Consider the following 66,945-nt stretch of genomic DNA (forward strand, 5'->3'; position numbering starts at 1 on the left):
TGTTGGCTTCTCCCAGGGCTGCAGCCACCGGTGCTTCCCAAAACTTTCCCTGCCTTCAAGCACCGCCAGCCCCCTGCTGCTGGCGAGGCGCGGGCCTTTTGTTTTCAGCGCCCCCCTCGGAGCGTGAACTCCCGCGGAGCCTCCTAATTCCCAGGGCCCGAGAGGGAGCGGTCGTCCGTGCGGGCCGGCTCTTGGCTGGGACGGCAGCGCTCGGCAAGGGCCTCCTCCCCGCCCCGCCTCAGGAACTGGAGGCCCGAGAGTTGCAGGAGGGAGCCGCGGGGGTGGCCCTAAAGGGGAAGCTCCCGCCGGGCAGGGCTCAGCCTCTCCCTCCCTACCTCACGCTGCACCCGCGGCCCGGCCCGGCCCTCTCTTGGCAGAGAACCGCCGCCGCCGCCTCCCCTCCCCACATTCCCACTCCAGCCCGCGCGGCGGGCGCCCCTTTCGTCGTGCGGAAGGGACGGGGAAAGAGGCAGCGCCTCCTTCGGCCCCGAAAGTGGAGGCGGAGGCAGACTCCGAGGAGCGCCCCAGGATGGCACAGCGAGTCGCTCCGGCGGCGGGTAGGTGTCGCACTGCCGCCGCCTCTGCCCCGCGCACTGAGGCGGCCACGGGGCTCATCGCCGCCGCTCCCCCAGCCCCGTCCGCGCCCCGAGGCTGGGACGGGGCGGAGAGGAGAGCGGCCGGGCGGAATGGGGGCACCGCGAGAACTTCGGCGCGCCTTCCCCAGGGGCGCCTCGGCTGTGCCCCGTCCCCAGCTCCAGCGTGCGCGGGGTGAGCCAGCCGGTGACAGGAGGGAGGCGGGCTGGGCCGGAGGGCTGGCGGTGGGTTCCTCGGGCCATTTATTTTTGGGTTCAGCTGCCCGCAGCTTCGCCTCGGTTCTGCCCCCGTTGGGGTCAGTTGTCGAAGTTAAGATGCGGCAGACAACATCCCCCTCCACACACACTTCCCCCTGCGGGATGGGACAGAGCGGTGCCCCCTCCTGCAGTGGGACGTCTCCCCAGAGACCCCTCCGACGCCTGTGCTGGCTACAGTCCTCGCCACGCCTTCCTGGGAGTAAGCCCCACGGACCATAAGGGGACTTACTTCTGAGTAGACGTGCATAGGATTGGGCTCTAAGGCTGCAATCCTAGCCACACTTTCCTGGGAGTAAGCCCCATTGACTAGAATGGGACTTATTTCTGAGTAGACATGCTTAGGATTGGGTTCTGTATGGGGCAGGCTGGTAAATTAGTGAATGGATAGATAGCCATGGCTGGGTTTGCATAATAAGCCGTGTAAACTGTCCTGCTAGTCCCGGTGGAGTTTTCTCTTGCTAGAGTGGCTCCCATATAAACAGGCCATGAGCTTCTCTTGGGGTTATTTTTCCAGGCCTGGGGCAGTAAGGCAGAGTGCAAGTGTTGGAACTGGGTGCCAGGTGGTGCACAACACAGAAAGTTGGAAGGGTTGCACGAATATTACTGTACTGTCCCCTAGGATGAACTTGACAGATGAGACTGTTATTGAGGGCTGTGTTAGACACACACAAGTAGTGGCATTTCAAGAGTCTGTGAGAGCAAAGAGGTTTGTGGCATCTTAAAGATTTATTGTAGGAGTCAGACAAAGAGCTGGATCTGGATCCAGGAGACCAGATTCAAGTTGTTTTCCTTCTGTGAACTTATCCCTCTTGAGGCCTTGGGTAACAATTTTTCAGCTTCAGTTTCCAGTGTGTCTAGTTGTAACAACAAGGACTGAACCTGATCAGGTTCTTGTGATGGTATTACACTAAAAACTGTAGCTTACAGTTTTTTAGATTTTTGCATTAAAATCTTGCAGATTAAAAGTGTTATATTAATAAGTACTAGCAATAGTAGTAAAAAAAAGGTAATAGTTATTCTGGTGGTAGAGGCAATTAACCACTTTGAATCTAGAGCAGCAGCATATGTTTGCAGGTAGAGTGTTCCATGAGTGGGAAGCATTAAGACTCCACACTCATTTCATTTCAAAGCATCAGTTCACAGTATAATATTAATTTTGTTAAGGTCTACTATTGAGCATTTCTCTGAGTGACTGGCTCCTGACTGGCTTTGGTCAAAACAATTTAAAGGTGAAATATCTTTTCTTTCTTTTTTTTGGTGGCTTATGTTTTACATGACCTCCTGTCTACATTTTCTACTGAGTCAGAGATTATTAGTAGACAACACCTCAGTGGTGATCTCAGCATTTTCTGTTACTATTACATTTTGTGCAGTTCTCAACTTTCGATGTGGACTAAAATATGGCTGAGATTCTATGGTGGAAAACAGTTTGTAGCAGTTCGATATAACTGCTGTATGGAGATGGAGATTTTTGCATCTATAAATTATGGATTTAAACCTATTGTTTAACAAATGCATTGCAATTCTACAGAGGAAGATTAATATTTTTAAATTATAAAAATGTGATAACCCACATTAAGAAAATGTAATCTAAGATTATGGGAAAAAAGAGAAGAATAGCACTGCAGAAGTGCAAATGTCCTGTGCAGATTTGTAACAGCAGTTCCCTATCCTGGCAGTCTTGTATGAATGCTTAGGGCTGTAATTCTATATGCATGCCTACCTGGGAGTAAGTCCCATTGAATTCAGTGGGGTTACTTTTAAGTAATGCATAGGATTGCAGTGTAGCGGGTTGTAAGCAGCTGACTTAAGATGAGCTGTCTTTGAGTTACATATGAAAAAGTCATGACTAAGCACAGTTAAAATCCATGGGATGTCAGCAGTGGGATGTCATGCTTCTCTCAAGACCCATTTATTTCAAAGGAACTTAATCTTGACTAACTTTCTTAGAATACAATCCTGAATGTTTAAACAGAATGTTAATGTGTTAATTTAAATTTAATCTATCAATTTATTAATAATATTTGTAGCCCATACTGATTCTCCTTTTGTGCACAGAGGATCATGGAATTGTGTGAGTTGCTCTCAACCTGTAACCCTCCCCATAAGTAGCCTGATTGGAGATGATGTTGTCATTAGCAGTAAGTGATGTGCTTTTTGGCATTTGTAACATTATGGAAAGACAGGTGCATAAATCTTATGAAACAAAAAATCAGTTCTTTGAATTATGATCCTCATATTTTATTACATTACAGTATAAACAAACTGATAACGAAGGAATGGTATTTCCTAAAATATATTTTTTTCTCATAAACTATAGTAATTCATAGAATGGTAGAATTGTGGTGTTAGAAGGAGCAAATTGGTGAATAATTTATCTGGCCAATAGAATGTCTAATTTGGGAATTTGCTTTATAAACATCCAGATAGAATGTACTTACATAGTCTTCTTTCATCTTTTTGTGACTGTTTTTTGTTACTTAAACATAATCTATAAGTAAAACTGAGCTTTCTAAACAATTATTGTCATCACAAAATTCTGTACCCAATAATTTCTGATTCAATATGTGAATTGCTTCTTAATTAAATATAAAAGAGAACATTAATTTTGTAGAAAATAAAGTGTCAGATGACACAAACCACAATTAAAGCTGCTCACATAACCTTAATTCAGCCTCTTTATTCTAGTTAATTTATTTTAGACTGTTTTTTCTTTCTCTCCTGTCATGGTTTCATGCCTCATCTAAGTATATCTGGATAAAACAAACTGATGGTAGGCACTGCAGTGAGTTTTGCTGTTGCATCTAAAGCTTGTGCTTCATATGTTAAAGAACTAGGAAGGTATGAAGCAAGAAAAAAAAGGTTGGTTAGGAAGAATATGTTATTTGTTCTGAGCCTGGAAAGAAGTGCTTGAGTCAAGCATGGAGAACTGGTGGTTGCATGTTGTGTCACAACTATGAAACAAGACAAGGTCTCAGTGGTTTTTAAGTTGCACTTCTAGAATTTCTTGGAAGCTTACTGTTAGAGGTGTTTGTTTCCTGTGAGTAAGATAGGTTTATACTCAGGCAGCCCAATTCTATCCTGTACTGGGTCAACCGGCTTGCACTGTATCCAGCACAGGATAGATGGTGGCTGCCAAACAGAGTAAGGGGATTTATTTCCTCTTACGGCAGTGTTTTTCAGACTGTGAGTTGGGACCCACTAGGTGGGTCACGAGCCGATTTCAAGTGGTTCCCCATTCATTTCAATATTTTATTTTTAATGCATTAGATTTGATGCTACCATGCATCTGGGGGAATGTTACAGACCTGTACTTTTAACAAGCTACTATGTGTATTCTTTTAACAATGATAGTCAATGGGACTTACTCCTGGGTAAGTGTGCGTAGGATTGCAGCCTAGAATTGTTAAAAATTACCCTGCTGGATGATGTCACTTCCGGTCTTGATGACATTTCTGGTGGGTCCTGACAGATTCTCATTCTAAAAAGTGGGTCCTGGTGCTAAATGTGTGATAACCACTGCCTTACCCTGTGTAGCACGGCAGCCACCCTTATGGGGCTACTCGGATCTTCACCAGCAAAATCTCTGGCGCAGATTCGAGCAGTTCAGTTTAATGCTGGGCTGGCTGAGAGGGGGTTTAGGATCAGGTTAAGTCTGTGTGCTGTCTCAGCCAACTCTTAAGGAGGCACAAATGTGCTTTATGGCACTTTTGTGACATTCCTGGGTTGGCACAAGGGACTTGCTGACCCATCTCCATTTCATGATTGCGTTCTAAGACTTATGGAACACAATGGTCTTACTTCTAAGTAAAACAAATAACACCATTTTCAAACACCTCTACTTACTGGGAATTCTTTGATGAGGAGATTGGTAATGGTAGACAAGCTACCCAAAAACCTTATCCTGCAGTGTGCAACTACAGGGGTGTTTCAGGGCATGTTCATCTAACCTCAGCTGGATTGATTTGTGCTCTCTGCAAACAGTGTCCTAGAATACAGAGGTACACTATGTGCAAGGCATAACGATTCTGGGGCAGGTGTTAAGGCTTCCTGAAGGTAAAAATTCACATACAGATTGAACTTGAATGCTCCCAGCCAGGACTTCCTGCTGCATCCTCATTGAGTCTGCAGCAATGAACAGCATATGAGCTGTGTCTCAACTGTGAATAGAGTTCATGCATGCATATGTGTACTCCATAGTAACTTTCCATAATTCATTCTTCAAAGAATGTGGAAGCGTAATATATAGTTATTTGTGGTGTTCCTGAATGAACACCACAAATGTTCATGTTCTGGTAGTTCTGTTCTGGTAGTCATATATGCAGTGTTGTTTTTTTTTCTTTAAAAGGAGATGGCTAGGATCCAGGAATGTCTTTTCTGCTTATCCTGTGGAAGTTTAGCAACTCTGCTGCCCACAGTATTCAAGACACAAGTTGTGTGGTGGATTAATTCCAGAGCATTAAATTTGTACTGCTACTGTGAGAGGATTATTTCCAGATCAAACAGAACAGCCACTGAAGTGGACCTTCCTTTCATCTAGAAGAGTGTTCTAATTATTTTTTTTAGTATTTTCAGATTACTTAACCAGAATGTCTAAAATTCAAGGGTCAATGTTGCAAGCTAAGTAAGGGAGATTTGGTGCCTCAGCTTGAATATGATGACCCTAGTTCACGTTAAGGAGATTCCTAATCTCACATTCCCTCCCCGTCCCCCCACATTCCAATTTTTGATATGTTCTTCTCTGTGTGTATCAGCTGCCTTGCCAGCACAATCACTGTAAATATAGTTTTCCTTCTCAGTAGATAGATTCACAACTGGAATATAATATTGTAACATTTTGTTTCCTCACGTATTTAGCCAGAAAGAACTGTGAATGTGAGGAATATTAGAAAAGAAACTTTGAAAGATATGTCCAGAGTATAAAGCCGAGTAGGGCTGATGCATATGTCGTATGTCCTGTGTAGTCTTATCCTTCCTACCTTTACAGTTCAGATCTCTTCCACATATATTTTTTTATTTGTTCTTTTTATGCAGCCCCCACCGTACACAAACCATTTTTCCCTGTCCTATCTCATCATTTCTTCTGCAGCCACCTGTTTCTCTTGTTGCTTTCTTTCATCTCGAGTAAAGCCTATACTTTTCACTTCTTGCATTGTTGCTGGTGAGGATGAAATCATAAGCATTCAGGTCCTAAAGCATTCCTATGATACTTTCCATTCTCAAAACATGCTAACAGTCCAATCCTAATCAACTCTCCAGCATCAATGCAGCTGTGCCAGTTGGGAGCACACTGCATTCTGTGGTGGTAGGGGCAGTCACAGAGGCCCAGTGGTGTTCCTGGAGGGAGGGCAAAGCGCTAAGTTTTTTCAGGCACAGGGATGCCTATGTAAAGCGGCCCACCCTCTTGCCTTTAGAGCTAATCATGGCTGTGAAAGCAAAGGCTTTCATAGCCATGACTGGCTGTAAAGGCAAGTGGGAGGGGGGCACTTTACACAGGTGTCTTTGCACCTGAAAAAACTTAGCACTTTGCCCCCCTCCAGGAACTCCACTTCAGAGGCCTCCTCAAGGTAAGGGAACTGAAAAGTTGTTTAAGATTATGCTGTTAATTGTAGATAGCAATAACGACCTCTTAGGAAGATGTTTATATATTAGCACAGTACCTTTATATTAGAATTGACTAAAATTCACAAAGCAATGAGTAAACTTCTGAATTTTACATAACTTTTACTTATACTAGATTTTAAACAAAAAACGCAAAAGGAAGGGAGAGAGAAAAAGATGTTACTGGTGTAGAGGGCATGGTGTTAGCTCACTTTGCAATTGCTGTAGTCTTAAGTGACTGATGAGAAAGATTTAGGCCCAAAGTTGTCTTTGAGTTCTTTCTTTTGTGTGGCAGATCCCAGTGCCATATCAAAAACTGCTTTTCAAACTTTTCTTGAAAATGAATCCAACTGTTTTATGGTATAGTCTCAAATGAAGACAGTGAATCAGGAAACAATTTGCAGACTTAATAGTATGATTCTGTGTGTGTCTACCCAAAAACAAGTCCCCAATGAGTTCAATGAGACTTTCTCTCAAGTAATTACGCATAGGATTACAGCTTAAAAAGGTTAAGTAGTATTCAGTGCAAAAGATCTCAGGTTTGTTTACTCTTTCAATCATTTTTCAATAGTTTCTACATGTTTCTTTGTACAGCGTTATGTTTGGTAACCAACCTATGTTGAAATGGACTGTGCACTTAAATGGTGAGTGGCAAGTTACCATCTGTGCAACCACCCTTCTTCGTATGGAAGGAACAATAGAATGATCTCAAAAGAGTAGCAGCTCACAGGCCTGTAGTGACTTCTTGTGAAGACAGTACCTGTTTTATATTTATTTGATACTGGAAAGCAAGTAAACTGAATTGTGGCTGATTGCTGTTACACATGTGAAACAGTAATTTTTCAATTACTTAGCTGTGTAGTACAATCATTAAATAGATGGAGTACACTGCATGGTTTACAGACATCCTTTCATGTAGTTACTTTATAGAACAGTTTTCTTCCTTCAAAAATGATTCATGATTTCTGACAAATAGAGAAGTCAGGAAGCATTACAGAGTACTCATATAAAAGAACGCTATTCATTTACAGTTCATACTATGAAACTAATTCAATGCCCTCAAGCTTGGAGTTTGTTGCATGGCAGCAGTTAAAACAAAGTCCTTATAAAGTACATTTATAATAGTCCATGCTTCAGGAAGCCCAACTGGAAAAAACTGTAGGCTTAAAGAAATAAAAGATGTTTTCTTCTAAGTGAGCCTTCATTCCTTTTCATAATTGGGGGAGGTACCAATACCTATTTTTAAGGAAAACCTATGCAAATTTAGTCCAGAGCTAGATTACCATGTCTGAAAAAATGGATTTTGGTTAAACTGAATCAAATATATTAGATCTATTTCTAGGATGGTGTGTGTGTGTGTGTGTGTGTGTGTGTGTGTGTGTGTGAGAGAGAGAGAGAGAGAGAGAGAGAGATACACACACATACATACACACACACACACACACACACACACACACACACCTAGCCTCTGCACAGGAATAGTTATGAGAAAGCATAAATGCACTTTTTAGAACTGGAAGAATATACTATGTGCAATGCATCTATTGAAAGTATGTTCAGATGTGCTCTGTCACTCAGTAAAAAGACTGGAAAAAGAAAGACACACAGCTCAATCTCCTTGTGGTGATGCAGTGATGCAGCATGGCTTCTGCTGTATCTTGTGGGGGATTTTTTGCTGCTGGAGGTATCCTTGGGGTAAGCCCCAGCAGCCACTATGGCTTAATCGCTGGCACAGGTCTGAGTTGATCTGTGAAAGCAGTTCAGGCCCAGGAAGGGGGACAGGGTTCTGTTTGAACTGCCAAACCTCCTCCTTCCTGGTTCCCATCCACTTTCCTCCTCACCTCTGTCACCACTCTCTTCCACCCACACCTTCTCTGTCCCACCCTGTCCCACCCCGTTCTACTCCCATGTGGTCTTACCTGCTCTGGCGGGTCTTCGGTTATCCACCAGCATATGAGAGGCCACTCTAGCCTTCCCACCAGAGGTCCTGCAGCTCGTAGTTGTGGACGCTGCTTTGTGACTGCAATTAGGCTGCTTTTGCCAACGCAATGTGAGGTATGCTAGCACCCAGCATTGGGTGAACATTAAGTTTGACTTGGCATGGATTAACACACCCAATGCTGTCTTACACATTGATTATGGCTTTATGACTTTTATGATTATGGCACGGTCAGTCTGGCACACAGAACTGGCCTTAGACAGTTGAAAGAATCATCCGGTTGGAGACCTGATAAAATGACTAGTGGTGAAATGTATTCTTTGTGTCATTTTTTGAAATAGCCCTTTGTTTAAGTGCTAACTTGAATTTCCTTGCTTTAAATGTGTAGAATGTAGATGAATATAGTAATCACTGCCAGTGACAGACATTCATGGTGGTTAAAGTGCCCTCAGATGATCTGCCATAATGAATCGCATATATTTTTACAAAGCGGATGTATAAATAAAATTGATTATTAGATATCAAATCAAATATCAATTGACCAATATTATTTCATGTCTGAGGCTAAATAATTAGGGTAGTAGCGTGCATTGTGACTTTTTCAGCGTATCATCTGTTAGCAAAAAGCAGGAAAAGGGATGAATCTATATTAATAATTCTGTGGCAGTCAGGATTGTCCATCACACACTCCATTACCTAATTCATACACATGATTAAGGCTGCAACCTTGTAAGTGCTTACTTGGGAGTAGGTCTCATTGAACTCTGTGTGACTTACTTCTGAGTAGATGTGCATCGACTTGGGTGGTAGGTTTTACGCTGTATGTCAGATTTGCTGCACATTGGACCTGCAGGTAATAACATTTTGTGGAGGAAAGGAGTAAGCTCTGATGTTTTGCCCTCTACTGGTTATGTGTTGCAACTAACAATCAGTTCATCGATAGTACAGTATATGTCCAGCAGTAATATTCTATAGTTTATAAAGGAGAAAAGGAAGCTGTTGCAACAAAAACCAATATTCTTAGGATGGTTTCTTGAGTCCATTGCTGCACAACTGATGAAATTGCTGCCATAAGTTTGCTGCCTGATGATGATGAGGTAATATTCTTTGTTAAAAATATTCAGTGTTTTTTGATTTTTTGTGCTAAATAGGTCTTTATTTAAAAAATTTGTACACTGGCATAATTGGCATATAGAACAAATATTTTACTAATATACTAATATAGCTAATATAGAACTAATATTTTTTATTGTTGGTATTATTACAGTTATATGATACATTAATTAAATATTTATTATGTCACTAATGTGCAAGTACCAAAGAACAGTGCAGCTATATCTGCATGTCTGTTGGGACTTTGGGCTTGAGTTTTTTTGAAGAGCAGTGATATTCCATTAAAATCTGCTGTTCAAAGGGAAAACAAGGGTGGTGTGTTTTTTTTAAATCACTGAATTTATCCTGAAATGTATCTCTGGATCCTAGCCAATAAGTGGTTAAGAATATTAGTTTCTCATCATTTAATTAGTGTTTCTCCTAATAAAATCCTCCATAGGATCCAGATGCTAAAAACAAAGCAGGTATGAACCTGATTGGCTTTTTGTATAGGAGACAGCTAGAGGCCCTATGGAAAAGCAGGATATAAACAAATAAGGGGGGGGTGATCCCTCCACCGCTGGCCTTGGAATCCTTGTCATAAAATAAAAGTTGTATAATACTTTTCAATACTTGTCCCATAAGGTAAATGTAATTATACTAAATGTCATGAACACTAGGCTGAATAGAAATGTTTGCTTTGTACAAATTATATAAAAAATTATCAGGTGCGCTTGCTCTTAATGTAAATACAAGTCATTGCATTATGTTTTCATAAGGAAGTAGCTACTGCTGGTGTGATTCACTGAGGTAAAGCATAGTTCTATGGCCTCTGAAACCTGCCTTCACGTAGTCCGCATTTCTGAAGATATTTTAAGCTCTTAGCCAACAACATTCCACTAACAATTTTCTTGACAGCCCAGTGCTTTCCACTAGTTTTTATTAATGTGACCATCACCAGGTACTGTGTCCTCTTGGTTCCCAGTCCCAGTATCTATAATATTACTCTTCTGCAGCATGCAAATATTTATATATAAAGCATCGGACTTACAGTATTCAGACAATTGGCTAGAATTTACATTAAATACAAATGATGGACTAAACATGTAGCAAAAGTGATAGGTTAGAGATTGTAAACAACATCCAAGGAATAGCTGTATACTCATCTTGGATACTCAGACGGAACTGCAAATCATCTGCAAATCAAATCCAACCATTTTGGCCTTCTTACTGAAATTATATAAACATTTAAAGGAATTAACTATTGATGTTGAATTTTTTTCTCTGACAGTTTCAACTCTGTGTAGTGTTCTTCTTATATGTAGACCCGTGATAAAAAACATGTGCCTACCTGATTTTATTCTGCAGTTTGTCATTTAGCCTCAGTCCAATTCTAAGTTGCCTCAGCGCTGCAAGGTACAGTGGTGCCAAAACAGCCACCGCTGTATCCCAGTGGGCCAGAGGAGCCACTGCAGTCTGGTTCCCTTATCCCATATTGAACTCCACTGTCCCCAATGGGTCTCCTCAGAGTTGCGCCTGCTATTTAGTGGGCCTAGAATCGAGGAGGCCTGTGTCAGGCTTGGAAGGGGGCACAGGATTCAGTAGTGGCCTCTGCCACCATCCCTCCCTCCTTCCCTCCATTCACTTCTGCCCACTCTCTGCCCTCCCCTCCCCAAAAAGCCTCCCTGCTGTTTAGTAGGGATATTCACTGCCTGGGGCTCCTCTTGGCATCTTCCTGGTACTGAAGCCCAGCACCAACTGGCATTGGCCTCTCCACTGGGCTGGGTGTCTTCTGCTGGCAGCAAAGTGCCTTATGGCACTTTTATGATACCCAGTGCCAGCGGTGGGGCCGGCATGCTGGCAATACACCTATTAAGATCAGGTTCTTAAGTCTTGTTGAAATCAATAGAACATTAGTTGCAAGTAATCAAAGTCATATTAATTTCAGTGAGGGTTACATATGACTAACCTTTTTTAGTGTAAGACCTCTGTGTAGCATGCTCTGCACATCTATTTACACACACACACATACACGCACACAAAGTTTTTCTCCTCTTCAGGGCTGTAAAAGTAAGGGTGGCTCCTGTCTGCTATCCCTTCTTCCTTGCACAGCAGGTCTAAGCCACAGCAAGGACTGTGGGCATGACATGACAACGGTCCACACCCCAGCCAATTAAATTGCCATTTAATAGTAGAAGTGGTTACTTTGACATTCTGGGGTAAATAATGTATCATTTTTTCCAGATGAGTTGATGTTGCAAAATGTGAATGCCTTGTGATTTAACAATATCATACGCAATGTGTAGAATTACAGCAAGATCAGAATAAAGGCTGCAGATATTATTTATAGGGTTTTAAAAATGATATTTGTATAAAAGATAAAGTAATATCTGATGTCAAGTTGCACATTTTGTTTACTAGCATTATTTGTAATTGCAGATATCATCTTCATCGATGCCAGAGTTGGATCTTTCAAGCACACTATATATTTTTTGCTTCTGCATGGTTTCTGAAACTCAAAGCAGCAAATTAAGACAAAGTATTCAAGAGAAAACCGTTATTTCCTGTTGCTTCAAGTAGAAAGAAGTTCTACAATTCTACCTCTAACACTTATTTAGATTGAGAGAAGGGGGCAACTTTTCATCCGAATGGCAATCTTAGTGTGGAATACAATTTTTCAATAAATAAATAAAATGTAACCAGTAAATTCAATCTTGTACATTACACTGGTTATGTTAAATTTCTAACATCTACCTTCTCTAGTCTAGTTGGCTGTGGAATTTTGACAATGGATTGCTTTTCTCATATTGTAAGACTATTTTCTTAGTTCAGAACCACCCTGGAACGTATGTATATATTATATAAAACTTGTTAAATAGAAAAGTAGTTTCATTTGAAGAGGTAATGTGATTGCTGTCTTAGTTCATAGTTTAACCAATTAAAATTCACATTATGGCAGCAACCTATAGGCGTGTAGTAACAACAGTAAATTCTTATAGCAGTGTTGTGATAGACCGTCGACTTCAACATGCTGTGCATTATTGCACTGGGGCATGTCGGATATTCAAACAAGGAGTTATGTGCATAGTGGCCCACCACAGTGTTTGTGCAGAGCTAGTTAAGGTTTCTACACCTAACACCCGAAGTTCAGATTTGACCTTTAGGCTTTCTTTGCCTGAAAATTCCCTTGCTTTGGTTGGAGATGAAGATTTTCACCAAATCATCCCTAGCAATCCGAGACTCAAGAAGGGGTCTTCAATTCAAAGCACTGGAAGTCTGAAAGATATCACTGGAGAAGCTATAAATCTTGCTAGTGGAAAAATAAAAGAATTCTCATTTGAAAAATTGAAAAACTCTTCTAATCAAGTGACCTACAGAAAGGGAAGAAAAGTTAAGTCAGACCCATTCAACAGAAAGTCACTAGATTTTGACTTGATCTATGGACATTTCAACAATGATGAAAATTCTCCCCCTCCCTTTCCCCTGTCACATAATTTGTCACCTGAGGACAAATGGCAGGTCAGCAGCACCTCAGTAGAGGGAAGTGTGAGTTCTACAGTTCCTTTAGCCATAGAGACTTTCTCTGAAGACACCTTTATCACACAGATTTTGGAAAAGCACAAGCTGGATGGATCTTCCAGTGGCGATATTAAGATGTGTTTGGACATCCTGCTCAAATGCTCAGAGGACTTGAAGAAGTGTACTGATATAATAAAGCAGTGCATCAGAAAGAAATCTTCTGGTACTGTAAGTGAAGGAAATGGCAATGACCCTTTAGCCAGCTCTGAAATTATCTATATGAACTTAATGACAAGGTTTTCCTCTTACCTTAAAAAACTGCCTTTTGAATTTAGACAGCCTGGGCTCACTGAGCCAGGTGACATGGTAGAACTAATTAATAGCTTGTCTGCTTTGCAGCAGTCTAATTTCCCCCCAGTATTTGGCAATGAACAGCCACCTAGATACGAGGATGTGGTACGCTCCCCATCTTCCATGACAAGGCAGCCTGTCACTACAGACCTACGAATTTGCCAAAATAGCACTGATACAATTACTTCTGCAAAGCCTACCCTATACCCTGCTATAGATTTTTCCTCAAATGCTTTGCACTTCAATAACCAGCAGGACAACTTAGGATCTAAAAACGATGCTTGTGCACTACCTCACTTACTGTCTGTAAACTCGTCAGACCACATTTCTCCTACCGAAACTCTGTACATTGTGGAAGAATCAGACAGGGAAAAGATACCAGCCAGTGTATCCAGCTCTAAGAGTAGAGGAAGTTGGGAGAATTCAGAGGGCATCCAGCAGAGAATTGACAGGGGAGACACTGCTGTAGATCCAACTAAAACATTACCTATTGTAGTGCAATCTGTAACACTGACCCAAACTTCCACCCAGTTAGCTTCTGTCAGCCAAGGCTTTGATTCTAGTGTTCAGGCTTCTAAAGGGGAATCCAGAAAAAACAATCAAGAAGAGATAGATAAACTTCTGTTGGACTTGGAGCATTTTTCCCAGAAAATGGAAAATACTCTGAGAGAGACTACCACTAAGGACAGTGATCCAGTGTGTTTGAAAGATGTTAGTCTATCTCGGACTCTTGAAAACAAAGGTAAAACCTGTTCACCAGCAGACAAAAGTGCTTCTTCCTCTTTATCAAAACTCGTAGAAACCAATGGTCATAAAATGGAGGAAGATGACAAAACTCTTCTATTGCGTATCCTGGAAAGTATTGAAGACTTTGCCCAGGAACTAGTAGAATTCCGAATGGGCAAAGGAAGCTTATCAAAGGAGAAGGAAGTGATGCACATTCTTCAGGAAACTTTGGCCACTCCTTCCATCGCAGCTGTCCAGCAGAGCTACACAAGTGCAATAGCCAAAGAACCTGTCCCAGCTCAAAGTCAACAGGCATCACAAGTTATCAAGGTAAGTTTGCACATCTTTTCACTTAGGAACTATTCAAGCATGATGAATTCCCTATATTAATATTTATTTTTAGGTTACTTTTCTGTCAAAAGTCTTCCAGAACAGTGCACTACTAAAAAAAAAAAAAAAAAGTCCCCTTCTCCTGAGGAGCCACCAGCGGCTGCCTGGAATGTGTAGGATGCGGCGGCAGCCATTTTTGGCACCACTGCAGCCCCGTACAGCTCATGATTGGGCTGGTAGTCAGTTTCACATCTCCTTATGTTTATAAGAATTGCATGAGACAAAAGGAAGTGGCTGCAATAAAAACAAATGTGGTGAACAGTATTTTTCCCTGGAAATGCTTTGTACATCTTCTCTTCCTTCATTATGATTGTACAAGCACCAGGCAAATCATTAGGGGAAGGATTAAGGCTACAGTAGCAGTAAAAGGGATGTTCTATTGCTCCATAGAAGTAATCGTTTGTCCACAGCAACAGTTTCCTTTATGGAAGTGATATCAGGTTTTGGAAGTAATAATCTGTGGTGCAGCTGTTCCCTGAGATGTTTCAAAAACATATCATGGAATTGCTTTATGTGAAGATTGAATTGTGTGCAGATCAGGGCTGAAGAGATAAGATATAAGCTGATGGGAATTTAAAAGGGCTATGACTTTTGAATATCATACAGATGTGCATTAATAAATTTAGCCAACCAACCCCACTCCCTAATCCAAGTTTTTGAATGCCTAAATGAGTTCATGTCTCAGTTCACTTTTGCTGAACAACTGCAAGGACCAGTCTCTTATAACACCTGTTCACCCTCACAATATTGCCTCTACTGATTCTGGAAATCCAGCTATGACTAGTTCCAACTTAACGTAGATCCTTGAGCTTCAGCAAGGAGGATAGACGAGGCAAAAAAAAAACCTGATTCTCAGAGCCACTATGGGTCAAACAAGAAAAAAAAACTCCTTATTCATCTTCAGCAGACAACCAACTAGTCCCACATTGCTAAACCAAGGGAGTAAGTGTGTAGCATCAGCCTACAAAGAGGGCAAAAAGTGCACACTGTACAAGTTAAATAGCTTTCTGGGCCTCCTGCCAATTGGCCCCCTTGCGCTCTGTTCATACCTGAATCACGTAAGTTCATGCCTGATCTCTTCCTCTCTGTGGCTGCTTGCAGTGTAACCCCCTCCCACTGCTATCTCTGCAGATTGGGAACAAGTGAACAAGTAATTAAAATTTTAATGATTTTTAATAAATAATAGTAGATAAGACAAAATTTAAAAGGAGCACAAATTGATTAACATAAGGATTTTGAAATTCTCTTGATGCAGTCCTTAGCCAGCTGCTCTCAGAATTGCTGCTGTTGATAGATACCTATTGTGGATTCCTTTTTTAAAAAACAGTCTCATTGACAGATATGTTGTTCAGAATTGCAAGATAAACACTTGCAACACATGTACTTTGCCATTTTGGTAAGAAACTAAATAAATTCATTGAATGCCAAAATTCTTGATACTGCTGCGATTGAGAACCTACACATCTATGTCAAGCTAGTCATCCTTCCTCTTCTTCTTGGAGAAGATGTACCATCTTGTAATCATGTAATAATAAGCATCTAGGCTGAAATTTCTATCTTTAACCAAAACAAAAATCCAGCCTGATAAAGTACATGTATAGCATATTGTGCAATTTCCACAGCAAGCAAATTCCTTGTTTGTAACTTATGAAACAAAGCTGTGATACTTATAGTAGTGGTGGGAGCTGTTTATGTCATTTCCACCAACTTCTTTTTGGTATTGAAACTCAGGTTTTGAGAATAGTACCCATAATTAAAATTTTCCAAATTGCTTCACTTTCTTAAGAATTCTCATGATCTGATTTGTTGATGTTGTATAAATAGGGGCTGTCTGAGGTTTGCCTGATACTTGTTAAAACATCCATGTGCAATACAATCCAAGGCACATGCAGTAGGAAGTAAGATCCACTGGATTCAGTATAACTTATTTCTGAGCAGACATATGTAGGAATGCACTGTCAGGACTTTTGGAAATGAAAGGAAAATTTGACCTACCAGTTTGCTGCTTTTCCTAAGATATTTCCTGTGGCGTCAACAAGACAGTTAATTTTTTCCTAGTTAAAAAGGAACAAAAGCAAGCAATTAAAAGAATCTGTGCTGCTATGATAACCTCATAACACCTCATAATGCAATGTTTCATATAGGCCTTAATTTCAGCATGTGTTTTTATTTCCTGCTAAGGCTGATGTCTGTAAGTTCGCACCTCAGATTTCACCTCTGAAGCTAATAAAATAAGAACTATCTGGGAAGGTGATATATTTAGCTACTTCTGCAGTATGTCTAACTTTAGCACCACTGGTAGTAGTGGTGGGTGCTTCCTTTCCCACAATACCTCTGCTCTATTACAAGCCAAGGACAGATTGACTGTCATGTAGCCAGCAGGGACATAGATTCTGGTGTAGATCATGCCTCTTGATAAAGAATTGCAGAGAGGCATCCAGAGATAATTACACTCAGGGATTATTTGAATGTAAGAAAAAAAAGTTTTCTGGACTTGTGCTGAGATATAGTGATTAAGAATTTTTGCTGTGAACAAGAAGACAAGATATGTTTCACTTAGAACTTCTTTACCATAAAAAAACAAAACCAAGACAGTAGCTCATTGTGGCTGAAGTTATTTCCCAGAAGGACTTTATACAGGTACTTCTGCTGGGGGGACAAACAGTTGCTCAGGAAATAACCGAGATGATGATCAAGGAAACATCTCTGCGAAGGGACCCAGATTTACGAGGAGAGTTAGCTTTCCTTGCAAAAGGCTGTGATTTTGTTCTTCCATCCCGATTCAAGAAGAGGTTGAAGTCATTCCAGCAGGCCCAGGTTTGAACATGCTTTTCTTTTTCTTCCTCTTTCTATCTTTTTATTGGATCAAGGGTTGGAACTGTGTCTCCCTTAGGCTTTTCTATTTGCAGAAAGTTATTTGCACCAGATACCCATTAGGTTTAAAAATAGGTCTTCCAGGCTTAGCACACAAAATGTCCTATTGGTAAACAAGGGGAAAGAGCTCAAAGGTATTTTTCCTCTCAAGGATGAGGCTAATAACATTAATAAAGACTATTAGTTGAAAATGATCACACTGTTCCTGCTTTTGCTGAATGAAAAACTCCTGGGTGTTCTATGTATTGTGTGTATTGCATGCTACATTCCTTAGTGATCCTAAATGTCAGCTGCATTGGAGAAGCTTTGTTCTACCCTGTTGCTGAAAATATGCTTTAAAAGTTAAAAGCAAATGGCTATGGAAGTGGGCATGTGTGGTTATAGTTCACTATTTCATGCTTCATTTCTGGCTACTAAATTGCTTTTAGTAAGTTAAAAAAAATGGTTTTTCTAATTTTTGCCAAGGATACAGACCAGCACATTAACTAACTGCTGCTTATATTTATGTATGGAGAATATGCACCAAGTACTGCATCCCATAGCTGTTTGTGCATGACTTCCTGGTATCCTCATGAATCTTGGGTACATTTGCCCCCTTCCTGACCATTATTCCACACTTCCTCCTTCACAGTCTTGGGAGGAGGCTGTGTTTGTGCAATTCCAAACACTTGCCCAGACACTTTAATAATTTAATTTGCTGGTAGAATCCAGATGTTATGATCCTGTAACTTTATTACTTCATGAGTTCTTATCAAGGTCACTCCACTTTTTTATGTTGCATCAAATTTATTGAGGTGTATAATGAATTCATGGGTGCACAGTTGTACAAATTCAACAATTATTAAAGAAAAAATGTCCCAGAAAGAATAAAATATGGCAATCCACCTTGAGCACAAAGAGAAGTGTGGTAAAAAATGTTCTCAGTAAATAAACCTAGTTCCAAGATAATGAGGGACAAAGGCAGAATGAAATGTGTAAGAAATGCTTGTAAGAACACTCGCTTACATTTTCATGTTTTGTCTTCTACAATCCAGCTGAAAATCAAAGCCACTACAAGTATACATTTGAAACTACCTGTATTAGCTATTCTAACAGTTTTCTTCCAAACCAATTTTTTTAGGCATGTTCAACAGCCGGGCGTTGTTTTTTTTTTGTAAACATGTTGACATTCTTGCTGGGGTTGCACCGACTGCATTTAGAGTATCACAGAAGCACAGAAAAGCAAATGTTGGGAGAAAGCATATCTATCCTAATCCACAACAAAAGAAAAGTTCCCCCACTATGGCAACTAATGGCCCAATCCTCAACATGCATTATGCTGCCAGAATGAACGTTCTGGTGGTGTAATGCACTTTCTGACTGTTATAAAAGGCAACACACCAGTGTGTGCAGGGTTGCTGCTGCTAGAAGTAGCAAGTGGCCAGCTCCATGCAACAATGGGAGCAAGATGCCTGCCGCTCCAGGTAGGATAGCACAGGGAGCAGGAGGGAGGCAGGAAGGGAGTGGAATGGGGAGGAGACAAGGGCAGGGAGGAGGGTGGATCGGACCTGGGAATGGGGTGGTTTGGTGGCAACAGTGTCCACCAGATCTTAAACCCCTTCCTGGGCAAGATCCTCCTTCATGGGTCTACACATTCTTGCACCAATGGTATCACTGGCAAAGATGTGACTTGACCCACCAGGCTGGCAGGGGCTTAACCTGGGGAAGGAACAAAACTCTGGAGGCTGAAACTCCCTATTGGGTTGCAGCAGATGCCACATTGGCACTGTTGCATTGCCATGCAGCAAGTTAGGCAGGATTGGGCTGTCCGGCTGCAATTCACTTGTATCCACATGTATCCAAGTGTATCCACGTATATGCTTAAGTGGGAGTAAGTTCCATTATATTCATTGGGGCGTACTTTTGAGTAGACATGCACAGGATTGCACTGTAATGGTCAGAGAGTGCAGTAAAGGGGCATATTCTATGCATGCCCATGTGAAGCAAAGATGGAGAAGGAGGGACAGAAAACCAACCATTAGAAATGCCAGTTGGAAGAAAATTAGCTGAGGAAATTAAAGCTTTATATTATGCATCATCTGGTAACACAGGCCTACAAAATTAAGGGTCAGAAAAGTTTTTCCCAAACTTTATGGTGGTTTGATATGAATTTGGGGTGCTAATTCCAAAAATGGCATCTGTTTATCACGTCTAGTTTTGGAGATTTAGTATAGCCTCTTTAGTGAATGGTTCAAGCAGCTTCCTCATGAGGAAGCCATGGTGTAGGTGCTAAGTTTTACAAGGTGCTTCACCACACCGTGTAAGCTGCCCTTCTCCCTTGCCACCTGAGCCTTTCTGGGCAGCAAGAGCAAGGCGCAAGCATCTCCCTCGTGTTGCTCTTGCTGCCTGGAATGGCTCCAATGGGAAAGGGCAGCTTACACAGCGCAGTGAGGCACCCTGTACCACTGTGCCCCCCTCTGGCAACACCACTGCAGAGTGTCTATACATAACTGTCTACACGTAATTCAGTACACATGATCTCAGCCCAACTGTCAAACTCCTAAGGTATTTCTCATTTATGTATTCCTATGTGACCAGCGCTGCCATTTATCCAAAAATTTTGAGGTCTTGGTGACTCAGGCTATTTAGATAAATGCAGTTGTATTGCATTCAAACAGTTTTTTTGTTTCTTTGGAGACTTGCTAATTAATTTATGTTCATCTTGGGGGCTAATCATTTTTTCTTGTGCTCTTTTTTCACATTCTGTTGTGGAAAAAATGATTAATTTAATGTATTACCTTTCTAGGTCCAAAATAAACAAGAGAAGAAACCAGTGACTCCATCCTCAGATTCGACAGTCAGCCCACAGTTGCTTCTGCCTGTGAATAAAGTAACTGTTGGTGCCCCTTTGTCCATAAGCATTCCACGTTTCTACTTCCCCAATGGACTTCCTAATATCAGCCACAGTCATGAGGAGATCATCACCAAGGTTGAGGCAACATTTTCAGAGTTTGAGGATGAGAGAGCCACCATTAATGAAATGGGAAAAATTTCAAAAGTAAGTGTTGTCATAATCTGACTCTCAAGCCTACACAAACCTAGAGATTCACTACCAAATCAACAAATAATGTTTTACAGTTTCAAATAAATAGCATCCTTTCAGGTGGGGTGCCTCTTCATTTAAAGGAGACAACAAGAAGAAGACATGAACAAATGAAAAAGCAAAACTTTCCATGGCAAAGGAGAATCTCTCCTGCATAAAAATCTTTCAATAAGATGCACAGAGCAGGAGACCCAAGTTGCACTAATATCTAGTTTAGGGCTCCATAAAGAGCTTGTTTTGTCCTGGGGAAAGCATCTACACCTGCAAAGTCTCATTTATTGCACTGGCTCTGGGACTGGGGCCCTTGCACTGCTGGAACTAGCATTCTGGCAGCACAAATTCCTTTAGTGTGAAAGTTTCCAGGATGCTGCAAAAAGGCAGCAGCGCAGGGTCTTCAGTGGGCTCCGTTGGTGCCAGAAAGTTGGTAGTGGAGTTGTATCATTTGAGGGAGGGCGGCAAGAGAATGAGAGGACAGGGAGGGAGGGGTTAGATCTTGGTAACACTGGCATGCACCAGATCATATTTCCTCTTTCTCTGGCTGCCCCACCCCTTTTTTTTGCTCAGACTTATGCCAATAAAATGGCTGGCATAGGCCCAACAAGACCTATAGATGATCAGACAGCCTACAAGGGAAATCAATAAAAAATATTTTACCGACTTCCTGCTGGCTGTCTGATCTCACACACACACACACACACACACACGCACACACACCCCAAGCATTCGATGCAGAATGCACCCCACCAGCACTACTGGCTTGGCACTAATGGTGGGGGATAGGATTGAGCAATTTGTTACAGGATGCAATCCTAACCCCTTATGTCATTGCTTTCTAGCACCTGCATAGTGGTGCCATAGGGATGTGTGATGCATCCTGCAGTTGGGTGTCACTCACAGAGGCCTCCTCAAAGTAAGGGAATGTTTGTAAGTAAGGGAGCTGCATTGCCCTTATATCAGTGCTGGAAAGCACTGACATAAGGGGTTAGGATTGCACCCTGAGTTATAGATTTAGCCAGTACTTTAATGAAGGAGACTGGTGTTTCCTAAACTGTGGTTCATTACCCCCCTGTGGGTCCTCACCTGATGATTAGCGGGTTGTAAAATTGACAAGCTAATGGCTGACAAGAAAAATGTATTGAGCCAGTGGTTTCCAAACTGTTTAGCGCTGGGACCCCCTTTTGAAAATGACACATGATCAGAACCCACCTAGTTTTACAAAACTAAAAAAAGTTTCACCTTACCAATTGCTCAAGCCTCTGTTTTTATCCTTTTTACTATGGTGGGGGTCTGCCTTCTGGAGTATTTGTTGAGCTCCACAGTCATCAGATTGGGACCATTCTGTGACCTTGTGTCCCCCTTTGCCTGACCTTCAATAGCCAAGGCATGTTTCCCTGCTTGTGAGTAAATGCACACATATGGCTCACGTTCACTTTCCATAGGAACCAATACATTTTCCTTATCAGCTTGGGGGAGGAGAACTTTCTTCTTGAGTGTTTTTGGCACTTCATTCATTGGATCAGGAACATTCTGGTGGTCCTATTGGCCTGTCTGAAGTGGACTGAGGCACGTTTGCCTATTTGTGAGTAAATGTGCACATGCGGCTCAGTTTCACTTTCCACAGAGCTTCATACAGTGGTTCTCAAGCTGTGGGTCATGATCCATTGGTGGCTTGTGAGCCAATGTATGGTGGGCAGGAATGTGCCCAAGACGCTAAGCTCAAATTGCAAGTTGAGTCGCAAGTCACTGACCCTTTGACTCACAAGTTATAGCATGCACCTGACATGACCTGAAAAAATTTCAAGTCTTTCAAGTTGCGAGTCTGAGTCATTTTCAGTAACAAGTCACAAAAATGCACAGAAAAAAGGAAGGTGGTGGTAGTAGGGTAAGCAAGAACACATACACCTACACTAAAAAGATACAGATTTGAGTCATTTCAAGTCCAGACTCTTTTTTTTCAAGTCACTGGCCCCAAGTTGTGTCGGGGTCAGTGATGTGCATGACTTGAGTCAACTCAAGTCTTTCAAAAACAGCTGCTTAGCATAACTCAAGTTGAGTTAACCCGGTTTGAGTGTCAATCCTTGATGGTAGGAACACCCCCATATTACCTTGGCCCAACACGATGCTCCTGGTAAGACCAGAATACTTTTGGTTCCACTTTGCTGATGCAACTTCCAGTTTGACCAGAAATAGCTTCTGATCATTTCTGTGGGCTATTTTGAGGCCCATGGAGGCCAACAGAATGGGTTGCTGGCCTGATTTGACCTAGAACAGGTCTCTAGGGCTTCCCGAAAGCATTCCAGCACTATCAAAAGCATCGTGTTGTGACCCAGCACAAGTGGATTACAGTGCCAAAATTTTGAGAACCACTGCTTTATTGTGTGTGTACCTACACACACAGAGGGATAGGGGGATGTTTTAGGAAGACAAAGCCGGTGCCAGGGGTATGTGATATCTTTTGTTGCTGTTGTACAACCTTTTCCTTGCTTAACTTGCAGTGGGTTTTTTCTCATCTCCTCCCCACCCTTTGCATGTTGGCACAATTTTAGAACTTTAAAAATGTGACGCCTGTTATTAGTGACCAGAAGAAAGGGTTCCAAAGAAGAGACGTTAGCAGGTGTTTTTTTTTAAAGTCATTCCAAAAAGTATAACCCTATGGAAACAAAATACGAGACTACAAACATGCTTCAGGTGGGACACATTACATAGCATAAGTGATACAACAGGGAGGCTGAGATGCACTCATAATTCCTGTATGACCATCAGTCAATCTAAAATCCTGATATAAGTGCATTCAAAGCTGCATCTCTGTCCTTCACGCATGTGTACCATTAGTGGGATATAGCTTCAAAAGAATTTTAAGTGGCACATGCAAAGTTTTTGATGTTATTGAGACCTATTGAACTCAATGATACCTCAAAATACACAAGTATAGAATGGGGCTTCTTCTAAAAGTACAGATTAGGGTTTTTCCAGAACTAAATTCTGCCTTGCTGTTTTGTTTGCAGATATGCTGCTGTCCTCTGTACTGGAAAGCTCCCATGTTCAGTGCATCAGGAGGAGAACGGACAGGATTTGTATCTGTACATTCATTTGTGGCGATGTGGAGAAAGTGAGTGACACTGTGTAAAAATATTTCTGTGGAAAAAGCAACAGAATGTTCGGCACAGTGCCTTTCTTTGAACATTTATTTTTTGTAATTCCACTATGCCCTTTAAATCCCATTTTTTTACACCATCTTCAATTTTCTTCCTTTTAAGGTATTCTGTTTTCCTTTAAATATTTTTGCATTTGATAAGCCTTGTAAACCATTCTAGTTTTGCAGAAGCCCACTATGTGTATAGTAAGATTTTTACAGAACAACACTCAAAACAGTTCTCTTATTCCTTCATCTAACTTGGAATTTTTGATTTAGCTATAATATATGTCAGAAACACACGCAGTCTTGGTTTAAACACAGTAATTGATAGAGCATCCTTCATGCACTGGGTAGGTCAGTACAATATTTAATTCTCCTTGTTATAAACATTAGGTGTCAGATGGAGCAATTGAAATTAACAATGGCTTTGTTACTGGCTTCAGTAAAGTATAGATTGCTCTTGTTATTGAAAGTCTAACCTGATTTTGTCTTCCTTTATCTTCCAGTGAATGCTGGAATTGCCAACAAGTGCTGCAGACTTGAGTGGAAGTTCATAGTACTCATTGAGAACTGATTAGCACACTCCTGTTATGTACATGATTTATGCTTATACATGAAAAAGTATATATGAAGTATCTTTAGGTAGGGCTAAAGTAATGCAAGAAGAGTTGTGCAGTTGAATATTTTGGTCCTTTTGCCTGATGAAGGAATTGGCTTTTCCAATGCATGGCTTGGGTCCAATATATACATTATTCTGGTCATTTTTATGTTTTGACCACAGGACAAGCATGGAGAAGCCAGTTCCTTCATGATGCAACAGGACCAAAATGTTTGTTAGCACATCTCTTCTTACATTTTGTTGGGCACACTTTTCAGTACAGAAGTATGATTTTTTGCATACAGTAAAGCAACAGGAGAACCTAATTTGAGTTCTAGGAGTACATTTACATCCTTATTTAAAAGCTGAATAAAACTGTAACACATTACATTCTTATTTTTCTTCTTGTAGAATACTGAACAATTGCCATGATGATGCATCAAAGTTCATTTGCCTTTTAGCAAAACCAAACTGTAACTATTTGGAACAAGAAGATTTCATCCCATTACTTCAGGTGTGTCAAAATCACCCTCAACATTTTGGTCAGGGGAGATGATAGCATGCTCCTGGTACTACATTATTCGGGGGCCCTGGTATTTCTGCGCACAGTGATTCTGTGGAGGTGTGTCTTCCGCCCCCCCCCCCCAATCTTCCTATATGTTTCTGTATGGCCAAGTGAGAGTAAATCTGGGCCTGGCTTCCTGAGATGCACAGAGAGACCTGAAAAGCTGCCACACCACAGTCTGATGTAGTTAAACACTGCTAGCATTGCCAGGGCACAGTGGGGTGGACAAGGTTACACTTACACACATTACTGGAAGATCTGCTTGTTTGGCCTTTGAGACCTTTTGAGAAAATGGAGCCAACAGTGTCCTGGAACCTCCAGGCATCCAGGGCCAGGCGATGCAGTGACCCTGAAACATCTCTCCCTATGTCATTGCATCTCCCCTATGCTGGACACACCCCCAGCTTTTGAAAAAGCTCCACTTTGGAGCTGAGGGAGGGCAGATGGTCCCAATTTGTGGTGCTTGCCACTTCTAGTGATGAGTACTGAGCAAGCACAACCCCCACAAGACCAGGAAACACCCGGAGTGCTGTGGAGGGAGAGTGTGTTATCCCAGTTGCCCCTCCCCACATGCCTCCAGTACCTCCGACACCCCGTGTAGCCTGGCACCTGGAACCCACCCACCTCCAGCCTCCTTCATCCACTACTGCATGGAGCTTCCAAATTTAGCTCTCTGTGTGGGGCTGTGGAGACTAGATAATGCCCAATAATAATAATACATAATAATAATACACAGTATTTATATACCGCCTTTCTTGGTCTTTATTCAAGACTTTATTCAAGGCGGTTTACACAGGCAGGCTTATTAAATCCATGCAGGGATTTTTACAAATTGAAAGAAGGTTCTCTCTTTCAAGAACCACTACATATTCAAGATGTTACACTCCGATCTGGTTTAACATTCTGGCCTCCATCCTCCCACGCTCCGAGCAGATGGAACAGCTCAGCTGCAGCTTGTCAGCTGCTCCAAGGTCGCACGGTGCCGGTGGCCTCGAACTGGCGACCTTGTGGATGTTAATCTTCAGGCAAATGGAGGCTCTACCCTCTAGACCAGACCTCCTGCCCCTCTAGACCAGACCTCAATAAAGAAAACATACTTCTGTAGACATTGTATTTATCTAAAACATATTGAAAATGTGTTTTGCCTGATAACTAACTTCCTTTATTTTTCTATCCTTAAAAGTTAGCCCAATAGCCCTAGCAGATGGGAATTGCCTGTTAATTTAAAGGCTTTGGTTTTATAAAAACATAATGACTTTTATAAAGGTACAGTTACCAACTTACAGTTACAGTTATCTGGTGTGCTCCCTGGGGCATTTGGTGGGCCGCTGTGAGATACAGGAAGCTGGACTAGATGGGCCTATGGCCTGATCCAGTGGGGCTGTTCTTATGTTCTTATGTTATGTAACTTGAACAGCTATATAATTTTTTGTAAACTTCCTACATTCTATATTGAATCATTTTGGGTGTCTTTCAGGATATAGTTGAAACGCACCCTGGACTGACATTTCTAAAGGATGCTCCAGAATTTCATTCCCGCTACATTACTACGGTAGGCTGGCCACATGTGCAATATGTCAGCATTCCTGTAAGATAAAGGTTTCATCTTTCATGATCCATTCTGAGCCATGGTTACTGTTACAAGGAGAACATCAGATTGCTCAATGGCATAACATTTTGTTTCTTTTTTCCATTCCATCCTTTGTCATCCTTCATATCCTGTTTGCTTCTTTATAGCCTTTGCTAAGTTATTCACAATGATGGACAAGTCATTCCAAGTATAGACCTGCCCATGGTAATTGTGCCTTTGTGACATCCAGGTTAGATCACTGTAATGCACTCTATATGTGGGGCAGCCTTTGCTTGGAAACTTCAACTAGCTCAGAATGCAGTCACCAGGGTGTTAACTAGAACAGATCATGTGAAGCAAATTATGCCAGTTTGACAACATACTTACTAGTTTCAGGTTGATTTTTGAGCCTAGTTCAAAGTGCTGGTTTTTATCTTTAAAGCACTAAATGGCTCAGGATACCTTAAGGACTGCCTTCTCATTTATGAACATAGCTGTACCTTTGCATGTCCTGTTCCATGTTCCCTCATGATCTGAAGTACAGTGGGTTCCTCAAAACTACTAAGATTGTGGAACATGCTCCTAAGGAAGTTCATTTTCATCCATCTGACGGCCTTTTAGTGCAAGGGGGGAAGAGTTCCAGAACGCTTTCCATGATTCATTCAACTTTAAAATTGGTTTGTTTTGCTGAGAATTAGGGTTGGCTTCTATCATTTAAGTAGTAGTGTTGCATTTCCTGGTTTTGATTATTGTTTTAATTTCTATGGAAATTTCAAGAATTATGTTAGCCACCTTGTGAATTATAACCAAAAGACAGGTTATAACTTTTTAAATAAATGAATAAAGGCAAGTTTTTCTAAGGCTGTATGAATTTTTCTGTAGTTTCCTACACATATGTTGACTTTGCTCCCTTCACTCTAGGGCAGTGGTTCCCACGAGGGAAACCAGAAAAGGGGAATGACCCGAAATTGGCAGCAGCACAATCAGGATGATCATACTGCTGCCAGGGAGGGGAGGATTTTTCCAACTTATCTGGAGGTTGCTATGGCTCTCTGGAAGGTCCGGAGATCCTGTGACTCCCTCTGCAGCACTCCCCGAGGCTTCAAAGTCCTGTAAAAAAGAAAGAAAAAACACTTCTGGTTTCGTAATGAGAACAGGAAGTGGTTTTTTCCCTCTTTTTTTACAGAACTTTGAAGCCTCAGGGAGGGCTGCATAGGAGGCTACAGAATCTCCGAATCCTCTGGAGCAGTGGTTCTCAAACTGGTGGGTCGGCCCTTTAAAGGGCGGGAGAAGGGGAGGGAAGGAGGGTGTTTTGCACTTACTTTCAGAAGGCAGGGCTGCAGCAGGCTACAAGAGGTGTGGGCAGCCCTGCACAGCGCTCCCTAAAGCTTGGAACTTTCACTAAAAGCTGGCGCAAAGCACTTCCGTTTTGCAGGAGGTGCTTTGCACCTGCTTTAAGCGAGCGTTCTAAGCCTCGGGGAGCGATGAGCAGGGCTGCGCAGGGCTCCCCGCAGCTCCTGTACCCTGCTGCAGCCCTGCCTTCTGAAAGTGCAAAGCACCCCCCCTCGCCCCTAGCGCTGCCCTAGCGCCTCCCTCGCAAGAACTTACTGAGGGAGTAAAGCTCCCTCAAAGTTTGAGAACCACTGCTCTGGAGAGTCATAGCAGCCACAGGTAAATTGGAAAAACCCTCCCCTCTCCAGCAGCAGTATGATCGTCCTGATCCTGTAGATGCCCCTGCCCTTCTCCCTTCCCTCCCGAGCAAATACTTACAGAATTCCCAAAGTGCAATCCAGAGGCACCCTTGGGCTGACCCTAGTCCCTTGTGCAGAGGTGCACCGGCCTGCAGAGGCTGACACAAGCCTCTGCACCGATGGAGGCACCGAGCCCTGCATCATCCCAGCTGGATCTACGCAAGGCTCTTGAGTAGGTAGGGAGGAGGCAGGAGGGAGGCGTTCTTGGGCGGGGGAGGGCAGGCGGTGGGCGGCTCCGGGGGTGGGCGGGCGGGGAGCAGGAGGCGGGGCTAGGAGCTTCAAGCTGCTCTGCTCTCTTCGGACTTGTGCCACCTCAGGAGATGGCGGAAGTCTGAAGAAACCCATAGGGGTTAGGGTGCCTTACCCAAGGGTAAGCGGAAAAGTTTCTTCTTACCTCTGGCTGAGCCGCTGGCCCCATCCCATGCTGGATACAAGCCTCTTGGCTTGCCTGTTCCAGCGCAGGGTAGGATTGCGCCCTAAGGCTTTGGGAACTACTGTTCTAGTGTTTACTGTTTAGAGCAGTGTTTCTCAATCAATGGGACAGGTACCACCACTGGTAATTGAGGTGCTGTCTGGTTCCAGGACCCCTGAATACCTGATACCCCGCAGCAAGACCAGGAACACAACACAACAAACAGCGGTAGGAAGCTCCAAAGCATGCTTTTCTCCGCTTGAAAAAGCTCTCCCGTCCACCCTGAGCCCCTTACTTGTATTTGTTGTGTTGCATCTGGCCTCCCAACCCAGAGGTAACTGGCAATGATGTCATCGGCAGCTACTTCTGGTGGTGCTTTGAATAGGTGGACCATGCAAAGTGTTAGGGTGGAGGACAAATGTTGAGAAACACTGGCTTAGAGTCAGAAAAAGGATGGAAGATTTATGGACCTTGTAGTGTTGTTTTTTTTTTTTAATCCACACAGGAATGAATCCACTTCTGATTTGCAAATGTATTTCATCTTTCTCCAGGTTATTCAAAGAATATTTTACACTGTCAATAGATCCTGGTCTGGGAAAATATTTCTCACAGAGTTGAGGAAAAGTAACTTTCTGCAAGTATGTTACTTTTTTTACTTATGTATTGGCAGCAAGTATTTTTAAAACATTTTTGTTTGTTTGTTTCCATAACCCAGTGGTTTTCAAACTGGGGTGTAGCAATGCCCCAGCCTGGAGGCTCTGGTCTCTGTCCCCTTAAAGGGCAGGGGCAGGGAGGAGGCAGCAACGCGATCCCCAGGATTGCGTAGCTAACGGGGTTGCAGGGACTGGGATGCACTCACCAGTCCCAACAACAGCCTTCCTGGGGTGCGGGGAGCCCTGCGCGAGCGTCTGCAGGGCTCCCCAGCCTTCTGAGAGTGAAAGCGGAGCAATTGCACTCTACTTCCAGTTTTGCATAAGTAGAGCGCAGTCACTCCACTTTCACTTTTGATGACCTGGGGAGCCCTGCAGACGCTTGTGCACGGCTCCCCACACCCCAGGAACATAAGAACATAAGAACAGCCCCACTGGATCAGGCCATAGGCCCATCTCGTCCAGCTTCCTGTATCTCACAACGGCCCACCAAATGCCCCAGGGAGCACACCAGATAACAAGAGACCTCATCCTGGTGCCCTCCCTTGCATCTGGCATTCTGACATAACCCATTTCTAAAATCAGGAGGTTGCGCATTCACATCATGGCTTGTACCCCATAATGGATTTCTCCTCCAGAAACTTGTCCAATCCCCTTTTAAAGGCATCTAGGCTAGACGCCATCACCACATCCTGTGGCAAGGAGTTCCACAGACCGACCACACGCTGAGTAAAGCAATATTTTCTTTTGTCTGTCCTAACCCGCCCAACACTCAATTTTAGTGGATGTCCCCTGGTTCTGGTATTATGTGAGAGTGTAAAGAGCATCTCCCTATCCACTCTGTCCATCCCCTGCATAATTTTGTATGTCTCAATCATGTCCCCCCTCAGGCGTCTCTTTTCTAGGCTGAAGAGGCCCAAACACCGTAGCCTTTCCTCATAAGGAAGGTGCCCCAGCCCCGTAATCATCTTAGTCGCTCTCTTTTGCACCTTTTCCATTTCCACTATGTCTTTTTTGAGATGCTGTGACCAGAACTGGACACAATACTCCAGGTGTGGCCTTACCATAGATTTGTATAACGGCATTATAATACTAGCCGTTTTGTTCTCAATACCCTTCCTAATGATCCCAAGCATAGAATTGGCCTTCTTCACTGCCGCCGCACATTGGGTCGACACTTTCATCGACCTGTCCACCACCACCCCAAGATCTCTCTCCTGATCTGTCACAGACAGCTCAGAACCCATCAGCCTATATGTAAAGTTTGATTTTTTGCCCCAATGTGCATGACTTTACACTTACTGACATTGAAGCGCATCTGCCATTTTGCTGCCCATTCTGCCAGTCTGGAGAGATCCTTCTGGAGCTCCTCACGATCACTTCTGGTCTTCACCACTCGGAAAAGTTTGGTGTCGTCTGCAAACTTAGCCACTTCACTGCTCAACCCTGTCTCCAGGTCATTTATGAAGAGGTTGAAAAGCACCGGTCCCAGGACAGATCCTTGGGGCACACCGCTTTTCACCTCTCTCCATTGTGAAAATTGCCCATTGACACCCACTCTCTGCTTCCTGGCCTCCAACCAGTTCTCAATCCATGAGAGGACCTGTCCTCTAATTCCCTGACTGTGGAGTTTTTTCAGTAGCCTTTGGTGAGGGACCGTGTCAAACACCTTCTGAAAGTCCAGATATATAATATCCACGGGTTCTCCCACATCCACATGCCTGTTGACCTTTTCAAAGAATTCTATAAGGTTCGTGAGGCAAGACTTACCCTTACAGAAGCCATGCTGACTCTCCCTCAGCAAGGCCTGTTCGTCTATGTGTTTTGAAGTTTTGAAGTATGCCTATGTGTTATGAAGTTCGTCTATGTGTTTTGAAGTATGCAAGTTGTCCCTCAAAACGGCCACGGTGCCAGAAGATTGGAGGATAGCAAATGTCACGCCTATTTTTAAAAAGGGAAAGAGGGGGGACCCGGGAAACTATAGGCCGGTCAGCCTAACATCCATACCGGGTAAGATGGTGGAATGCCTCATCAAAGATAGGATCTCAAAACACATAGATGAACAGGCCTTGCTGAGGGAGAGTCAGCATGGCTTCTGTAAGGGTAAGTCTTGCCTCACGAACCTTATAGAATTCTTTGAAAAGGTCAACAGGCATGTGGATGTGGGAGAACCTGTGGACATTATATATCTGGACTTTCAGAAGGCGTTTGACACTTTAAAGACTTATTGATCTTTAATTTATCAATGAGGTCTGGAACATCTTCTCTTTTAACCTCTATCTGACTTAACTCCTCGGTCAGGAGGGGCCGTTCGGGCAGCGGTATCTGCCTGAGGTCTTCTGCCGTGAAGACAGATGCAAAGAACTCATTTAATTTCTCTGCCATCTCTAAGTCTCCTTTTATCTCCCCTTTCCCTCCCTCACCATCCAGAGGGCCAACCGCTTCTCTGGCGGGTTTCCTGCTTCAAACATATTTGAAGAAGCTTTTATTATTCCCCTTAATGTAGCTGGCCATGCGTTCCTCATAGTCTCGCTTGGCCTCCCGTATCACCTTCTTACATTTCTTTTGCCACAGTTTATGTTCCTTTTTATTCTCCTCATTAGGGCAAGACTTCCATTTACGGAAGGAAGCTTCCTTGCCCTTCACAGCCTCTCTAACTTGGCTGGTTAGCCATGCGGGCACCCTCCTGGATTTAGTGGAACCCTTCTTTCTTTGCGGTATACACCTCTGCTGGGCCTCTATTACTGTTGTTTTAAGCAGCCTCCATGCACTCTGGAGAGATTGGACTCTTTTTACCCGCCCTTTCAACCTCCTTCTAACCAGCCTCCTCATTTGGGGGAAGTCCGCCCGTCGGAAGTCAAGGGTTTTTGTTAGAGATTTGCCTGGTATTCTTCCCCCAACGTGCATGTCGAAATGGATCGCAGCATGATCACTGTTCCCCAATGGCTCAGTAACGTTTACATCTCTAACCAGGTCATGCATACCGCACAATATTAAATCCAGAGTCACCTGTCCTCTGGTGGGCTCCGTGACTAGCTGATCTAAGCCACAGTCATTTAGCACGTCAAGAAATCCGGTTTCCTTATCGTGACCAGAACACAAATTGACCCAGTCAATATGAGGATAATTGAAGTCCCCCATGATTACAACCCTGTCCCTCCTTGTCACCTCCCTGATCTGTTTCCTCATTTCAAGGTCCCCATCCGATTTCTGGTCTGGAGGACAATAGCACGCCCCCAGTATTACATCGCTGCACAAGCCTGGTAATTTAACCCACAGAGATTCTACGGTGGAGTCAGACCCACCTTCAATCTCTACTTTGCTGGATTCTATCCCTTCCTTAACATAAACGGCCACCCCACCTCCAACACGCCCCTGCCTGTCCCTCCTGTAGAGTTTATAGCCCGGGATTGCGGTATCCCACTGATTGTCCACATTCCACCAGGTTTCCGTTATGCCCACTATGTCAATGTTTTCCCTTGTCACCAGACATTCCAGTTCTCCCACCTTTGCTCGTAGACTTCGGGCATTCGCATAAAAGCATGCACATTGGAAGTGCATCTCAGTTCCTGCAGCCCCGTTAGCAACACGATCCTGGGGATTGTGTCGCTGCTTCCCCCCGCCCCCGTCCCCACCAAGATGTACTGCAGTTCAAACTCTCCCTGTCAGTTTGAAAACCGCTGCCATAACCTATTCAGAGACTTCAGTTCTGGCTTTGGATTTAAGTGCAGTTTGAACTGCTTGACAAGTTTCTGGTGCTGCAAATTCAAAAATGCTATACAGGCCCATAAGGATTTTAGTGGTCATATGTCACCAGTGACAAAGGCAAATAAAATATCCAGTGTTTTGATTTTCATTGGCTAAAACAATCTATATTTATACATTTATTTATACATCTATTTATTTATACATTTATAATGTTCCTCATCCTTTTTTTCCCTTTTGGTAGAACAGAACCACCAGGTAGCAGAGTTGAGAACTACCAGATCAAACAGAGATCCCAAACAACAACAAAAAATATTCATTAATAATAAGTTTAGGATGCAGAGCCATACCATACTCTTACCCGTACATACTCATGTATATAAAGTTGAAAAACTTTATGCCTTAAAATTGACCCTGAAAATATGGTTTGATTTATACATGGGTCAATACAGTATAAAGCTTCTAGGAGCAGCTGCTCGGTGAGGTGGGGGTGGGACTGGGCTGAGAAGCAGGACGTGGGGAGCTGGGGGGGAAAAGGAGCTATTTTAATTGCCATTAATTGTTTTGAGGCAGCAACAGAAAGCAAACCAAAAACGCAACCATTTTATCTTCTCCTCCGAACAGGAAGAGAAATGAAGGCACTTATGGGAATTGTAGTCTCATGAGGGCTGCTGCAATGGAAGTGCAGCACTGTACTCCACACAAAGCCTACAACTCCCATAAGAAACTTTATCCCCCTTCCTGCTTGGTAAAGGAGATATAATGGTTGTTTGTTTTTGCTGCTGCCTCAGAACAATTCCTGGTATATCATGCCAAAGAATTTCACATACCCCTAGTTTTACCCCTCCCCCAACTTATCATAGAAAATTCCATGATTTTTGGCTCAAAACCTGCCCTCATCTGTGAGATCAACTTATACTTGAGTATCTATGATATTTAAGCTTTCGTGTAAGCAAAATTATTTTAAAGAGGTAGTTAATAAGTATTGATTCATAATTCTAGTCAGAGCCCCTGGAATACCTCAGAAACATTTATGTAGAATGAATTCTCTTCTTTTTAGACCCTAGCACTTTTGGAAGAAGAGGAAGACATCAATCAAATCACTGATTATTTTTCTTATGAGCATTTCTATGTCATTTATTGCAAATTCTGGGAACTAGACACTGACCATGACCTCTACATCAATCAGAAAGATCTGGCTAGATACAATGATCAAGGTAGGAGCAATATGACTACTGCTTGCTAGTAATAATAATACAGTGTATAAATACTTGGGGGGAATCAGAATTCATACAAACAGTGTGTTAGTGCAGCACAGCTGAGCTGTGGAGTTGAGCTGTGGAGCTATGGAGTGGTGATAAGAACTGGATTAGCTGCACTAATAGGTGCTTCTTTTCCACTACCAGGGATTGGCAAAGCACTGGTGTAAAGAAGATGAGTGTCAAACCGTTTCACTGCTGCTCAAATCCCATCTTTTAAGCCTATGATCTGCTGTGCAGTGGCTCCTTTGCATCAAGTTGTAAACATATATATGCAAAAGTACCAACAAGAAAAACATCTTTATATTTGGGTAGGGCGCTCTATGTATGAGAAGTTGCAGATTTCTGCTTCTTCATGCTTACTCTCTAAGGGCCAAATCATGTACAATTTTCCAGCCCTGATGTAACTGTGCCAGTGGGGTGGTGTGCTGCATCCTGTGGTCAGAGAGTAACAAAGTAAGGGAACATTTGTTCCCTCACCTAGGGACTGCATTGCAGCTGCATTGGCACTGGAAAGTTGGATAGGATGGGGCCCTAAGGCTGCAATCCTAACCCACTTTCCAGGGCTGACATAAGGGCAATGCAACTCCAAGGTAAGGGAACAAACATTGCCTTACCTTGAGGAGGCCTCCATGACTGCCTCCCAACTGCAGGATGCAGCACATGCCCCACTGGCACAGCTATGCCAGTGCTGGAAAGTAGGTTAGGATTGCGCCCTTACAGCACAATCCTGAGTGCTCTCTGGGCTGGCACAAGTCCCTTGGAGCATGCAACCACTCTGCAGTACAAACTGGAATAGAGATTGTGTTTTCCTGTTCAGACCACAACTACTGCAGATACTAAAGTAACTTCAGTCAATAACAACTCAAAACCATATATTATGTGGTAACCTTTCAGACAGAAGATGTGTGAAAGTTAGGAATAAAATTCAAAAGCTTCTTCACTATCCCTTCTAAAAATATATCTTGGCCTAAGTCTGCAGCTGATTGAAGCATTTAGGTTTTTGCGCTTTTAATATTTATTTTATTTGTACCCTAGTTTTTCTGCATTTAACCATTGAATTCCTGCTGCTTTAATATATTCTTACATAATATTTCTGTGCATTTTAGAGGATCCTGAGGAAGCAACAGAATGACTAGGTTGAAGGTGTTCAAAATCAAGCCATTGGGTGGAAAAAAATTAGATAAATTGTGTATAATTGGATAGTCATTTTCTTCTTGGGTTTTGCACAACCTCAAAATCCACTTTACATATGAATATGCACTGATATCATTTTTGCATAGGAAAAAGCAGCAGTTGTTCAAACTGTAGCATTCAGAGAGTCAAGAATCTAAACTATTCCTAATTTCTGTTTCTTCATCTACAGCTCTGTCAAACAGGATTATAGAAAGAATATTCACTGGAGCTGTTCTTCGGTAAGGAAGTGGGGAAAAAACTAAGAGTGAAGAAATATATTTCCAGAGGGAAGAACAAAAATGGGGCCCAGAAAAACCAGTGCAGAATGGCATTCATCTGCTTCCTTATCTAAGGCCCCCGATCCTATCCTCTACCAGGGCCTAAGGGTAAAGGGGGTAATTTGTACCTGGGCCCAGAGTCAGAAGGGGGGCCCAGGAGCCAAAGGAGGGGGCCTAGAAATTTCCTAGGATCTTACTTTTCCAATCTCACCCAGAATCACTGCCCATGTGGGATGGTGAGGGCATTACCGTGGACACATGGCAGTGACTACTGCCACAAGCCATACACACCAGGCCCAGGAATGCATACATTCCTTAACAGTGTCACATCTGGGAGAAGACTGACCTGCTACAGTAGCTCTTTGGCGTGTGGATCTGCTAACCATGAAGAACTGTAGAGGAGCTCAGCGACACAGCTGTGTGACTTCAGCTGCTGCAGAAGTCAGTTTTGGTGTACACAGAACACTTTCCATTCTTGTATAAGCCTAAATACAAATCTCCTGCAATGATTTTCTATATTTGAAAGACTTTAGAGAGACTTAGGAGTGTGTTTGGTTTTCCGTATTACTATATTTAGCTGCCAACATTGCACAGGCAGGTAGACCTGAGCTCTGCATTGGGAAGACTGGTAGACCTGGGCTCCAAAGACTATTCCAGCTGTTGCCACTTTCCCCTTTCCTGGTTTGCTCCCATTCTGCCCACCCTATTGGCACCTCTCACTCTATTTCACCCCATGCACCCCCTGATAAAAGGCCCTCTCAGAGGCCCTGTCCCCTACCATTAACTGACAGAGTGTACGCTGCTTCCAGTGATAGTGGAAGGATCAGGAGCTCTATCAGACATACAAAAAATATGTACTTCTGCCTATGTAGACCTATAGAACTGATGTAGGTCCAAGTAGAGAAAAAGGGTGGGGCAGTCTGTCCATATTTCCTGGTGCTAGTAAGTCAGCGCAGCGAGTGGGAGGGAGGTGCGGGTGGGTGGAATGGGGCAGGGAGGGGAGGAATGGGGAGGAGATTGGAGTGGGGGAAGAGGGTGAATCGAGACTGGAAAGGTGGCAATATCAGCAGCACCAGTGTCATCAATATCCTATCCCCCTTCCAAGCTTCACTCTACCTTCCTGGCACCCCTCAGTTTTGTGCCAACTAAATTGCTGGCACAGGTCTGAATAGACCCATGCAAACAATGGAAGCTTACTCCCAACAAGGGGTAAAAAATGTACCCGTACCCAGAGGAGACCTCTAGGACTACCCCCCCCCCAATAAGATGCAGCATGTGCTCTGGTGGCATAGCTATATTGACAGAGGAGTATTTGTTAGAATTGGGTCATGAATCTTTGAATTGTATTCCAGCATCTAAAATAATTACACACACACTCACCCTCACTTGAACTTTGAGTGAATTTTTGAAATCTTTGATTATATTTATTTGCAAGATCTTTAGGATTTCATTACACGTTCCTTGTGCATTTCAGAGGAATTCAATTACACCAAGAGAATCAGATGAGCTATGCAGACTTTGTATGGTTTTTGATATCTGAAGAAGATAAAAGGAGTCCTACAAGGTAGGGGGAGTAAAGGTGCATGTAACAAACTACATGTATTTCAGGTAGTTATATACACAGTGTGTTATCCAGAAACTATGGGCTTTTGCTCTAGCAGAACTGAATGCATGATGCACAATTTGCCTTTGCAATTCCTTGAAACTGTGGTTCTCAAACTTTGTGCACCAGGACCCACTTTTCAGAATGACAATCTGTCTGGGACCCACCAAAAGTGATGTCATTAACTTGAAAGTGGTATCATGACCAGAAGTGGCATCATTAAGCAGGAAGTGCTTTCCTAGATATGTGAGCTATAAATTATTAAATAAATTAAAATAAACAATTATAAATAATAAAGTAAAACAAGTAAGTAAGTGGAGATGATATGAGGAAGCCAGTCCTGTTCCATCAAGTGAATTCTCTCTGTAGCCTGCCTACAATAAACTCAACCCCCCTCCCTCCCCCCCAAAAAAATCAGTATGATTTTTATCCCTGCCCAGTGCCCAATTCAATTTAAATTCTTATATTTAAACAGTTCAATGTGATTTGGGACAAAATCAGTTTTAAATTCAACATGTTTTTATTTGTGCTAGATGGAGATTCAAAGCTTCAAATACCGTTGAAACCCCAGAGTGATGAAGCGAAGAAATGAGGCTCCACTGGTGGGAGGGGGGAGAGGAGTTTGGAAAAGACAGCAACCCTTTCCAATAAAGTAGTGGCTCTAAAACAACTGAAACTGGAACTCACTTTTTAAAATGGCAAACTATTAGGACCCACCTAGCTTTGAAAGCTTTGGTGAAATTTAAAAAGTTTCACCAGCTGAAGTCTCTGTTTTTATCAGAAGGGTCTGCTTTTTGGAGCATTTGTTGAGATCCACATTCATCAAATCAGAACCATTCTGATAGCCATGCATTCTCTATTGCCTGACATTCAATACGAGCCAAGACATGGTTGCTTACCTATGAGTAAACACAAACAAGTAGCCTAGTTTTGCTTTCTATAGGCCTCGATGCCTCTGCATGTTCATAGGTTTTTGTTTCTTTCCATTTTCCTTTTTTATCTGTCACCCACTTTAGTTCATAAGGCTATTTTTAATTTGGGGTTATCATCTCTCTCCAGTTGGCATAGTGTGGAGGCCAAGATTGGAGTCTGAGTAGGATGGACATGAAGTGTACCAAAGATGGCCTGCAAACCACTGTGATTGGGAAACTGCCATTTTGAAGCAACAGTTTTTTTTAATCTTTGCAGAAAGAAAACTGGGCAAAGTTACTGAGTTTGAAAAGAAGTCAGAAAGGCAGGCTCTGCTATTAACATAGCTAAAACCTGGCAGTACACAATATCAGAGAAAGGCCCATTAGTTAAAACCTTAGCTTGTTTAAGAAGGATGAGACAGGCATACCCTCACATAAGAACGTTCTACAGGTAGACACTCACAAAGACCATTTGGAATGGATAGGAAAAGTGCCCTCATTGAAACATTCACAATGTTGGCACTAGCCCAATCAGCTGCTTCAGCAGGAACATAGTCATGTGTCATTTAAAGTTCTATGACAGAAGACATTGTTTGAATTGCTAAACAGCTGTCAAAAATATACTTCAAGTGCCATCTTAGAGGCCAAACTGTATGTTATATTAAAAATACAGTGGAACCTGATATACTTGATTTTTAGTTTCTAAACAACAGCCAAGTAACTACAGCCTGAACTGGGATTCTAAAGGGGGTAGGAGTGGGGTGGGAGAGTGGATTTAATGGTGTGCCCCTGCCTCAGTGCCAAATGTAGATTAGATAGCATTCTTTGCCCCATTGCTAAAACTTTATTTCATATTTGAGTGTGTACCTTGCTGTTTTGAATTTTGGGTTTTATTGTACTTTTGCCTGCTAACTACAACAATCTCTTTCATAAGGAGTCTTTCCTTAGGACCTTGTATTGACGGACACTTTTGGAATAGGATATAGTTTGATCTACTGAACAACTGAAGGCATTTTCTGCCTCAGCTCATGCTATGAATTTCTAGATACCGCTTTCCAATGCAAGCCATTATACGGAAAGCAGTCGAGACAAAGCTTCACTGTGTGACAGAAAACCATTCCAATAAGGGTTCTTTGTTAGAAAGCATTGCTTGTCCCAACACTATGACAAACAAATCTGACTCACTTTTTTCCCCCTAGTATTGAATACTGGTTCCGATGCATGGACTTGGATGGTGATGGTATGCTTTCCATGTATGAACTGGAGTATTTTTATGAGGAACAGTGTGAGAGGATGGAATCCATGGGCATTGAGCCATTGCCATTCCATGATTTACTGTGCCAAATGCTTGATCTAGTAAAGCCAGAATGTGATGGTAAGACCCATTTACACAAAGCTTCTTCTACACTACTGACCAGTTCTTCAAGTAAAATTACATGAATATGTGCTTTATCTTTGTGCTACTTTTAAAGAGGAGTTGTGTTTTGTCTCCATCACTTCAGTTTTTTGTGTTCATGGCAACTGATTCATAGGACCAATTATCACTTGCGCATTTAACAGGAAAAAAACACATGTACAGTATCCATGGGGATCCGTTCCAGGATTTGTTCCTAGGTATCTGTTCCAGGATCCCACATGGATTCAGAAACCTGCAAATAAGGTAATGCAGTGGTTCCCAAACTGTGGGTTGGGACCTGATTTTTTTTTGTGTCCCATAGCAGCTAAGCAGCATCTCCTGTGAAAACACATGTGATGGAAGAATCAGATAATTAACTGCCTCAAGTTCTGAGGCTTTTCGAAAATCAGAATTGCCCTACAAAGAGCTCCTAAAGTTTGCAAGCATGTGTAAATATAGAGAGATAAATGTTGGAATATCTTTTTTCTGGTTATTATTACGTGTAAATAAAAAAAAATTAGAAAAAAAATATTTTTACTTAAGTCTTGTAAACCTAGGTGGTTCCTAGTAGAGTGTCATTTTAAAAAATAGGTTCAGGGCTAAAAGCTTTGGGAACCACTGAGCTAATCCATGAGTTGTGGCCATCATAGAACCTGCGGACGCAACCAAAAGTGCCTTTCTGTTGCATCCAGAGGTATTGTGAGGTGCGGCCACTTATGGCCTTCCCCCGCCTCAGAAGTCTTGCCAGAGCCCGGCAAAACCAGAAGGTTTTGTCAGACCTGTTTTAGAAGGTTCTGTCAGACCTTCTGTTTTAGAAGGTTCTGTCAGACCTTCTGAGGTGTGGGGAAGCTGAGTATGACCTCATTGTGCCTCAGAATGCCTCCTGACACAATTGGAAGGCGCTTTTGGTCACCTGGGAGGTAAGGTGAGGCCCTCCAGCATGGGTTCAGAACCTGCACTGAGTCAACTCCACTGGTTCCAAATCAGTGGATAAAGATGGCCCATCTGTATCCAGATGACTTAGAGCTAAGTGGTCTTTGCCAACTTCATAATCTTTACACCTGCAGCCACTTCGATTATTATTATTTTTTTAATCTTAAAAACTGTAGATATTGGCTCCCACCATCCCAAACCAACTTTTCTCTTTGCCTTGTAGCCAACTGGGCTGCTCCAGTTTCTCATATTTAAAAAAACAAACAAAAAACAAAACTGCTTTGCAGTGATACATACAGTACAGCAGAGCATTTAAGCATTAAGTAGGCATGAATGGTTACCAAGTCTCCTTGTGTGGTGAAGTGATCAGTAGGTCACTGATGACAGACCTGAATTGCAAGGACGTGGAAGAACCTGCCCATACAGGCACTTGAGAGATTTCAAAATGCTAATTTTTTAAAAAAAAATTACTAATTTGAATCACCCCCACCCATCTCCTGCTCTCAAGGACCAGCCTTGTAAATACACTAAGGATGAAGTCCTTTAGTTTCTGTCAGCGGTTCTGTCAGAGCCTATGCATGTTACCACCCCACTCAGTGCAACGGCATTGTAAAATTTCAGATTCAAGTGCTCCTTAACAGCCAAGGCTCATCTAATTTGCTTAGAGAACTTGGAATTTTGCATGCCATTTTTGATTGCACAAGTCTCAAGAACATGGAAAGAGTCCTTGGTAAACACTGACATCACTGATACAAAGTGTTTTGAAAGCAGCTCCTATAAAAAGGTCTGCATTTTCCCTGTCCTTAAATAGTAGTGAACAAATGACATGTGAGCCAGAGGCTCAGTTGTGCCCAAGCTGAGAACTACTCATCGATAACATGTGCTGGTTCTGCAGGAAGGGTAACGTTGCGAGACTTGAAGAAATGCAGAATGGCTCATGTATTTTACAACACGTTCTTTAACCTGGAGAAGTACCTTGACAATGAACAACGGGATCCCTTTGCTGTGCAAAAGGTACAACACAATTGTGTTTACAAATGATTGCTCTGAAGCAGTGGTTCTCAAACTTTGAGGGAGCTTTACTCCCTTAGTAAGTTCTTGCAGGGGAGGGGCTAGGGCAGCAATGTGATCCCCAGGATCACGTCGCTAAGGGGGGCAAGGGGGAGTGCTTTGTACTTACTTTCAGAAGGCAGGGCTGCAGCAGGTTACAGGAGGTGCGGGGAGCCGTGCACAGCGCTCCCCGAAGCTTGGAACATTTGCTAAAAGTGGGCTCAAAGCACCTCCTGCAAAACAGAAGTGCTTAAAGTGTAACCCACCAGTTTGAGAACCACTGCTCTGAAGGAAAGTGGAGTTTTATAGTGAAAGGAGAAGAGGTAAAAGCCTTTAGTGGAACTCCCCTGAACTTTCTAGTGAAAGGTTACAAATTACTTCTGCAGACCTAATAAAGGACATGTATCGTATTTTTTGCTCCATAAGACGCACTTTTTCCCCCCAAAAAAGTGGGGGGGAAAGTGTGTGCGTCTTATGGAGCGAATACTGCAAAAAAAAAACAAACTCCGCCCCCAGCCCCGTCCCCTGCCCACTCTGCTCTGCTTCCCAGGAAAGTGTGGGTGGGATGGCAGTCTTGCTGAGCAAGCCCGCGTGTCTACTCAGAAGTAAGTCTCAGAGTCACTGGGGCTCACTCCCAGGAAAGCGTGGGTGGGGTGGCAGTCTTGCCGAGCAAGCCCCTAGTGCAGGGGTGCTCATTATGTCGATCCTCGAGCTACCAGTTGATCTCCAGGCGAAATGAGTCAATCGCAGGCTTCTCTCCCGTCCACGCATCCCTAGGAGTGAGCCCCTGGCAGGCTTGTGAGCCCAGGGAGTGAGCCCAGGGAGCGAGCACCTGACGGGCTCCTCCCTGGGAGAGGAGCCGCGGGCAGGCTTTTTCCCCCATCCACGACTCTACTGGGGCTGACTTACCTTTCCCCTGTTTTTGCACTGGTATGTATGGAGATCTGCGCCCCCCCCCCCCACTTCCATCTGTTGGTTCTGTGTGCAAGGGGTTTTGCACTGGTCTTGCTCTGATGTCTATACAGAGATCTTCCCTCCCCCACACCTTTCCCCTGCTTTTGCACTGGTATGTATGGAGATCTGCCCCCCCCCCCACTTCCATCTGTTGGTTCTGTGTGCAAGGGGTTTTGCACTGGTCTTGCTCTGATGTCTATACAGAGATCTTCCCTCCCCCACACCTTTCCCCTGCTTTTGCACTGGTATGTATGGAGATCTGCCCCCCCCCCCACTTCCATCTGTTGGTTCTGTGTGCAAGGGGTTTTGCGCTGGTCTTGCTCTGATGTCTATACAGAGATCTTCCCTCCCCCACACCTTTCCCCTGTTTTTGCACTGGTCTGTATAGAGATCTGCTCCCCCCCCCCTTGTATTGGAATCGAGGAAGATCTGGTGAGGAGGTAGATGTGGTGTCAGCAGTGGCCCCTTTAAGGGTAAGGCCTGGGCATCCAGCAGTGTGTGCTGCACAGCTGCAGCCACTGGAAGGCAATAGGGCCCTCCGGGATATAAGGAGTACCAGAGGCAGAAAGGGTTTGTGGGTTTTGAAGGAGTGCAGGTTGGAGGTAGGAGTGGAGACTGACTGGGTTTATTGAATTTGGAATCTGACTGTGGATTGTGACTGGACTTGGATACCCTGATGGATTTAACTGACCTACCTGGAACCTGACCTTGGACTGTAATTTGGCTTAGTGGCTCTGAACTCTGATTTGGTAACTCTGATTGATGGGACTGATTTACTTGGCATCTGTGGACTGAAACTGGACTCACTTTTGCTTGCTGCACTGGTGAGTTGCACAAGGGGGACTGAGCAGCCTTAAGCGGGCACGAGGCCCAGTGGATTGGAATTTGGCAGAACATCATTGTAGCAGAAAGATAATGTGATCCCCTATTTGTGTGCACCTGCTTTTGTGAGCTTCATAAATTCTGACTCTAGCAATGATGAGTTCTTGGGGTTTCCAGAAAACTAGAGTACTCAAACCTTTAAGTCTCTCCATTTGTTAATGACAGTGATAATGGTTCTTAATGCCACTGTTGACTGCTGTTCACTTTACATGGTTCAAATGTTATTCTGTTATAGTTTATTAAATATTTTATTACACTATTTGGTTCAGAATATTTTTTTCCCTTGTTTTCCTCCTCTAAAAACTAGGTGCTTCTTATGGTCAGGTGCGTCTTATGGAGCGAAAAATACGGTATTTTCTTAAATGTATGATTCAGAACACACAGGGTGAAGGAGAGAGATTAAATGAGGGCATTGGTATTTATTGATACTAAGACAGTTACAATGTATAACACTGTATTGTTGTTTTTTAATTTAATTTTGTTGCCTTCATAAAATTTTGTTTAGGATGTTGAGAATGACAGCCCTGAACCCTCTGACTGGGACAGATATGCTGCTGAGGAGTATGAAATTCTTGTTGCAGAAGAGTCTGGCAATGAACAATTACAGGAAGGGTAAATATTATACCTGCCAACCCTGGATTATTATTGTTGTTCCCAAAGACCTCAACACTTATTTCTAGAGATAGAAGTATTTTTGAAACAAGATCAAGAAAATAAACATTTTAAAACTCACAGCCCAAACCTATGCGGACTCCCTCAGAAAGTCCACCCATTAGGACTTATTTTCAAGTCAAGTTAAAGGGGCAGAGACTTGTGACTCGACTTGAGTCAAGCTGTGCTGGATTTGCCTATCTCTGCCCAATGGCGGTGCACCTTCTGTGCTGGTGCTGACTGCCATAAAGCAGTTGGCACCAGTTGCAAAAGGCACTTGGTCAGTGCACCACTTAGTGTGCTGCTGGCAGCATCAGCGGGAAGGCCTGTGCCTTCCTGCTGCCTGCTCCAGTGCTTCTCCTGTCACTTGTCAAACTAAGGTAAGTCAGCAGGAGAAGTGGGAGAGGTGGAACAGAAGTGGGGCAAGGTGAAGATGGGAGGGAAATGGGCAGATTGGGCCCAGGAGGGGGCAAGATCAACAGTGCCTGCGCCACTGATATCCTGTCCTCCTTCGTGGACCAATCCCATGGCACAGGTCCACGCAGATCTACACCAGCTACGTATCTTGTGCAAGTCTGAGTAGACCCCTCCACACTGCAGAGGCTTATCCCTGGGTAAGGGAACAAATGTTTCCTTACCAAGAGGAGACCTCTTGAACTGCCCCATAGGACAAATCGGTCACCATTTTGGTACCACTGCATCAGTGAGGGAGGTAATGGACAGAATTGGGCTGTCTGAAACATTATTAATAAACTATTTACATCCTGCTCTTCTCCCTAAAGGGACCCAATTAACAATAAGAGAGTGACAAGTTACTAAACAAAAGAGCATAAAATATAATAAAATGACAATGATTAAAAGCACAGGGAGACAGTGTCTGAACCAGACTTTTGGTGACAAATTTTCATGTGCTGCAGCCCACTTTATCAGATACATGGGCAGCCTTATCCTAGTTAGGATCAGGCCAGTGCGCGGTGGCATTTATAACAGTGGAATGGTGTTCTGCTGTTGTAAAAAGGCTGCCAATGGCATACACAGTGCTTCATTGGTGACCATTTTGCGTGTGCTGTCGTATAAGGTGGCAGTGCTGCAGCCTCACTGCCAGAGCCCACTATGTCCATCGAAGGGGCAGGGAGAAGACAGAATGAAGTGGGGTTGGGCAGATTGGGGCTTTGGAAAGTATGTCATGGGCAACTGATGGGTAGTAGCAGTGCAGCCTTTTCTACTAATATCCTGATCACCATTCACCCTCACCCCACCCTACCCCCTTGGGACTGCTTGGACTTGCACAAGCAAAATAGCTGATGCAGATCTTAATGGACCCATTGGAGACTGTCACAGTGTTTGCACTTGCATCCGGGCCTACAAATCCGTACTCAACTCTATTGGCTTCTACTTTGACCAGTCAATGCAAACCCATGGTCTGCTTGCTATCTGTACAAGCTCACTACTTCATATACAACCAATATCAGGTTCATAGAGGCAATCCAAGCCCCACTTTCACACAATTCACTAATGTAGACTTGTAAACTTAAAGAAGTTTGTTAGTCAAACACACAAGATATTTTAAAACAATCCCTGTACCTTAACATAAGGCAAGTACAAGAACGTTTTCAATCAGTAAAACATAATATGCCAAGGCAGCCAAGAAAACAACTAATAACATCTAAATATCTAAAGTTGCCTTCTTACTGTACGCTCCATCCACTGGCCTCCAAGCTGCAAGGCTAACTAAATCTGAATGACTTTAGGCACAATCCTAACCCCTTATGTCAGTGGAAAGCACTGACATAAGGGCAATGCAGCTCTGAGATAAGGGAACAAACACTCCCTTATTTGAGGAGGCCTCTGTGAGTGACACCCAACTGCAGGATGCAGCACATGTCCCATTGGCACCACTATGCCAGTGCTGGCAAGCACTGACATAGGGGTTAGGATTGCGCCCTTTGACTTCCTTCTCTACCATGACTCCCTAACTCAAATACAGGTGTGCGCCACTTTGCGACATTCTGGCTTATGCAGGGATCACATAACCAACGACCACATGTGGTCACGTGGTAATTGGGGGTGCACACCTGAGGTTTGTCTGAGCCTCCCAGAGGCAGCACATGTTCACGTGCTGCCTCTGCAAGGCTCAGACTGAGGGAAATCACATCTCTTGCGCAATTTCTAGTTTCCTCCATGAAACCAGAAGTCATGCAAGGGACGCTATTTCTCTCAGTCTGAGCTCCACAGAGGCAGCAAGTGGATGCACGCTGCCTCTGAGAAGCTCAGTCGAGGGGAGCAGAGCATCCCCTTCCCTGCGGAGGGTACAGATTGCATCAAGCACCACTTGACGACAGAGATCATGGTCACAAACCCTGTCGTTAAGTGACTCACGACTGTACTCTTCTCCTCCTACCAACACCTGTAATCAACTCCACATTAGAACCTACCGTATATATTTGTGTATAAGTAAAAAAATTCTTGTCTTAAAATTGCCCCTAAAAACCTGAGTTGACTTATGCACGGGTCAATACAGTAAATGAAGCAGGAGCTTCTGGAAAGCTTAGCAGCTTTCTAGTGAAATGGGAGTGGGTGGGACTGGGCTGAGAAGCAGGACACAGGGGGTGGAGAAAAAAGGAGTAATTTACTTACCAGTAATTACGGTATTCAGAGGCAGGCAGTTTAGCTTCTTCTCCAAACAGGAGAAGAAGTGAAGACACTTATGGGAATTGTAGTCTATATGAGGGTTGCTGCTATGGAGGTGCAGCACCGTACTTCTCCCAGAGCCTATGAAGGTCCCATAAGCATCTTCATCTCCCTTCCTGTTTGGAGAAGAAGGTAAAATGCCCCCTTTTTTCTCTTGCCTCAGAACAATTCCTGGTAAGTCATTTCAAAGAATTTAATGCCTCCCTCAGTTTAACCCCCATCCTGGTGAAAAGCGTGGCAGAGCTCAAGGCTCCCATTGAAATCAAGCAAGCCTCTTTCTCTTTAGCAGACCCTGCTGCAGCCTCCTTCCATTTTGCAAATGTTTGGCAAAGGTTTGGGTTTTAAAACCCCAGGATGCAATCCTCATTTCCATCTGAAATTTTTTATTTATCTCTCCATCCCCTGCTTGGTCTCCTACTTGCCTGCAGGATGTGAAGCCTGTGCTGGTGCTGCTGCACCTTGCTGGCAGCATTGAGTTAAGACTGGGCCCTAAGTGTTTTTATATCCTCACATGCCATATGTTTTACATAAATATACATACACACACACAGGTACAGAGAATGTAATTGGTTGGACCAAGTGACTATTAAAACTTATTTTATAGAAGTATGTACTTCTTGAATTATACGACTATTTGATGCCACTGTTTACAGGGTTGTGGGTTTGTTTTTGTGTGTGTGGGGGGTCTATATCTCAAATACCTACTAAGTGAGAAACACACCTTATACATTTTATGAAGTGGGCTATTGTTTGTGAAAGATTATGCCACATGTTCACTCATTAAACTGAAAAGGTTGAAAACTTAGATGTTTATAACCCAACACATAGTTGGGTAATAAACGACATGTTGGTGTATCTGTGTTCTTAATATCTTTGTTATTTTTGTGTAGATCCTTTGATGATGACTATGAAACAGATGAACTCCTATCACTACCTGAAATTGGAGAAAAGTCAGACAAATTAGTTATCTCAGACCTTTCACCGTAAAACATTGGAAATGTTTCACTAAGGTCTGTCGATATGATGTGGAAGACTCTTCAGTTCCTACATTTCAATAGTACTTTTTTCCCTTGAAGCCCCAAGCAAAATATGTATAAAATGAGATTTTTTTTAATAATTGCATAATTCTGCAGTATGGTAACATCCTGAATGGTGGTGGTGTACTTGGCAACGTGTTTGTGTAGACATGATTAGAAATGATAAAGAAACGAAGACTGCATCCCACAAAGTATTAAAAATGAAGAAACAAATTCATAGGAAAAAGAACTTAACACACTTTGAACAAATAATTTGTTTTCCTTCATTGTTGATTTCCCCTTTTATATTTAAAAACTATATTCAATGTCTTCCTTATCATGCTTCATAATTGTACAGTAACATGCATACATTTCGCACATGATACAGAAAAAAACCTGCTGCTGCTTCCACAAGTATTTCCAACTTCTTTCAGCCCTCTGCAACTATTGCAGAACACCCACCAAAAAAATATCAAATTAGTATACAGATTGAGCCTACTTATCCACAGGTTTCCATTTGCAGAGCTGGCTCAACGCAGATCCCCAGAACCGTATTGAGTCAAACTTGGCTCAACCGGAACCCTCTGAAGGCAACCTCCACTCTGCTCTGGTAATCTCTGGAGGGCTTTCTGACAGCTGTGCACATCTGCCTGTGGCCTCTGCGGAGTTCCAAATGTCTCCTAGAGGCCGAAAAACATTACTTCTGGTTTTTGACCAAAAACCAAAAGTGATGTTTTTTGGCATCTATGAGGCATTCTATGAGGCAGATGCACACGGCCTCTTGGCCTTCAGAAAGCCCTACAGTCCCCTTCAGAGGGTTTAAGGAGCTGAAAAGTGCAGATTTGCTTATTCACAGTTTCTGGTATCCGCGGGGGATCTGAGAACAGATCCCTCATGGATACTGAGGCCCAACCTGTAGTTTCAATGAGGGTGTTGCTCTCAATTTAAAAGAAATTTATTATAGGAAAGAAAGTCTTTGGTTTTCACTTCTACTTTTCATAGTAGGAACCTTCTACTTCCTTGGGGCTTTTCTGCACAGTCAAAATGAGCAAATCCCAACTACCTATTCAGCAGTTCAGAACTCCTGAAATTTCTTTACAAAGACATTGGCGCTGTATCTTATATCTACATTATCAAGCAGATGTTGCAACCAGTAATGCAGTTGTGGCAAGGTACTGCTACAATAGATAGCACTGTGCTTTCTTGCAACAAAACTATTGTTTTGTTGTATTGTTTCCTACAACTAAACTAAGCTGCATGAATACCCCCAGTGCTGGATGAGGTGGGGTGTTCAGTCTTTCAGGACTTAACAGAGCAGCAAAATTGACTAGACAAGCTGAGAAGACCACTGTGAATTTATTAGACTTCCTCCCAGCTTTGCCAGCAATCCTCAGTTCTTTAAAATTAAAAGGGCTAAATGAGGATTCCCATTTGTACAATATAAAAACAAAGTGGTATTTAAAACAAAAAACCTTTTTAAATGTTTGAAAAATGATGTAGGCATTGGCATGTCACAGTGTCATTCACGTTCCAAGTAACAGCCAATGGGTGCCCACAGAACTTGCAAAGCAGCATTCTTCAGGATCATCAAGAACCAATATAACTCTTATCTCTGGGAAGAAGCAAATCTTCCCACTGACTAAATATTGCAGTTTGAGTGCTGGAAAAATGTGACACCTCCACAACAGAAGTATATTATGGGAAGATATGCATGTTATACATGACAAATGAGAAACAATTGCACATTTATTGTGCAGAAACATATTATTTATACATCCCTTTCAAAAAATAACTTCCTCAAAGAAAACACAAAAGGAATTATTAATAATATACATTATTGTCACAAAAGGAATGAGAAAGTTGAGTGCCCCCTATGGGAACAGGGAACTAAGAAGAAATTAGAAAATCAACAGCAACTGGGAGATACAGTATGGATAAATTAGGACTGTTGGCATCCCCCAGCTAAATATAAAGAACCCCCTCTTTTGAAGTGCCTCTTTCCCCAAATAGTAGAGATAATACAGAAACACTTTCATATAGGGCTATGGACATCTGTTGTTGCTTAACAGATAGCATGTTCAACAGCAGCTGGTACCCCACTACTAAACATTTGTACTAGTATATTTGCCCCAAATGCTATTGTATGAGTTCGCTGGGCTAGTACATAATTACATTTTTAAATGTTCTGATGTAACTCAGTGTACACTTCTCTTCATTCTTAGCACACACACATTGGCAAAGCAGATTTCAGAGTAGACACCAAGGCTGCAAACATAAACACACTTACCTGGGGTAAATGCTATTGAAATAAATGAGACTTACTTCTGAGTAGATTTACATAGGATTGCGCTGTAAATTATTTTAAAACCACCAAGATTTGCATCCCATTCTTCAAAGCACTATCTTAATTCAAACCCTTTTAAGAGGAATATCATTAGCACATACTGCACTGCTTAAATGTTATGCCTCCGGATTGCTAAGGACTAAGTAAACATTAGACCTGTAAATTTACAAAGGGCCAAATCCTATCCAGCTTTCTAGCACTGATGCAGCCATGCGAACAGGACGTGTACTGCTTGCTGCAGTGTGTGTGTGTGTGTGGGGAAGAGTGCATTGTGGCTGCATTGGTGCTAGAAAGTTGGATAGGATTGGGCTAAAAAAACCTGTTAAAATCTGTTGGGCCAAAAGCTAATGATCTTCAACTGAATTGTGGAAGAATTGGGAATAATTCCTGTACTCATTTATGTGGAAAGTTCAGCTAAAAAATGCCAACATATACCAGGAACCTAATGTTTAAGTTGTTTTTATATGTACACAAAGTGTTATAAAATGTTATATCAATCCAAGGTACAGTTCATATTAACATAATCACTCATATCCATAAATCAAAACCACGCATATAAATTGCTAGTTTAAATAGTTATCAAATAACTTACAAACTTTTCAGTTTATCCATATCAAATTTGATTATAAAATTCATTTGATATCTTTAAATTGGTATTGGTGTTACTTTCATCTCCCTTAGTAAACTTTGCTCCTCTGGCCCATACCAAACACGTATCTCAAAATTTATCGTTATCAAAATATGCACCCACTTCAATCAATTTCTCACATTTTCCCTATCCATTTTGTTGTTGAAATTGATAGAGCTTTTCCACTAACTAGCAAATACTGATTTCACAGCAATTATTAAGTAAAATAGCACCCCTTATATCCTTTTAGGGTGTACCAATTTTTTTTGATCCAATGGAAATGCTCCAGGATTTAAAATGCTATTTAGGCTGTTAAGAACCTAATTTCAGTGTCAGGATCAGTCTTGAAATACATACAAGGAAACAAGAAAAGTATCTCAGCTTGTTCAAAGTACCTCGCTCACACTTCTCAATAACCCCACCAACATCCCACACACCAAAATAAGAGAGAGAAAAGCTCTCTGGCCAGAGGCTGTGACTTTCAGACAGGCCTCAGACCCAGCTGAGAAGTTAAATAGTGTCATATTGTGTTGCTCTCTGTAATGACAATTTCTCCTATTTTTAATATTGACACATTCTTTATCACATTTTTCTCCTCCAAGTGTTTCAAATGTAGGTCAGACTTGGAAATAGGAAGAATTCTAGAACTCATTAACATCAATTAAACATCAATAACAACATTAAATTAACATCAATAAAACCTTAACTCCAGAGCAGATGTTTTAAATGACAGAGGTCCAAATCTTAACCAACTTTCCAGCACTGGCATAGCTGTGCCAGTGGGATGTATGCTGCATCCTGCAGTTGGGTGGCACTCATGGAGGCCTCCTCAAAGTAAGGGCATGTTTGTACCCTTACCTCAGAGCTGCATAGCCCTTATGTCAGTGCTGGAAAGTGGGTTAGGTTTGTTCCCAGAGTTATAGAATTGAATGGAAATGCTTGCTTGGGGCAATGAAGAATGTGTTTTTCTCCTTTAATGTAGAGGGAAAATGATTATCTCCATGTAAGAATGGGTAGATAAACCTCAAGCAAACACCGCAGAGCTATTAAAGAAAATTCACTGTATGTAAGTGAAACATAGTATTAAGAAATTTATCAGTCTGATAAATGATTCAATAAGGAGAGTTATTATAAAAAGGTTGCTGTTGATTAAGTCTTTCAGAAGACAAGAATATTTTGGTTCACCTATTATCTGCACCATTTTGCCATCTAAATATACTTTATGCAGATGGATTGCCTGTATATATATGGGTTTTCCTTTTAAAAAAGGTATAAATTTGTGGTTTGAGGAGCCATGGAGTCTCCCTTACTCATATCCATCAGTTACTACAAAAATGATGTTGCTCTCCTTTTTCATGTTCCTCAATAGTTTGGATTTAATTACAAGTATTACAGTTCTCTCATATGGAACTGACATTTTATTGATACATTGGATTCCACAGCATTCATCAATTATGCATCAGTTGGTTTTCATTATTTCAGAGGCCTTCTAATTATGCATTACATATAAGACAGAATATAGTGTACGTATTTTTCTTTAGGGGAAAAGGCATGCTATAGATACCACATTTTTTTCAAACAAATTGTTTTACTTGATCCAAATTGGTTACTGGCAGGCTTCACCTGTAGTGCAGCTATGCGCTAAGGTGGGCTTTTGATTGTTACGATCTAGCTGTTGTTCAGTCTTTGGAAAACTTCAGTGCACTCCTTTTACTGTTACAATTCCAAGAAGGAATAATTATGTTTTTCAGTATCTTCCCCACCCCAGCCACCCATCATGTACTTGGGCAAAGAACTGTGATTTCTAGATAATCCAAACATTGTATCTTAAATACACAGATTCTGCTCAAAGGCCTTATAGTTCTCATACCATTTGCCCACTCACTAAAATGCTGTTCCTGCTATCATACTACTTAATACTGATCAGCTGTCATACTCCTTTAAGCTTGTGCTTCTTTAATGTAAATTTGGACAGATCATTGTTCACCAAGTTTCCATATCCTACATGTCACCAAAAACAATAGCAAAGGCCATTATGAGCATCATGACATTTCAAATCATTTTATGTAGTTGGGGAGATAACTGTAGTGAACCAGTTTATGAGAGCCCCCCCCCCCAATTAAGCTACCACTTCGGTTTGCTGTGCAGTTGACTTGGAATTTTGTGTTGGAAAGTTACTTGTAAGAAATCTTGTATTCAAACACACTAAAAATAATATTTAAAAAAATACTCATCAGGTAGAGCACAGCTAAGAGCCAGAATTATTCCCAATTTTGCAATGCACCTGCTATGCACCATTAGTACAGTTTGTGGAATTTTTTTTGGGGGGGAGGGGGAAATACTTTGCTTAATTTATAGTGAAAGTCTGTAAAGATCTTTAGCCAAAGTACAAAAGTTTCATTTTTATCTGCTCTTAATGCTGTATATTGGTTTTCTTGTCTGAAGAATATAAATAATACTACCTACCTCATAAGAAAGGGGTTAAGATAATTAAGTTCATTATCTTGTAAAAATTCCATTCAATAAAGGGCTCAAGCAATACTTTATTAGTAATGCATGTCAGTGTTTGCGTATTGGGACAAAATGTTCTTTCCACTTGTTTAAAGTGAGATGAGAGAGACATGGTTAGGAAAAAAACATGTATACTGTAATTGGTATCAAGTTTCTACTCATTGTTTGAAGATGTCCTAGTTGGCCACTTTTAATGAACTTTTCTACTTTATTTGGCCACTAAGAGGCAGTATTGTGCAAAAGACACAGCTGAGCTGAATTCCAAATGGTATCAGGTTTATTTGATGACAGTGATGATTTTTTTTTGGTAGAATTTGACATGTCTGGATTTGACATACAAGTTATTCTCAGAGAGCTCCAAGCGCACCTTGTGTTAAGCTTAAAACATATAGCCTTAAAAGACCACAAATATCGTCCACAATGCCAACATAAGTGGCACTAAGGATGTCTTTAAAAGTCACAGTATGCATATAAGTCTATGCAAAATTGAGTTTAATTAAGAGCACAAGAGCCTAAAAACTAAATTTGGAGCAATACTTGTAACTAATTTTTTTCATCTATTTTAACTTGCTTTGTTCTATTATGTGTTCAGGTTTGGAAGAATTAAGAAGTACAAAAAGTTATGAAACTTGATTGAAGCAGCTGTTCAAAGATTACTTGTACTGGGCATGGCTTTGCCTTAGCTTTTTACTTTGTATTTTCCTTTTTGCAATTAAAAATATTTTTAAAAAGGAGTGGATTGCTTTAATTTCCCCTTTGAGAAAGGGATTAATGCTGTGTATCTAGGAATAATTATAAAGAAAAGGTGTTTGAATGGAGACTAACACAATGTTAACTATATGTACTATACTTTTACATCCCAATTCTTTATGGCCTTTATGGTCCTTTACCAGAAGGTCCTTTACAACTGTTGCAAAATGTGACATGCCATCTGGAGCAGCTGGGCTGCTGCTGCAAGTGGTGATCGGTAGCTACAACCAATCAGTAGATCCTACATGTCCCTGAGCTGGCAAGTCAGAGTGGGCGGAACGGGGAGGAGATGGGGTGGAATGAAGCTTGGAAGGGGCGATATCCATGGCAACACTGCCGCCAATATCCTATCACCCTTCTAGGCCTCAGTCTGTCTTCCTGGGTCCACTTGAACTTGCACCAGCAAAATCTCCAGCATAGGTTCATGTAGACCCGTCCTGACTCTGGAGGCTTATTTCCAGGTAAGGGAACAAGTGCTCCCGGAAGAGACTTCTAAGACTGACCCCCTTGCAGGATGGAGCACACACTCCAGCAGTGCTACTGCATTGGTGGGGGAGAGAAAGATAGGGGCCTTAGTTTGAACACAGATTAGCTGTAAAATTTGGTAGAAGGAAAGAATCCTCAAAGTGTACCTCAGACTATTGATAGTTCAGCATATTTTGAGTTTTATAGTTTGGGTTCAGCAAATATTCCCCCTTATTTAGCTTACTTGTAGGCAGTGAACAGATGGGCTTTTTAGCAATTTGGGGAGAGGGGCTTACAAGTGCAATGGCAGAAGCATTTGAAAAAAAATGTTTTGCTGCTTCTGTAGGAAAGTGATGGTGGCAGCAGAGTCCCTGTTGGTGGCCACTCTTGATGGCCAGCATTTGTCCCCCCAAAGCCCTGGATACAGTGTAATTCTAGGGCATGTTGAGAGAGGGGGAAATGGCAGCTGCCATAGATTAAAGCTGTGGCCTCCTGATGGCTTCTATTCCCCCACCTTCAAATGCTCTGGAGTGATGTTACATTCAGAGAATTGGGGGGTGGGGGGTGGGTGGAAGGAGACAGACTGTGGTCCAGAAGGTGCCTTGGAGAAGCACCTCTAATGCTACTACTTCTTGCAACAATAAAATTTTAAAATTAACCAGGAGAGCTACTCCCCTCAGCCTCCAATCCACAATGTGGGGAAGATAATATTCACTCTCTTTACGTTGTCATTGTAGGGTCATGTCATGATAATACATGTTAAACTTCTTGGATATTCATAAACACTATTATTATTTGGAATGAGCTCTTTGCTATTACATTAAAAGCAGTAGAACAGCCTGGAAAACATACAATGTCAAAAAGGTGTACATTTGCAATTTAATATATATAATATACTTTTATTTAATACATCAATACAGTAAATATTTGACATATACTGTATATAAATATTTCCAGGACACTAATTCTGACCCAAGTATCACCAGCTTACAATGGAATTTGAACAGCAGACATAGAAAGGAACTGCTCAATTAGAATTTTTCCAGGAAATTTGATTCTATTTGCTTTGGCATGAACAAAGGCTTCTTGTCTTTCTAAATTGATAACAGTCTTTCTGGCTAAATTAACTGGTCACCTGTTATTGCCAATGTAAACTATCATTCAGCTTACAGCATGCATCTAACTTGCAAAATAACCACTGTTTCTCATATTCCCTGGTCATTTAGTCCCTTCCATTTACAGGTTTGGGTCAACCCATGAAAGCTCTAGTAAGAGAGGACAGATTTACCTGTAACTGTAGTTTGAGTGGTCATCCATATAGAGAAACAGAGTAGAATTCTGTGCACACACACACTAACCTTGGAAGCTTTCAGACTTTCATCAAGTGCCTTGCCTCTGCACTCAAGTAAAGAGACCCCAAGCACAGTTGCATGCAAAATGCCAAATCTCTCAGTTCCTCTGAGGCCCGCCATCTTGTTCACATTGTCCTACTTAAGAGGAGCTCCAACAATTGCAGCCAAACTGGCAAAGGGGATGATGAGGTGGGCTGATGCACTAATGTCTATACAAAGAACTGTAGTTAACAGGCAAACGATCTGTCCTCCATAGTTTCTGTGCAGTCACACATGGAGGAGATTTGTGAGTTTCCCCCTTAAGCTGGAGGTGGGTGAAAGTCTATCTGGAGGTGCTCTGCAGAACAGTGCAACTGAACATGGTGTCAACTCTCATCCTCATGTACAGGGCATAGCGTTTGATAAAGGTTGATAGCATAGATCACATTGCTGCTCTGCACAGCTCCAGATGAGAAACGCCTCTCAGGTTTGCAGCAGAAGATGAAAACGCTCCAGTAGAATGTGGTCTCAGTGAGGCTGGCACTTCCTTCACCAGCTGGTAAGCCAGGGAGACCAGGTTCAGTGACCATGTGAGCTAGGCCCTGGGTAGAAATATTTCTGTCATTGCAGGGCCCAGTAACAAAAACAGCTTATTTCCTCAGAATGATGCAGAAGAAAAGGGCTCACGTATGCAGAGCACTTCTCCCCAGCAGCCAGGCTTTTGAAACACAGGCAATACCAAGACCTGTTTTTGTGGAACGTTGATACTACCCAAGACTCTAGACCAGCGGTTTTCAACTGCTGTGCCGTGGCACACTGGTGTGCCGCGAGGCTGCCTCAGGTGTGCTGTGGGGCCAGAGGAGGCAGCCACACAGGAGAAGCAGCCGCTTTGAGCCTTGTGCGGCAGCACACATAAGCAGCTTTGCATCTCACACTTTTAAGAAGCGGCCAGAAGCTTCTGCTTGCTGCTCGCTCCTGCTGCCAAATGGCTGTTGCCTGCCCCGCACAAACTGACTGGGCAACCAGAGAAGCCTAGAGGAGCTCTGGGCGAGCGGAAGCCATGAAGTGAGTTCAATGAAGCCAGAAGGCATCAGGCGAGCAAGGAGGTACGAAGGGAGCAAAGCAGGAGTCTGCCAAGGCCACCATCTGAATGATTGGCTGGCTGAAAAGGGTCCTTGAGAGACCCCTTTCCTTGCCACAGTTTGCCTGCTCCAGAGTGACCCTCCCTGCATTGCCAGTAAGGGTGTTGGGCCACAATCCTATCCACACTGAGGCTTACTTCTGAGTAGATATGCACAGGCTTGAACACTTGGTTGCACTCCCTGGAATATATGAACAGGCGTTTGACACTTCCCTCTCCTCTTCTGCCCTACCCCACCCCCTCCCACACGCACATCCCTTCCCAGATCTCATAATCACAGTTAACACCTCTCCTACTGTCCCTTCCCTCACTTGTCCCCATCTTCCAAAGTCCAGAATAAGTTGCATCACATTCTCTCTTCCCCCCCCACCATCTGAATCCTGCACTTGATTCAATCCTGTCTCCTCATGCCCCTCATCCCACATTTCTCCAGTATGTCCTCAGTCTGACCTCTCTTTGCCAACACTTTCTGGCACTTCTGATAACAATTTGAACACCCTAGTTCAAAACAATGTCCAAAGGACATTGTCCAATGTCCAAAGGATCTCCTCTATGGAGAACTTGTGCAAGGAAAGTGCCCTACAGGTAGACCACAGCTGCGATACAAGGACATCTGCAAGAGGGATCTGAAGGCCTTAGGAGTGGACCTCAACAAGTGGGAAACCCTGGCCTCTGAGTGGCCCGCTTGGAGGCAGGCTGTGCAGCATGGCCTTTCCCAGTTTGAAGAGACACTTGGCCAATAGTCTGAGGAAAAGAGCCAAAGAAGGAAGGCCCAAAGCCAGGGAGACAGACCAGGGACACACTACACTTGCTCCCGGTGTGGAAGGGATTGTCACTCCCGAATTGGCCTTTTCAGCCACACAAGACGCTGTTCCAGAACCACCTTTCAGAGCACGATACCATAGTCTTTTGAGACTGAAGGTTGCCAACAAGAAGTTCAAAACATTTTTCCTCTTTTCCAAAAATCCCATATTCTTCCCTCTCCAAGCTTATTTTGAATTTCTTTAATTGTCATGAATGATTTCATTGTATTAATTATATTAATTAAAAATTAATTGCAATGTAATATAAGTAAAAAACTGGCAGTGTACCTTGACAATTTTAGGGCACAATCCTAACCCCTTATGTCAGTGCTTTCCAGCACAGGCATAACAGTGCCAATGGGACATGTGCTGCATCCTGCAGTTGGGTGTCACTCACAGAGGCCTCCTCAAAGTAAGGGAATGTTTGTTCCCTTACCTTGCAGCTGCATTGCCCTTATGTCAGTGCTGGAAAGCACTGACATAAGGGGTTAGGATTGCGCCCTTAGTGCCTCGTCAGTGTGCCGTGAGCTAAACAGGGTTGAAAATGGCTGCTCTAGACTGAAGAGCCTCCAATGCTGTAGCCTTTCCTCATAAGGAAGGTGACTGAGCTTATTAATCATTTTGATCACTTGCTCCTGTACCTTTTCTGGTTTCACTGTATCTTTTCTGAAACAGGGCAACCAGAATTGGACACAATACTCCAGATGTAGCCTTGCCATCAATTTATACAATGGGATAATGATATTGGCAGTTCTATTCTCAATCCCTTCTTAAAAATTATCTTGAGCATGGAATTGGCCTTCTTCACTGCCACCATACATGGGGTTGCAAGCTATCCACTAGCATCTCAAGGTCTTTCTTCTGATCTGTCACAGATAGCTCAAACCTTACTTTCTTACATTGAACTGCATGTGCAATTTTGCTGCCCAGTCACCCAGTTAGGAAAGATCCTTCTGGAGCTGTTCACAATCCATTCTAGACTCCACCACTGTTTAGTATCATTTGCAAACTTAGCCACCTCACTCAACTCCAAGTCATTTATGAAGTTGAAAAGCACTGGTCCCAATTCTAGTCCTTGGGGTACACCACTTTTCACCTCTCTCCATTGTGAAAATTGCCTATTTACACTCCTGTTTCTGTTCTTTAGTAGAATCTTGGTCTTCAACAGTAGGAGGAAAAAATAGATACAGCCAAAGGTCCAAAGTATTGGGTGGCAGACCTCACTATAGAAGGAATAGGTAAGCACCAACTCCTACAGCAGTCCCCAGGTAAAGCTTGCAATCCTTTTATAGAGGTCCCCCGTATCTGTGGAACCTGTATCCACAGATACAGGTGCCCCACCCAAAAGGATTGCAAGTCCCCCAAGTCTTTCCTGGCCCTCCTAATGCCTTTTATAGGTATAAAAACGTCACTGCCAGTTTTCAGCTGAAAGCCAATAGAGACTTTTGGCCAAAAACTGTCATTCTGGGGCCTGCCAAAGCCACAGCCTCTGTGGAGCTCAGAAGCCCTTCCAGAGGCTTGGGAACCCAGGCTCCCCACACCTCTGGAGGGTCCAGGTTGCAGGGGTGGGCGTTCACCCATATCCGCAGTTTTGGCTATTTCCAAGGGGTTCCAGAATGGAACCCCCATGGATAAGAGGGCACTACTGTATATCCATTACTTGATGCAAGTCCCCACAAGTCACAGTGAACAGGATTTGTGCCCAGCTATTATTATTAACAGTATTTATATACCCCCTTTCAAAAAAGTTCACAAAGCGGTTTACAGAGAAAAATCAAATAACTAAATGGCTGTTTACCTCCACAACAGAGACATTGTTATCTTCTTAAATCTCCCTCCAAATAACTCTCAAGTATGCACAACAGGAGATAAAATAAGGCTAAAAACTGAAGTGTCATTGTTCCTAAAATGGAGAAAAACACAAGCCAGACGCAATTCTTTTGTCACGCTGTTGAGATGGCAATCAAAAAAGAAGGAAGGGAATGGGCATTCTGCCCATGCTTGAAGCATGCAACCATGCAGAGGGCCACCCCACTTGAATAGAGGGACATAAAGTTTAAGAAAGGTGTAGAAGATTCCAAGGTCAGCTCTACAAAGGACCAGAATTCCACTAAGTGTACCTGCACAGACCATGACCAAAGACCATTATTTCTGCCTTCATAATCTAATCAGCGTTTCTTAAACTATTGTGCAGGACCCACTTGGTGGGTAGTGCCCTGATTTCTGGGGGGTCCTGCAGAGCCTCCATTGGAAAGATCAGATAACTAATTGCCCTGAGGCTATTCAAATATCAGATAGATGCTAATTGCCCTGCCGACCTCTGAGCTTCTGCAATTTGCAAGCTTATGTAAATATAGGGAGATAAATGTTTGAGCATTTCCCCCCCCCAAGTCTGCCAAGTTTCCCAAGTCTGTGTCCCGTCCCCCCCAAGTCTCTGTGATAAATAGTGGGGGCTGGTAGAGACTGGGCCACATAACTATGTCCATCAAACCTTGAGGCTATTCATTAGGGCTGCCCCACTAAAAAAAATGGAGGCTTTCTGCTTAATAAGTAATCTGTTATTTGTAAATAAGTAAATAAGTAAACAAACCATTTCTTACTAGATTGCCTTTTTTTTTAAAAGCCTCATAAAGCTAAGTAGGTCCTAATAGAGTATCATTTTAAAAAGTGGGTCCTGGTGCTAAAATATTCGGGAACCACTGTTTAATTAATGAACTCAGTCTATCCAAGGAGACTGTTTTATCTACTATTGTGGTTGTGAATAGTCACTGTACATAACAGTCACAAACTCTTCTATCTCAGAACCCTCTGACCCCGCTTTTACTGCTTTTTGTCCCACCATCTTCTGCACATGTAGTATTGTGTGTCTCACACCCATACCACACTTACCTGCCAAATGAGGATTTACATTTCATGCATCCAATGAAATGGGCTGCAACGCACGAAAGCTTTGTATTGGCAACCTTCAGTCTCAAAAGACTATGGTATCGCACTCTGAAACGTGGTTCTGGCACAGCGTGTAGTGTGGCTGAAAAGGCCAATCTGGGAGTGACAATCCCTTCCACACTGGGAGCAAGTGCAGTCTGTCCCTGGTCTGTCTCCCTGGCTATGGGCCTTCCTTCTTTGCCTCTTTGCCTCAGACTGTTGGCAAAGTGTCTCTTCAAACTGGGAAAGGCCATGCTGCACAGCCTGCCTCCAAGCGGGCCGCTCAGAGGCCAGGGTTTCCCACTTGTTGAGGTCCACTCCTAAGGCCTTCAGATCCCTCTTGCAGATGTCCTTGCATCACAGCTGTGGTCTACCTATAGGGCGCTTTCCTTGCACGAGTTCTCCATAGAGGAGATCCTTTGGGATCCGGCCATCATCCATTCTCACGACATGACCGAGCCAACACAGGCGTCTCTGTTTCAGCAGTGCATACGTGCTGGAATCAGCACGTTCCAGGACTGTGTTGTTTGGAACTTTGTCCTGCCAGGTGATGCCGAGAATGTGTCGGAGGCAGCGCATGTGGAAAGCGTTCAGTTTCCTCTCCTGTTGTGAGCGAAGAGTCCATGACTTGCTGCAGTACAGAAGTGTACTCAGGACGCAAGCTCTGTAGACCTGGATCTTGGTATGTTCTGTCAGCTTCTTGTTGGACCAGACTCTCTTTTTGAGTCTGGAAAACGTGGTAGCTGCTTTACCGATGCGTTTGTTTAGCTCGGTATCGAGAGAAAGAGTTTCGGAGATCGTTGAGCCAAGGTACACAAAGTCACAGACAACCTCCAGTTCATGCGCAGAGATTGTAATGCAGGGAGGTGAGTCCACATCCTGAACCATGACCTGTGTTTTCTTCAGGCTGATCGTCAGTCCAAAATCTTGGCAGGCCTTGCTAAAACGATCCATGAGCTGCTGGAGATCTTTGGCAGAGTGGGTAGTGACAGCTGCATCGTCGGCAAAGAGGAAGTCACGCAGACATTTCAGCTGGACTTTGGACTTTGCTCCCAGTCTGGAGAGGTTGAAGAGCTTTCCATCTGATCTGGTCCGGAGATAGATGCCTTCTGTTGCAGTTCCAAAGGCCTGCTTCAACAGGACGGCGAAGAAAATCCCAAACAAGGTTGGTGCAAAAACACAGCCCTGCTTCACGCCGCTTCGGATGTCAAAGGGGTCTGATGTGGAGCCATCGAAGACAACAGTGCCCTTCATGTCCTTGTGGAAGGATCTGATGATGCTGAGGACCCTGGGTGGACATCCAATCTTGGGGAGAATCTTGAAGAGGCCGTCCCTGCTGACCAGGTCGAAAGCCTTCATGAGATCTATGAAGGCTATAAAGAGTGGCTGTTGTTGTTCCCTGCATTTCTCCTGCAGTTGTCTAAGGGAGAATACCATATCAGTGGTGGACCTGTTGGCTCGGAATCCACACTGTGATTCTGGATCGACGCTCTCTGCAAGTACCTGGAGCCTCTTTAGTGCAACTCGGGCAAACAACTTTCCTACAACGCTAAGGAGAGAGATGCCGCGGTAGTTGTTGCAGTCACCCCTGTCACCTTTGTTCTTGTACAGCGTGATGATGTTTGCATCCCTCATGTCTTGAAGTACTTCACCTTCTCTCCAGCAGAGACAGAGGATTTCATGCAGCTCAGTAGCGATGATCTCTTTGCAGCACTTTAGGACTTCAGCAGGGATGCTGTCTTTTCCAGGTGCCTTGCCAAAGGCAAGGGAGTCCAGGGCCACGTGAAGTTCTTCTAGGGTTGGTTCACTGTCAAGCTCCTCCAGCACAGGCAGGCACTCAATGTTGTTCAGCGCTTCTTCGGCGACTACATTTTCTCTGGAATATAGCACAGAGTAGTGCTGCACCCAGCGTTCCATCTGCTGCGCCCGATCCTGGATGACCTCGCCTATGGCAGACTTCAGAGGGGCAATTTTATTCTGTGTTGGACCTAGGGCCTGCTTGATACCATCATACATCCCCTTGATGTTGCCTGTGTTAGCTGCTACCTGTATCTGGGAGCAGAGCTGAAGCCAGTAGTCGTTAGCACATCTCCTGGCAGTCTGCTGGACTTTGCTGCGAGCAGCTCGGAGGACCTGCAGGTTGCGCTCACTGGGACAGGCCTTGTGTGCTGCTTGAGCTCTCCTCAAAGCACTGGCACCAGCTCGACCTGATTCTCACCAGACGCTCCAGCCTTCCCAGCACCAAGATCATGAAAGCTTATGCTGAAAGAAATGTATTAGTATTTTAAGGTGATGCATTGCTATTTATAATTTAATAGACATTTGTTTCTCTGTGCTTCTTGATTGGGCATTTGCAAGTTAGGTTTGCCTGAAACTCCATACAATCCCACTTAAAAATGGGTACTACCTGTCACTGGGCAAAATATTCAACCTTACTCAATATTGCAATTCTTTGGTTTTGCAAGAAAGAAGCTCACACAGTGGCTATTTCATTTGGTATCACAGCTATAATTTTCAGAAGTTCTCAAAAGCTGTCTTAGGGTTGGTTCATCCAGCAGAGCCTTGGTAACTTTAAGAACAACACAGAACTACTACTTGGAGATATCATCCATGCACCATCAAAGAAGAGATCATGTAAACAGGTTTTGGTGTTGTGAAGCTGAGTCCCAGTGGAGTTTCAGTGGAATTCACATCCAGAATCTGGTATTTCTAAGAATATAATGCATTGCTTTCATTTCTGCCACACACCACGGCACTTTGGAAGAGAAAACTTACATCAAAATAAAACCAACAGAGATTTCTGTATGTATGTATAGAAGTACCAATGGATGCTAGCAGAACAGTACCTTAAAGAAAATATTTTTTGGTTATTTTTAAGCAGAGACCTGAGCACCCTACCACCCATCCACTGAAATCCTGCAATCCAATACTCAGATCTTTGAAATTAAGATTATTTTACGCAAGTGAATTATTTTACCCACATTGGGTACACAGATTTAAAAAAATTATGATGTGCCATAAAGCTACAGAATTAATTCTATCACACCATGATTAGGATGTAAAGGCACTCTTCTGTTAATGGAACACATCCTTGATACATAATTGTGTTTTGAGACCCAGTGGAATTGAGTTTCATGAGAGAAGTGACCCCAAATCTGGAGTTTTTCCATTTTTGTGCAATTTCTCAGTGACGGGACATAGCTCAGTACAGCAGTAGCGTAGCTAGTGAGGGAGAGGGTGGACTGCAATGAGTTACACCCGGGGGGGGGGGTGACACCACTAGTGCTTAAAATTGTGGAAGTATTTATGAATATCACCATCATGTTATTTATCACTCAACTGGTAATTTAATGCAGAATACAAAAAAACTGTTGAATTCTATGTATGACAGAAAACTGTGTTCTATCAAATGTTATAGCCCAGCCCACATGCTGGATCTGGTGCCTGCAACCAGCCCTCATCACTGTGTGAAGCTTACCGTTCTGTGCTGCAACATCTATACAAGGTCATTGTTTGGTGACCTATACTGTAAAACAGTATTTTATTTATTACTGGTGACAGCAACCCTAGTGATGCCACTGCTGGAAAGTTTGAGTGTTGTTGGTCACTTGCTTAGATGATTTAAAAAATGAATCTAAACAGTCATGGTGGACTATACATCTATCAGTGGTTGTTAATCATGATGTTTCATTGACCTTTCAGAGACAAGGGCAGTATGTCACAGAGTACTATGTGCAGGGGAGGACAATGACATTCATCCCCTGCTTGTGGCAAAATGTTCACTGCGTTTTTCTGGCCATTATTATTCTTCATTTCATGTCATGGCTATTACTTAAAATAATTGTCATGTACTGGAGGTGTCAAAAATTTATGTGCCCCAGGTGTCAAATGACCTAGTTATGCCTCTCAGGACAGGTGTCCCCTGGTTATCCACGGTTCTCTGCACTCCCCACACCCATTACCTTCTTTTTTTCTTCTTACTGGTGGTGGCAAGCAAGCATGTCTCTTCCTTTAACTGAATGCTATGGGCAGGCAAGCTTCTAGAAAGACAAGCAGACAGCCTGAACGCTAGAGGGACACAGGCATGACCTTAAGGAGAGGAAGCTTCTTAACTGTCTGGCTCTGTCTCTTTAGCAGACAGGCTACCTGCCTGTCTTTCTATAAGCTTGCGTGCCTATAGTGTTACAAGGTTCTGCCTATAGCGATTTTCAAGCAGTGTGCTGCAGTATATTAGTGTGGCATGAATGGTCTGTAGGTGTACTGTGAGAATTTGGGGGAGGGTCATTTATTAGTAGGGCCATTGGGGGGTGTGAGCCCCACACCAGCAGTGCCATGTGCCATAAGATGAAAAAGGTTGAAAACTGCTGTTTTAAAAGAAAGAAGCGTGCTTGTTTGGCATCTCGAGTAAGAAAAATGAAAGTAAAATGAAATGAAAGAAAAATGAAATGCAGTGAGGCACTACAGAGATTGTTATTTCTCTCTTATCCACTGTTTCTGTATCTGCGGGGGGGGGGGAGGCTGAATGTATAGACTGTGGAAGGCGGATGCGTGCATATGCTTTGCATGCAAAAGGTCCCTAGTTTAATTTCTGGCATCCACACGGTAGGGTAGAAAAACTGCCTGAAAATCTGGAGAAATGCTGCTGGTCAGTGTTGATAATACTGAGCTAAGGTGACTCATTGGTCATTATAATACACTTACCTAGGTAAAGCAGGCTGTTTTCCATATCTTTTTATGGTCCACTAGTATTTATTTGCTACATCCTCCTTCATTTACTGCAACACAACCTCAAGTACATAGTAGCAATATACTGTTAAAGCTTTTGCAAGCACTTGCACTAGAGTTCACTAAAGAACACTTTTAACTTTCTCCTTCAACCCACAGTTCTTTGGATCCAAGTCATATACGCCCATACAAGCTGACTGGTATTTCCTTTAGTATTTTCTGGGATAGGAAAGAACTAGGGAAAAGGGGGTATGAACAATTTTAGGAAATAAGTTGACTGCTTTGTTGCTTGCAATTTCAGAAGTCAGCACATTATCATAAGGGCAAAGGTTGCAAGGAAAAGTTGTATAGACAACATGCGCAGATAGGATTTGTGCAATTTCCCTGTGCAATCTTTATAGATGGTTCAAATTAGCACGACTATTCAATCCCAAACTAACCATGCATTCAGCTGTTTGTGTGGCATCATAATGTTCACAGCCCTCTTCTTGCTACTATGACTCCATGCTCTAACATTGGCCTCTCAAGGCTACTTCATAGTAATTCTCCTACATAGTGATAATTTCTGTAGTGCACTGCAAATGTTTTTTTCAACAAGTACACAGATTAGGCAGCTGATGCATGCCGCAGCTGCCTGATCAGTACACTCATTGTGTGAAAAACACTTGTGCTGTAATTTACAGATACTAAGCATATACTTTCAACTGAAAAATGTATTTTTTGTAACAAGTTATAAACTTGAGGTGACCTAAACAACTGATAGCAAGAAAGTCCCCCCCACACCTTTTGGTACTCAAGTGGACTGAGAAGCAGCAGCAGAGGGAAGCACTACAAAGGGTACACCAAGTGTTTGTGTAACTTTTTCCTTCTATTACATGAATATTGCAACCAAAGCAGCATAGGCAATATGAATGCAAGAGAAAAGGGAGACTGACATACCGCAGACACTCGCTTATAAGTCGATCTCACAGATAAGTCAAGGGCAGGTTTTGAGCCAAAAAATCATGGAATTTTCTAATACCCTCAGATAAGTCAGGAGTTAAACTTAGAGGGGCGCCTGACTATAATTTTATCTGAACCATTACTCAAATTCTTCTTTAAAGTGTCTGGTGTGTTAAGCCAGAGGCTCTACATATGACATGCAACATAAAACTCATAACTGGGAGTGTGCAATTCAATTCACATCAGAAAGACAAGCAACAAAGAATAACTGTGAGCAAGTGCAGCTGCACATAGTTGCAACCCTATTTACTCTTAGACCTATCTACTTCTTAGACCCACTGCTTTCCATGGGAATTATTCTTAAGTAATGGTGCACTGAATTGTAGCCTGGGAATTTTCAGATTGAAATGAGAATGACATCCTGGTGCTTTAAAAACCAGACCTCTAAACTAAGTGGAGTGTGAAATTCTTTGAAAATGACTTACCAGAATTGTTCTAAGGCAGCAACAAGAAGATAAAAAGGGAGGTGTTTTATCTTCTTCTCCAGCTGAGAGTGGAAGGTGCTTATGGGAGTTGTAGGCTTTGGGGGAGTACAGTGCTGCACTTTCATAGCAGCAACCCTCATACAGACTACAATTCCCATAACTGCCTTCATTTCTCTTCTTATTTGGAGAAACTAAAACAGCTGCCTCTGATTACCGTAATTACTAATAAAAATTCTCCTTTTTCCTCTACCTGTGTCCTGCTTCTGAGCCCAGTTCCACCCCC

The 66,945-nt window shown here is 42.8% G+C and overlaps 1 protein-coding gene across 4 annotated transcripts; it reads left to right on the forward strand.

Moving 5' to 3' along the window:
* The first annotated feature begins 404 nt into the window (after window positions 1-404).
* Window positions 405-53,826, forward strand: LOC136643605 (serine/threonine-protein phosphatase 2A regulatory subunit B'' subunit alpha-like). 4 transcript variants are annotated; one of them, XM_066618740.1, is made up of 15 exons: window positions 405-557; window positions 11,923-14,409; window positions 20,129-20,380; window positions 23,431-23,534; window positions 24,571-24,673; window positions 26,202-26,276; window positions 29,009-29,095; window positions 33,873-34,029; window positions 35,438-35,486; window positions 37,000-37,089; window positions 39,239-39,414; window positions 41,264-41,382; window positions 43,760-43,866; window positions 47,487-47,606; window positions 53,688-53,826. In XM_066618740.1, the coding sequence occupies exons 2-14, from the start codon at window positions 12,436-12,438 to the stop codon at window positions 47,581-47,583; spliced, it is 3,390 nt and encodes a 1,129-aa protein (XP_066474837.1). In that variant the 5' UTR covers window positions 405-557; window positions 11,923-12,435; the 3' UTR covers window positions 47,584-47,606; window positions 53,688-53,826. The 4 variants fall into 4 exon arrangements, with proteins under 4 accessions (XP_066474837.1, XP_066474834.1, XP_066474835.1 ...); XM_066618737.1 differs by having other exon boundaries at window positions 47,487-53,826; XM_066618738.1 differs by lacking the exon at window positions 405-557 and adding an exon at window positions 612-768 and having other exon boundaries at window positions 47,487-53,826.
* Window positions 53,827-66,945: the final 13,119 nt, after the last annotated feature.

The sequence above is a fragment of the Tiliqua scincoides genome, chromosome 3, assembly GCF_035046505.1.
Source record: "Tiliqua scincoides isolate rTilSci1 chromosome 3, rTilSci1.hap2, whole genome shotgun sequence".
Classification (NCBI taxonomy): Eukaryota; Metazoa; Chordata; class Lepidosauria; order Squamata; family Scincidae; genus Tiliqua; species Tiliqua scincoides.

Bases quoted from the DNA above. Each gene is read 5' to 3' on its own strand.
- LOC136643605 (XM_066618737.1), top strand. From the start codon at position 12,436: ATGGCAGCAACCTATAGGCGTGTAGTAACAACAGTAAATTCTTATAGC. The intron at 14,410-20,128 runs GTAAGTTTGCAC...TTACCTTTCTAG, and splicing joins AGGCATCACAAGTTATCAAG to GTCCAAAATAAACAAGAGAA. The intron at 24,674-26,201 runs GTGTGTCAAAAT...GGTGTCTTTCAG, and splicing joins ATTTCATCCCATTACTTCAG to GATATAGTTGAAACGCACCC.